Below are 68,908 nucleotides of genomic sequence, written 5' to 3'. Positions count from 1 at the left end.
GTATTGACAACGCGACAGTGGCGGAGGTTGTGCGACATGCGAAAGGCGTCGCGTAGCTGTATCGAGTGCGGTGCAGACGAACAGCTCCGGCAATATATACGGATCGACGTCCTCAAAGCCTCTGGTACTGTTGTCGACCCAGCGATCGACCAGGAAACGCTGCAGCATTGTTGGCATGAGCTGTCGCTTCTCGCCAAAAACATGCAAAATCGTATCGACGTCTGGACGCACATCCTTGACAATCTTCTCTTCAAGGAGATCCATTACCCGGTCGACGAACTCGAAATCCTCTAGCATGTACCCATGTATCGCCGCGTTTATCAGCGGCCAGCATGCGATCCACGTATGCTGTGGATTCATGCCGTTCGGATCGAAGTTGATATCGCGATAACGTGTCGGAATAATACCAGTGTGTCGCCACAACCGATGTAGTTCCGCAGCATCTGGGTCGATGTTTTGTTCTTTGAGTAATGACGCCAAGTCATCTCCGTCGTTTGCTGGCATACGAACCAAACGTCGCGTCAAGTAGCATGACTTTGCATCCTGTCGGCCGCATAGCACACTTACCATGGGTGGCCTGGGCCTCTCTGCAAGCCTCTCTGCGACAGGTGCTGGTGCTGCGGGCCCTGACTGTTGCGTGTTGGGTGACTCTTCCCTGGGGGCCGGTGACTGCTCGTGTCTTTGCACGTCCGTCTCAGCTCCATCAATGACATCAAAGTCTCTGGGCAACTCTCCACCTTCGAGAAGTGCGTGGTAAGGATCTTGCCTTATTTGCCTTTCGATTTCTGCTCTACGGCGGGGCTTCTGGTTTGGTACCTCGGTATGCTCACTTCCATCGAAAATTCGTTCTGCCTTCTTATTCTTCTGCCTTCTTGGGCTAGAAACCAGAACTCTGCTGGGAGAAGGCAAAGATCGTGCGTTTTCGGAAACCAGATATCCTTCCGGGCTGACTCCGGGGAAACTCGTGGGTATATGTGGAGGCATGCTAGCACGCTCGAGCCGTTTCTGTATCTCGCGCTTGTCCGATGATGACATTTTTCGACAATGAGGTTTTCCAATCTTAGTAGTGAAGCCATCCACCGCTTGATTGAGCCTGGTGGGATCGATCCTCTGGATTCCAGTCGTGCGCTGGGTTTTGTAATGAGGAGAATTGTGCAAGAGCACGAGTGATCATATCGACTAACATTATCGTGAAGGGCGCAAGCGTTTGTCATCGATAAATCTTGTCACGCTAGCTGTATCACACGAACACGCTCATGATCCACCGTGGTCATCAATCATGACTGGAGGCGGTCAATCATCGGAGCACGGAGACGGCTCAATCACAGTCATCCTTCCAACAAAGTCGGTGGTGAGCTTGCAGCTAGGTCATCAAGCTTCAGGCTTTCTCACTATGTCGCAGCCGCTTCCCATTCCGGTACTGTTGTCTTTTCCAACCGAGACTTCAGCAAGGAGTTGCGATGGTCTTGAGTGCCTCATTCTTCAAGTCAGTAACGTTTGTGTTAGCAGGCCGAACAACACTCTCAGAGCATTGCCCAACAGAGCACATCGATGTTGATTACGCCATAGCTGAACGCTCGCCGTACCTTCGAATCTACCTTCCACAACACGTGCGAGATGATCGACCATTACTACCTATTCAGCTTGGCGACGTCGATCCCGCTGGCTTCAAGCTCTACATCGAGTGGCTCACCAACGGTTTTGTTAGCTGCTCAGCTCAAAGATCGCTGCGTCTCAACTCTTGTATCGACCTTATCTACGCGCACATCGTCGGCTCAACGTTCTCGCAACCGCATTTCCAAGACTACATCATCGATACACTAGCCTCCGTCCTCGATCCAGCGCAAGCCTTTGATCAGGAGGTGCTCGAATTGCTGATTTTGGAGAAGCACGCGTCGAGCGTGTTGAGACGGTTCATCACTGACAAGATGTTTGGGCACGATAGACGGATGCTGGGGATGATGAGAAATTCTGTGGAGGATATTGTGACCGCATACAGTAATGTCAAGGGCTGTGAGTATCATATACACCAGGACGGCGTATGTTACAAAGCTGGAAAGACCAATGAGGTTGAAGACACTGCCGGGGATGCTAGGGTGGCCGAAAAGAAGTGGAGTATCGATGACGATCCAGAGCTGAATGCAATGGCTGCACAGTACTTGGGTAGGACGAACACGACATCGACTGTCACAACTGAGAAGTCATCAAAGATCTCGCCAAAATCGCCAAAGACCGTCGCTACCAAGCACCCTACCATCATGGGTGAGCGTCGAAATCGAAGACATAGCCGCGCATCACAGTCGAAGAGGCCATCCTTGCCTATCACGCATACATCGAATTCGCAGCATCAAGGCCGTATGGCCGTATCAAGCAGCTTCAGAAGTCCTCATCAATCGATTCGAGCGTTGTATAGCGATGCAGATATTGATAAACCGTTACCGCCTACGCCATCACCATCAACAAGCCAATTGCCGTCTTCATTTTCTTTCGATTTCGCAGTACCAATGCAAAGCAAGATGTATAATTTTGGTGAAGCAGCTACCAATACGCTCAGCACACAAGACTTAGTCCTCGAATGTCTCGGGCGTCTTCCTTCAGTACTATCTCGTACTCCGACCCATGACCTGGTCAATGAAGGTTTCGCCCGCTCGACATCTAACAGTTCCAGATCCATCGGTCCCCCATACGACCAGCTACCATCACGTACATCAACAGACTCTTTCCTTCCCGCGCCAATCCAGCCATTTCCTTCGCCAACCACCTCCGATGTCTCTGCAACTCACTCTTCTCCATCGGAAGATGACATCCCACTCTCACTCCGCCCCGGATCCACACTATCCACATACCATCCAACAAGAAACCTGACCTTCGCACCTCTACCAACACCAAAATCAACAATCCTCAACCCATCTCCGCAGAACGAGTACGTCCACACCACCACATCCCAAATCCTACCGCCGCCGGATATCGAGACCGAAACCACAAGTTCACACACCCCAATCCCGCCTGCCCAGCGACCTTATCACATATCCGCCACCTCACCCTCTCTTCCACACTTTTGCCCGCTGATAAAACGGAAACCTGCTCCTTTGCGCGGAATGGACTGGCTACAGCAACAGTACACGTTGTTTGCGTTACAAGGGACGCAAGGGTTTGGGCTGAGGAAAGGTGATCAGAAGAATGTGAGGAGGAGTCGGTTTCTGGAGATTTTGGGAAGTGTGGGGAAGATGGATGGGGATGGTGGCAGGGGGTAGGTTCAGAGGATGAGCCAGGAACTGAGGGGCGATATTCCTTGGTCGATGACAGGACCTGTTTGTTACAACAGCACCACAACCCATGGGAGCAACGTCGAGTGTGAAGGTTGTGTTTCATGGCTATAGTACAGATGCTCTCATGTTGAGCCAATATTATCCCTAACCATACTGGTATAGTCTCCCGTGTAATTGTGTCGAGCGTTTAATCCAATGCGCCGTGTGTATACCATGTATCCAATGCAGTTGAAACCGTGGTGCTCATGCCTATGCATGCAGTGTGTCCTTGAAGCCAGTATCCGCCTCTGCAGCCTTGCCATCCTCCTTGAACTCCCAAGCCAGGAACTTCCAGTTGAGTTCACTCGGTCGCCAGAATAGTCCGTTCTTCAGTCCGCTGCCCGCTGACGAGGAATCACCAGGGCCATCTGCTGTCATGCCGCCCGTGTGTGGCATGCGCTTGCCGAAGATGCAGCGGCGGAAGCGCGAGTGTAGGATGGCCATGGAGCACATGACGCAGGGCTCGTTGGTGAGGTAGATGTCGAGGTCGACGCACAGATAGCCGCTCGATGAGATGTTGTCTTTCTCGTAGTATAGCTTTTCGAGGCCGGTGAGGGGGTTGTCGCAGAAGAGGGAGCGGTCGAGGTATGCGGGGTCGGTTCCAGCAACGCGGAGTCTCTTCTTCGCTACCATGGCGATGGCACGGTGGACAGCGTGGGCCATGACATTGCCTGTTCCGGTGGGCGGTTCTGCAGTGCCGTTAAATGATCTCCAGCGGCAGTCGCCTGCGACGGCGATGATCTCTGGGGTGCTCTTGGTGCGGTCAACGACGACGACGCCAATCTTCTCGCCAAGGCACTGTTCTGATATCTGCTCGCCGGCCGCTCGTGCCAGGGCCAGCCAGCTGCCGGCCTCGGGTTGTATCTCCTCCTGGTTACGCTGTACGAGACTCGGATGGGGACCGTAAGGGTTGGTGTTCTTGTACGCGATGGGCCAGTACTTGTCGCTCCACTCGGCGGCCTGCTCAGCGGATATTGGTGCAAGTGACGGGACTGTCACATAGAGGATACGGGGCTGCGCAGTCTTGCCGTCGAAAGGCGGACAGGTGCGTATGAGAGCCGCGAGGTTGGCGTGCGACATATAGCGCGTCGGACACAAAAGGAAATAGCGAACTAAATCAAAATCTTTAGTAATAGTCACAACATGAGCAGCCTCACTGTCATCAGCGGCCGAGGACGACAACGAGGACGCAGCAGAAAGGGAAGCAGAGGGTGCAGGTGTAGCAGGGGAAGATAATAATGCAGTGGCAGGATCATCTTCGTCACCTCTGGGGAGCCTCGCGGGCGGGTAGAACTGTTTCTGCAGATGCGGCGGCAGATATTTGAACTGGACTACCCGGCGTAGATGGGAGATTTCCGATGTCTTGAAGTCTGGCAGGGCTGCTTGCACGGCACTGGAGGGGGGTTCCAAAGGTTAGCAGAGATCAAGCGAGTGCACCAGGAGTGAGTGGCTCACTCCTTGATAACATTGGCAAATTTGGCCGGCACCTCGACGACATAGACGCTGTGAGTCTCCAGGCTGGCGCGCACCTCGTCTTTTGTTCTGAGGGGGACGAGACGCCCTGCGAGGGGAGGTGGGCTGCTCATAGCATAGCCTGGTGCGTGGGTTAGTCTAAGAGCGCCGAAATGTGTCTACTATGCGTCGGATATGGGCTAAGAGGTTCGGTAGTGAGTCGAGTGCTGGGATGTTGGAGAGGTCGAGGGTTACGATGATGAGCGCGCAAAAGACGTGCACAACAAAACGCTCAGGGTCCAGCGGGGCGGCCCTGCTTATCTCCGACCTCCCCTTCCTCTTTCACCCTCACCAGCTCCTCGCCCAACACCCATCGAGCAGCGACAACATGTCGCAATGGAAGACTCAACCGTGATGCTGTGGGGAAAAGAGAAGGAGTCGATCTCGGGGTGATGCAGGCGACGGCCCAGCCATAGGCGCACCTCCCCGCATCATATTACAGCGAAGGACCGCCAATCATCACCCAACCTGGGGCCCCGCATGCACACATCCCGACCATTCGGTAAACTTCATCCAAACGCACCTCGAGAGTCGCTCGTCCCCCAGCATCTTGATCTGCCGATATGTAGGGCGTTGCACAACGACGTCGCTACCACTCAGCTCCCTGACAGGATGCCCAGGCCAATCATCTGCTGCGTGGTGCCCCACTGTAGTATAGACCGGCTCATGTTAGATATAGACCTTGTCCTCTTGTCTTCTCTCTCCATATCTTTTCATCTAGCGTGAACAGTCATGGACAGCAAGACGGGAACCACCCATATCGAGACCGCGCACGCTCGCGATGTTAACATCGTCCCCATCGACCAGGAAGCCAACGATGATATCCACCATGTCAATCTCTCCTGGCGGTCATGGATGGTCGTCTTTTGCTGTTGTTTCGCGTACGTTCAATAGAGCTACAATTCGTGAACTCGACTAACCTGCTACCTAGCGTCATGTCGCAAGTCTTCGTCGTAGTGGCTGCAGGATCCGTTCTGTCTTTCATCATCCGTGAGCTTGGGCAGCCTGCTCTTGCAAGCTGGATCATCCAGGTACGGCCACCAAAGCTCAAGATTGCCATGATAGCTAATAGGATCAGGGCCCGCTCCTCATGCAATCAGTCCTGTCTCCTCCCGTCGGACGCTTGTCCGATGTCCTGGATCGCAAGCTGTTCGCCACGATACCTCCTCTCATTGCCTGTGTTGGTGCTATCGTCTGCGCCAAAGCTACGAGCATGTCAATGTTGATTGGCGGCGGCATCCTCATCGGAACGACTCTTGCAACCATCTCCATCGTTCAGTCTATTCCTTCCGAGATTTTACCACTGAAGTACCGGCCTTTGGCGAATGGATTAGCAGGTGTGGCTGGAGTTCTGGGTGGCACGTAAGTTCTAGTTCGCAGAACAGCAGAGGATGCAGTGCAAGATACTGACACATTCGCAGTGTCGGAAGTTTAGCAGCCGGCGCTGTCACCGACCTCAGTGCTTCGGGCTGGCGCTACATCTTCTGGATCCAGGTCGGACTACACGGCATCACATCCATTGGTCTATTTGCATTCTATTGGCCCAAGAAACGCACCGATTATCCCCGGATGAGGCCCAAAGAGTGGATCTGGGCCTGCGATCCCGTAGGCTCCCTTCTGCTCGTTGCTGCTGCTACTTTGATGCTTTTGGCACTCAACTGGGCAGGCGGCGCCTACCCGTGGAGTAATCCACACGTCTGCGCCAACCTCACTGTAGGAATTGTTCTGTTCATCGCATTTTGTCTCTATGGTACAACTCTCCCATGAACTGAACTGTAGCTGGAAGCTAACACAAGTCAGAATGGAAGGGTCGGTCTGACGGCATCGTCGCGCATGTATTCTTCTCCACCGGGCCGAACTTCTGGCTGTCGACTTTTGCTTTCGCGATTGAAGGCTGGATCTACTACTCCGCCATTAATTCAGTTACACCACAGCTCATTCTCAACGTCGGATTCGAAGACAACGCATGGGATATCGCTATCCGACAGTTGTCCTACAAGATCGCGTCAATCTTCACCTCGCTGGGAGTAACGTGGTACGCAACCAGGTTCAAAGATCTAAGTAAGTAGAATCATTCTCTTTTTTCGTGCAACAACTGACATCAAATCCAGAAACACCGATCGCCGTAACATTCGCCATCATGTTCATCGCAACCGTTTGTTTCTCCTTCATCAAACCAAGCTGGGGAACCGAGCAAATCATCTTCACGGCCTTGACAGGCATTGGTTGCTCTGGCCCACTCACACTCCTCGTCGCTTGCATCCAATTCACAGCACCCCACGCCTTCCTGTCAACAGCCACGGGCCTCGCCTTCTCCGCACGAGCCATTGGTGGCGCCTTCGGTACCGCCGTCATCTACGCTATCGTAAATTCCCGTATTGCTTCGCATCTCGCCGGAGATGTTGGTTCTGCTGCCATTGCAGCTGGCCTGCCCGAGTCTTCGGTGCCCGCGCTTTTGAAAGGCATGAAGGGGAGCTCAGTGACTAGGTTCAGAGGCGCTGGTGTGCCTGGCATGAATGAAGACATTATCAAGGCTGCCTGGGATGCAAGCCATTGGTCGTATGCGCGTGCTTATAGACTGGGTTATTGGAGTGTAGTGCCCTTCGTGGCGCTTGCGACGATTGCAGTGCTGTCCATGAAGGGCATCAAGCATTTGATGACTGAGCATGTGGAGGCGACTGTCGAGCATGAGAGCGAGGACGAGGGAAAAGGTCTCGGTAAAGCATAGCTTTGATTTGCATATATATAGTGTTGTTACAATGGAGGACGTCTTCAACAACGTCGAAATGATTCCTACGTTCCACCATCCGAGTTGAAGTCCGCATGCTGTTGCAAGGGAGAGGAATCTTCTCCTTTTGTACGATGCAAGCATATCTCAGTGACAGTAGGGTGAGTCAGACCGGCCATTCAAACCTAATTCTGGATTGGCTCCACAGTCGAGGAGATATTCAGCGACATCGGGACTGTTCTTCCGTTTAGCGAACTCGTATGCTGTCATTCCTTCCGAGTTGACATAATCAATATTCGCCCCAGCATCGAGCAACATCTTGACTTTGGAGATGGAGTCTTCTTCATGTTGAGAACACGCCATCATGAGGGGAGAACGATTCGAATAACTGTGAGGATAGAGATTGGGATCAGCGCCGGCTTCAAGCAACGTCCGAATACAGTCGATATCAACAGGATATAATGCCGCATAACACAAGGCTGTCGTACCTAGCCGCGCATCGCGTTCATCGACATCGACGCCAGCTGCCACGAGAAGCTGAACTAAATCAGGTTTCGACGACGTGACTGCTCTGCTTAGTAGTGTGTTTGTATGGATATACCGCGAGTCAGGAGACCTCGTATCAGCTTTCGCCTCGAGTAAGACCCTGGCAGCCTCAGTCCGCCCCCTCATGGCAGCCCTGCTTAACGGCGTTTCTCGGGCGAGGTTTTGTGAATCGATTGCTGCTCCATTGTTTAGAAGAATTTTGACAAGATCGGCGTAACCCCTCCCCGAGGCAACATGCAGGGCGGTGTCCCCTCTGTCACAGTCGTCGATGCGCGTATCTATGGAAGAACCATGTGTGAGCAACAGCTCAACGATGGCTTTGTTCCCTGCCTCCGCGGCAACGTGCAGGGGCGCCCGGCCATATGCATCAGTTTGGCTCGTATCAGATCCTCGCTGGAGCAGTACGACAGTAGCTTCCTCAAGACCCAATAGAGCTGCAATGTGAAGTCCAGTGGTCCATGGCTCCTTGTTATTGCCAAAACGTAGATACGTGCGTTTTCGATCGTGATGCCAACAACCCGCATAAAGAGAAGCCTTCATAAGAGGAATTCTTTGTGTAAGGAAGTCGACCACTCGCTCCAAACTTGACGGAGCTCGGCGAGCATGGCGGGCCCAGTTCATCGCAGCGTAGACGTACCAGGCACTATCATCTGTAGGATCCAAGTGAGCGGGGTCCGCGTAGCAATTCAAACACAAGTATGATAGACAAACGTCTGTTATCATGGCTTCTGCTTCCGGGAACCAGTGGTCAAGTGTACGCTCGAGGTACTCTTGCGTCGTGTAGTGAACAAGTCGAATGATGTTACTATCCTCATCTACAGTAACTAAACCAAGACATGAAGCTATGGTGTCGTCGATATCCGGGTAATTATCAGGATCCAGTTCGAGCTCTCCGACCTCAACGCCCATCGCCATTTGAAGTTCCAGAGTCGAGAATGATCTTTGGGCGCAAGTAAGGAAAGCTAGAGCTTGCTTTGCTAACCCCGTCTGTTCAGGAAGTTGGCCTTTGATCCTTTCCATTGCAGTGTCGTATGCAGAATCATAAGCGTCGGAACCAGTGGCAAGCCGATCTAAGGCGAGACGAACTGCCTTTGGTGATCTTTTCCCAATTAGAGAATCAAGATGTAGCTTTGCCAAGAGAAACCTGGGGCTTAATCAGTAGGGTGTGGAACCAAAGCAAATGAACGTACATTCCGCGAACGGCTTCCACAACTTTCGAGATGATTTCTTCTTGCAGTTCTGCATTATTGCGCGCAAATCCTGGCAGACGAGATATGTTCTCGGAGAGGTACTTCCGCACATCGCTGCTGTCTGCTTGGATCTCTAGCATGGAAGCTGCCTTGAACTTCTCCGTAATTTCAGGTATGAAGCGTGAGGTGGCCAGTAGGTTGATACCACATGTCTTTTGGAGGTCTTGGACTTTCGATAGCAACGCTGTACGACAACCATGCGACGCAGAGCATTCGTCAAGAGCATCTATGACGATGAAAACCCTGGAGTAGCTTGCTGCCACTTGTTGTAGAGCCCTGGCCATATTCTCTGTCCTACTCGAGAAATTCTTTCGTCCTTCGTATAATTCCACCACATGTTTTGGCAACGACGCTTGTGGTTCTAGGAGCTGTCGCAACAGACCTGAAAGTAGGGCGTCTGACGTCTGCTCGTCCTGGCGTCTGTAGTTGCAAAACAGATGAGCTAAGCCGACAGTGGCGTCGCTGCAATACCGCTCCCACAAATCGGCGTTGATGATGGAGGCCGACACCGTCTTGCCTGCACCCGGGATACCCGGACAAAATAGGGTGCGATCGCTGGTGCTGAGCCAGTCTTGGTAGGCTTGTGACTGCAAAAGCCATCCGCCGGTGCCAGCTTGCCGTCGACTAATAGCATCTCGCTGTTGTGAGGCATGATCGACAGGTGTCAACCAATCTAGTATGTTTTGACGCTTTTCCGCGGCTTCTTTCGTGTCATGACGCTCATGCAGACTGTCGACTCTTCCCTTAACGCCGTTCTGGGTAATCTGAATTGTCTGCAATTCTCCGCTAAGATTTTGCAGTGTAGAAACAGTCGTTTCCATGTCCAGTTCCAAGACGGCCTTTAGTTCCCTGAGCTCATCTTCGTTGCGCTTTGAACGAGCGTTGATTTCGATAAGAAGTTGCGTGGTATTTCCATGTAGAGCCAGCGAAACCATTGCCATCTCGCCATCAATCGCCTCTACTAATCTGCCCACGTCTCTCTCTTTGAACGGCCATCGCAATTTCTCGCCGACGCCATCCCGAGAGGACAATGCCACGGCTGTCAGGCTCAATGCTTCGTGGAGGCGGGCCAGCGGAGTAGAGAGTATCTTCAGGGTTTTAGACCATTCTTCGACTTCTTCGGAGTCGGCTGCTTCGTCTTGCAACTGCAGTAACAGGCTACTGCAGCCTCTAATCTTGGACCGGAGGCGTGCTTTCTCGTCCTTGGCTCCGGAAACAGCAATGATGTATTTGATCACTTTTTCGCATAGCTGGACCACTGCTATGATACTGGCGGTCGTCTCCATGTGCGCGCTTACGGATTTGTGTGATGTTCTCAGTGAAATCGCACGGAACGCGGGGTTCATCTGAACCCCAATCAGCCAAAGGTGACGAGGCTGTGCCACTCTGCAGGTGCAGGCAGCGAACACAGTCACGGTCGCACATGACGGTCAGGTGGCGACGTCGACTCCTTTCTGCTGTCACTTGTTGATTTCAACATGTGGAATTCATCGAATATAGTACGACGCTGTACTCCTGTGGGTTACATTGGATGCAATGTGATGACGAATGTTGGTGAGAGGTCTGAGGGTGGAAGTCATGGGCGGCAGTGCACGTGCACCCGCGTTTGGCGCCAAGCTAGCGCGACACCCTCGACCCTCGAGACATGAACGGTGCTGCCAACATGCAAAACAACATGGCGACAACGACAATGTTACCTGAAGAAATTGTTGCGCAACTGACAGCTGAATATTCATGTCGCGATCAGCAAATACGACATCTAGCTGCCCTCTATAGCGTATGTAAGCCCTCAGGCTTCATACACAATCCCCTAACAGCAACCCAGGCGCATCTTCCCTCACCACCCTTTCTGAACATCCACGGTCTTACAGCGACGGGCAAATCTTCGGTTCTGCGCTCCTTCTTCCACCTCTCCCGCATACAACATACCGTCATCAACGTTCGCGAATGCATCACCACACGGCATCTCTTGGAGCGCATTGTCACAGCGAGTCTGGATGCGCTCGACGTGTTCAACGATGAGAAGATTGACAGGCGACCGTATGCGCGTACCGAGAACCTCAGCGCGCTATGCGTCAATATGGAGAAGGTGTTGGAGGGCCGGGACAAGTTTGTGCTGGTGCTAGACGCGGTGGACAAGTTGAGAGAAGGGGGTGGCACATTGATTGCTGCGCTAGCAAGACTGGGAGAGATGGTACGGCCCAACACGGATGAGATGGAACGCGTGACACTAACTTTATAAGCAGATACCAAACCTCTCCCTCATCCTCACAACAACGCTCCCGCTCACCCCCTCCGTACTCCACTCTTCATCGGCAACCTTCCTACACTTTCCATCCTACACACGCAGCGAACTCCTCACCATTCTCGGCGCCCACCCGCCGAAGATATTCTTGCAACCCCCCTCCCTAGAACAATTCCCAGACTACACACCCGATCTCGCCGCCGAAGATGACGCCTGGTTATGGGGCCGTTTCCTACAAGCAGTCTACGACTCACTTGCAAAGCACACCGGCCGAGACCTCATAAGCTTCAAGAGCTGCGCAATGCGACTCTGGCGCCCGTTTGTCGAACCGGTAGTATCGGGCCAGTTCGGTACACGCGACTTCTCGCGCTTGATGGTCAACAGACGGCATCTCTTCCAGCTCGAAGACTCGGTTCTGGATCGAATCATCGCGGATACGGCCGAACCCACAAAGGACGCGGCATCGGCTGGCGTCATACCAGCCACACCCAGCAAGAAGAAGCCAGCGAACATGACAGCCCACAGCCTTCCGTACTTTACGACACACATCCTCATCGCTGCTTACCTCGCGTCCTACAATCCCTCGCGCACAGACGTAACATACTTCATGAAGCATACCGACAAGCGGAAGAACAAGCGACGCGCACCGAGCGCTGCTTCTTTCAGCGTCACGGGAAAGCGGACGGGAGCCAAGCATCGGAAGATCAGTCGACATTTGCTGACGCCCAGTCCGTTTACCTTGGACAGGCTGCTGGCAATCTTCCGAGCATTGCTTGACGGAACGGTACCACAGGTGGCGGATCTGTACACACAGATTGCGACGCTGACTAGTATGAGATTACTGGTCAGAGCAGGAGCAGGAAGCAACGATGCACTAGAAGGAGGAGGTCGCTGGCGCGTGAACTTTGGATGGGAATATGCACGCGCACTGGGTAGGAGTGTCAACTTGGAAGTGGGCGAATATCTCGTTGGTGGTGTAGACTAGGATTTGGATTATCCAACACCCTTTACATCACCTTCCCAGGTGCGTATTGGAGGCCACCTAAGAACTACAGCTACACTGCATCATGCCCTTGTGCTTCGGCACATCGCCACAGAACCTCTCCTCCTCATCTGCATTCCACTCCCAAGTTTCTTGGAAGGGGTTCAAAGCGAGTTTCATAATCTGGGGTAGAATCTCACGCTCGCCCTGCTTCTCTACACGCTCGATGAGTTCGTCCAGGATCCACGAGCGGGGGATGAACTGTTTGGATGTCAGCATCGCATGTCTCTGTGAACAAGTAAAGTGGATACTCACATTGGGATTCACCGCATCCATGGCCGCTTTCCTCTCGTCATCCTTACCCTCACCCCAGTCCTCCTTGACCCTCGCAGCCCACTTCTCTAGCCACTTGCCCAAACGCTGACGCCCCTCGCTTTCCTGCCTCGGGGCCCCGTCCTTCTTGGAAAAGCGTCCCGCAACATCTTTCCTCTGATCCTCAGTCTCAATCTCGGACAACTTAACAGCACCTAACCTGCGGAACGCATGATGAAAGTCCAACTCAAACATCTCCAGCGAGTCCAGCAACTCCGACATCAACTCCTCAAAGTCGCTATCCTTTTGCGTCTTGAGTCCAAGACGCAGCGTCATGAGCCGTTTATACTCTGCCAGAAACACAGCCTTGTACTCTTCGCCTGCGCGGTCAATGGCAGACTCGGCACACTTGACAATCCCATCTGCTGCTTCTTCTGTGACTCCCTTCTCCACAAACTGCGCCTCGTCGACTTTACTGCCCGCACCCATGAGCTCGCCGAATGCTTCGCCCAGACGAACAAGGTTCCACCAGATGATTGTGGGTTGGTTGCGGTAGCTGTACCGCAGCATGTGATCGTCGTGGTTGGGCGTGTACGTCGGATCGAAAGTATCCAAAAAGGCAAAAGGGCCGAAATCGATGCTTAGCCCGAGGATGGAAGTATTGTCTGTGTTTAGTACGCCGTTCATGAAGCCGTATGCTTGCCATTTTGCGACAGTCTCTGCGTTGCGGCGGACGATTGCGCGATAGAGACGGACATAGCGGTTCTCCTCTCCTGCACCCTCGCCCTCGACAGTGTCTTTCGCCACCCCCTCAGATGTCTGGTTGTGCACGTCCTTTGCATCGCCAGCGGGAAGCTTAGACGGGAGCTTGTCCCAGCCGCCGTAGACGTGCTCGGCTGTATAGTCTGCGAGTATGCGGAGTGTCTTTCGGTCGCCACGGATGCGCTGCAAGTCGAATGTGCCGAAGCGGATCCAACTTTGCGCGAAGCGAGTAACGATGGCGCCTGGCTCGGTTCGTTCGCGCATCACTTTGCTTCCGTTGTTCAGGGTGAGCGCCAGCGCTCGCGTACTTGGAATCTTGATAGCATTGAGGTATTCCGAGACGACAAACTCGCGGATGGAAGAGCGGAGGACTGCTCGGCCGTCGGCGAAGCGCGAGTACGGTGTTCGTCCAGCGCCTTTCAATTGAATCTCGTAGCGTGTGCCTGTTGCGGGGTTTGTGGATTCAAACAGGGAGATGGCACGACCGTCGCCGAGTTGGCCTGCCCATTGCCCGAATTGGTAGCCTCCGTAGCATTGCGCCCAAGGGTATATGCCTGCCTCTGGATTCGATTCGTCCCATGTCAGGATCTTCTTGCCGGCAACGACTTCCTTGAACTCTTCAGTCTCGGCCTCCTCTGGCTTCAGGCCAATGTCTTGGAGCGCCCGCTGGCTGACAGCTAGTAGCTCGGACTCGCCTTGTGGATCGGGTCGAACGTATGTGTATAGCGCTCCCTTGACCATGCGCGGTCCAAGCATCTGCCGTGGCGCATCGTGTGAGTCTTTCGGTCTGGGAAACGCGTCATCGGCGGGGAGATTGGATGTGAAGACATTCGACTTGGGAAGAGAGCGCAGCGTCTGTAACTTGTCGGACGAGTTGTTCGCCGTCTGTGAGTTGTCGAGGTGGGCCATAACTTGGTTGAGGCGCATGAAGGTGTGGAATGGATTCCTGCAAATGTATTTCGTCGCTGATAATGCTTTGCGAGTGGGCTGCAGCGCAGGTGAGATTCGAAGCATCAGCTGCTAAAGGGTATACTGTGGTGTAGGAGAGAGGGAGGGGCGATGAGGGGAGGACGGCGGCAAATACGGGCGCATGGAGGCGCAGATCAGAGTGATGTGAACGCTATGGAGCGGTGGCGTCATGCCTCGGAGGAGTTGCTTATCGATAGTCAGCCGCGAAAACACGGTACCTGACTCGCCGTGTCCTCTTGTGCGCTACTGCGCTAATCAGGCGCGTCGACATTTCTGTCTTTTCACCTTGCACCTCCAACATGAACGGCCAAGCAATACCAGGATATTTCTGGGACGCAGAAAAGAAGAAATATTTCAGGATCCAGAACCAGACTGCGTCACAGGGCTCCAATCTCAAATACTCATCGGAGAATATCAAGAAAACCGAGCGCAAAGAACGCATCCAAAATGTTGCGATTGCACGCTCAAACAAGATACGCAAGGAGCGCGTCGTTAGGCGCAATCCCAATACTTTTGCACAGACCAACCTGGACAGGGAAATAGGTCTTGGACGAACATCGCGCTATCTTCATGGTTCTTGGCCGGATGCATGCGCAGCGGGTATCGAGAGTGATGCACAAGAGGTGCTGGATGGCCGCCATTCTCAAAGCATACGATTCTTTGAGAGAGATCCGAACAAGGATACAATCTATGCAGTTCGGAAGTCAAACAGCGTGTGCATGCAGCAAGCCGACTTCTATCATGCACGGGGGAGTCTCCGTACGCCGTCGCCAAAAGCGACCTACTCGCCCGATGCTTGGGCAGAGGTAACGCGGACAACATCTACAGTCTCTTCATTGTCCTTCCTTCCGCAGACTGGGGCGCTTGCAGTGACCACATATGGCTCGGATCGGCCTCCGGAACTGTGGCTCAGCGATCCAGGGCGCGATGATCCGGTAAGTCGCTCACTCGTCTACGTGTAACACTAAAGCCTACACTGAAGGGCTCCTCTGGACTTCTAGTCATAGAAATCTGACCTCTTCAATAATGTGCCGTCCAGGGTAGGTTTTGGTTTTGCATCGAGCTTGTGAAAAACCAGAATTTAGTCCCTTGCTAACTTTAGAATCACAGTACGTCGGTCAGAAGTTTACACCAAAAGACTGCTCAACGATATGGGGTGCTGCAGCCAGACCATCAACCTTCACGCCTTCACCAGGTCTTGCAAATAATGTCGCAGCGACCTGGTCGGAACATCTCGCAGTTGCAGCTTCGAGTTCCATGCTACTCTTTGCCCGCTCTCAAGCAGGAGCATGGGACTCGCAAACTGCCGTAAAATCACTTGATTCAGATGTGCTAGCCTTGGAATGGATATCATACACTACCGTCGCGCTTGGCTGTCGTAACGGAACCATCCGACTATACGACACAAGATCAGGTGGCTCGAGCCACGTTCTCACCCATCCGTCACCCGTTTCAAAGCTCAGGCGCGCCGACGATGAGACCAGGTTGGTCTGCTCTGGACTCCAGGACACTCTTTTCCTCTACGACATCCGCGCACCCCGCTTATCGCGAAACTCATCACGAAAGACGTTCAACTACGAGAACCATCACTACAACGAGGAATATTTCAGGTCGCTATACCCTACCCACCGCGATGGACACAAGCGTCGTAAGCTCAACCACAAGGCTTTCAAGAATTGGTCCCAGCCTGTCTTGACCTTTGCACATGCGAACCGGGATGAGCTGGATCTGGATATCGACGTACATCCCCGACTGGGGCTTCTAGCAGCAGCCCAAGATCAATCCACGGGGACAGCGATTAGGATTAGCAATATTTGGACGGGCAAGACAGTCAGGGAAATCAAGGCTGACAACGACCCCAAGTATGGCAAGGCGACGACACATGATCCGATACGGTCGCTCAAGTTCATTGATCGATGTGATTCGGATGGTGCGGTTGATCTTTGGTCTTGTTGGAATGGTGGGATTGCAAAGTTCGGGTGGGGAGATGGATGAGGTGAGCCAAATGGAGTTTCTTTGTACATCTAGGATAGAGGTGTGCAGCTAGAAGGCAATGCAATCGGTATGCAGTGGCGCAGTGGGGGGTTGTCTTGTGAGTACAGGTGTGTGATGGTGCGACGAAAACAACTTTCACCTTCACCGTAGTGATCTTCTGATACGTTACGACAAAGCGATCCAACCGCACATTCACAAACGCACGGGCTTCACGTTCGTTTGACTTTCAGCCTCGCACCTTCCTTTTGAGCAACGTCGTCGACTACCGGAGCTATGACGCTGTATGAAAGTTTAATACAACAGACCGAGGGACAACAAGCCACGATTCACACATCTGTGAGTGAACTAGTGAAATCACGCGACAACTGACGACCAGGGCCGTCGCGGACAGAAGTTGTCGCATTGACAATACTAGATTTCTACTCTCAACACCCAGCGACAAGAAAGCTCTCTCGACTCTCTAGCACAACAATGCCACACCTCGATATCGAAAAAGGCAGCATCATGACTGACAGCAAACACCCGATGTCCCCCTCTCGCGCCAACTCACTCGTTCTCAAAGGAAGTACAGATTTCACTCACCGCGGCACCACTATCCCCCTCACGATCGCGTACATCTCTCTCTACCTGACAAACTACTACCTCTCCCCTTCCGGCCCAGGATACCACCACCACTCCAATGACTCAGGACGTATCCCGCCACTTGTCATTATTCTCACGCTCCTCGCTCCTGATATCGTACAAAAAGCTTTCGCTGCAACGATTGCATCTTCCGTGGACGAATCTCCGTGTTTTGGATTTGGATGGCTTGCTTTCACCGCGGGGTTTTTGGTGCGAGTGGTGCGTGGTAGTGAGATTTTGTTACTAAGAGAGCAAGAGGAGGAAGATGTCAAGGTTGTAGGTATGCATGTGAAGAAAGGAAGTGTAAGGAAGAACAGTAAATTTGGGCTTGGGGGATTGCTCCAGGATCTGGAGTCGAAGTATCTGCGCGAGACGGGCGATGACGATACTGTCATCGAGATCCTGGAGTCTACTGGTCATTCGTCAACAGACCGGTCGCTATGGACAATGTGGAAAAACCGCAGTACGGCCACTGCTGTCTTCCAGTTTTGTCTCGCAGGGCTGTTCTGGTACTGTTACCGCGATCTCTCTGTCCTCCTGCTCCTCAGCACGTCGATTCTACTGATCGAAGCAACCGCAAATCTCCCTATGTGGTCCGCACAGAAACACCTTTCAGACGCAGAGGGTGGCCCAGGTGGTGGCTACGCGTTGATGCGCGACACGGATACAGCACCACGACATATCTTCATCATCCAAACCGCAGACAGTGACACATTCGACGCGCAAGACACAGTCGCACCACGTGTGCCATACGACAATAAAAAGCATGGCGTTACCATGCCAGCATTCATCCTTATATCTGGTGGCCTCCTCAGCCAAGCACTTCTCTGCACGCAGCTCTCGGACGCTGCAGCCATGGGCATGCTAGTAATCATGTTCTGTGGTACTGTTAGTAACGTGGCTATTGCTGCTTTGCCAAGAGAGCCGGCTGTGGGAGGTAGGGAACTCAAGTCTGTGGATGTGATTGTAGGGAAGCGTGGTGTTGTCGGGGCGTTGAATGAGGTGGAAAGCAGGTTGGAGGGGTATGGGGAGGTGCTAGTTAGGCAGTGTTTTCCTAAGAAGCTTGGGGAGTGGGAAGGTCGGAAAGAGAAAGTGGTAAGGATGAAGGACGTAGGAGAAATGAACTGAGGAGATTGGTGCGCCAGAGAAGAGAGAAAGACTTTGAAACGCCAGCTCGCTATCATGTACATGTCAGTATTAGATTGACGTATATCGTTAAAAACACATCTCGCGGTACTATCGTGCCCCCTTTATTCACGACGCGCTGACTGTCTTCTTGCCGCCCCCTCCCAGCATCGGTATTCTGACTCTGCCAAACACGGCTCCCCCGCCCCTCTGCATCTGCGCCACCGCATCGCCCAGCAGAACCCGTATCGCGCCTTCCAACCTCCTATCCTTCTTCCTCCTCATCCATAACAGCACAATGCCTAATATAAACACATCGACGGCTATATGCTTTACGCACGCCCACACCCATCTCCATATCCCGCGGAACAAGCGGTAATGCGCCGAATGTGCGAATAATCTCCTCGCCTCGAGCTGTTCACGCAGCGCAGCAACTTCGGCCGTCATTTTCATTAATGACTGCTCAACGCGCTTTTTCCACTTCTGGTCTGCGACGGATTCTTTCGATGCTACAGCGGCATTCCCGGGGGCAGGTGTTCCGCCGAGACCCGGTATGTTCATCTGTATTGGTTTGCCCAGCACGCCCATGCCTCTATTCCTCGGCGCGGGCGTGGGCGTCTGTATGGGTATCGGTTCCGCCCGTATCAACTGCTGGAGATCTGTTTGGACGCGCGCGTCTTCTAGTTCGGGCTGGTGGTCGTCGTCGTCCGGGTAGGAGGTAGGATTGTATTGGCTATCCGGGGCATCGACAAAGACTTCGCCGCGGTCGATTTCGGCTTCTTCCTCCTCGAGATCTTCTTCGGACTGCGACATGGGCGATTTGACGCGCAGGGGCATGTCACGCTGTTCTTTGGGTAGCATCTGGCCGGGTGTGTCTTGTTCCATGTCGCCGCTTGCGTTCATGGCTGCTCGTCCGCTTTGGCCAAGCTCGTGCTGTGAGGTATACCCGGGCGCTATGTGGTCGGCGGTGCGTACGGGCGAGGAGGACGACGAGGAGGGTACGTTTGACTTGACTTGGTCCCAGACGAACTCGAGCTCGGCGACTAGTTCGCGGGAGTCGGGCGAGGGCGAGGCGTATTTGTGCATGGTGTCGATGAGGGTGGTGATGTAGCGGCGCTTGGCTTCTGTACGGGAGAGGCTGTTTTGCTGTTTCCAAGCGTCCCTGTGGTTGTTATTCACGTGTCTGGGCTGTGTCTATGTGACGACGGGTGGCTGCCGTACCATTTCTCTCGCGCTCGTTGCGACTGCTCGTCGCTTCCTCGCGGGCGCTCCATTATGCCGTCGACATCGCCCTCTGTGCTGCGTCAGCACCGTCGTGTCAACTTCATCTCCCCCTATTCCAACGTACCCATGGCCTGCTTGTAGAGGCCATACAAGCGTAACCTGGTCGCAGACGGCGGCTTCTGCGACCCCGTCCGTATCTTGTTGACTGTGTTGAGCGCATGGCTGAAGACGCGATCTATCGAGCTGGAATCAGCAAAAATCCTCCATGTCCCCTATGCATAGCTTTTCACGTACCAACCGAGTCTGCCATTATGAGCGTGGATGTCGCGCCCCCATAAGAGGGGAGCGGCGCATTGATTGGGGTAGCGCGAGAGAGAGCCTCGACAACAGGCAGCAAGTGCTCAGCCAGGCAAAAGCAGAAGCAGAGGTAGTAGACAGCGAGGCAGTATGCAGCGAGGCAATTCAAGACAGGCCGCGTGCATGATGCGATGACAATGCGGAGCCGTGTGGAGATGGCATTCGTTGTCGCGCGACCTGGGCGCTTGGGCCTCGGCTCTTCTGCGACGGGCGCGCTTGCCATGTGGCACTGCGATGACCTGTCTCACGTGTCGACTCGACACATTTGTGCCTCCCTCTTTACCGTACTTTGCCTCTTGTGCTGATTCTTGAACCACAGTTGGCACTCTCTTCGCGAGGAATATTATGCTGTCAGGCGTATTTAATAATCACGTCCCCAAGCAAGGATCCGCTCGACCGATCGGGCAATTTCTTCCGCACGCATCCGACATGTCGTCTACCAGCTAGCAGCAACCGCTTGAACATCGCTCGTAAATGACCACACACCCTGCGAGTCGACAGCATGAACGATTGCCTTTCTCTGTACATCCTGCCTGCGCGTCGTCGTCGCCACACTCGTCGAAGTCCCCTGGCACGGCCGTTAGCACTTGTCTGTTACCGTTCATCAACAAAACTTTACCTGCACACGTGCACCCCTCACATTCGTATACGGGTTCCCAACTTCATCTGTACCAGTCGGGTACTGCACAATCACCGAATACGCAACCGCTCTAGACACCGGCGACCAGCTAACCAGAAAGTCCCCAGCATCATTGCTCCTCCGCAGAGACACACCTGTCACCTTGGCCGGACGCGAGACCCCGCCAACAGCGCGGATCTGGCCCGTTGTGTAGCAGCCATTCGCTGTCCCTGACGTTGTGAAGAATCGCCATGACACTGGCGCCTGTCCGTTCTTGCACACGTTGCTGAACTCATGCACAGCCGTGAATGCCGAGTTCCCTGGGAACCGCGTGAGGAAGTTGTTCCCTAGGTAGGGGTAGTAGGTGTCGCTGACGCCGAAGCTGTTGAAGTCGCGGAAGGGCTTGAGTTCTGCGCGGCTGCCGTCGGCGTAGGTGGCTTCGAAGGCCCATTGTACGCCGACGTATTGGTCTTTGTCCAAGCTGAGCTGGGCGGTGCAGCTAGCGAGGTTGAAGGCCTTGTAGTTGCCAGGAGGTGCGCGGCCGGTGTAGGGGTAGCTCCAGGTTGTGGTGCATTGTTGGCGGGGTTCAAGGGCAAGTGGTGATGCGGTGGTAGTAGACGCTAGAACAGCGGAGAGGGTTGCGACAGTGAACTTCATGATGGTGGTAGTAGTAGGGTGAAGCAGGATGCTGGGAACATTCACACCAGACCTGAGCTGCTTAAATACTCATCGAAAAACTGATCTACAGACACCGCCGTTGACATCACCGCCAGCCCTAGTACACCATCCGAGTCATAAGCGCACATTTAGGTTACCTTGGTAGACTTGGATAAAGCCTTGCCCAAGCAAACTGGGCGCAACCACACTGGCAAGGTACCAGTACTTACAAACAGCCAAGACAGCGCATACAACCTTCATCATGACCAAGGCAGACGGAGTCCTCACCCATGGGGTTATCTGGCTTGGCGGGCGATCATCTGCGGGCCGCAAAGAGCCTATTTTTTCTTGGCACTGCAGGTCAATCTTCGTATTCGGTATTGCTTCTTGGAAGCCAATGGTGGCTAATTTAAGGCGATCGGCGTGGGAAAGGGTCCTCGGTGACGTGTATTGTGCAGTTCTTGTTGTATTGTCACGAGTGAAATATCGATGTGGTGAGTCGATGTTTAGAAGGTGTGGAGCATGGGTTCCCAAACACAACACAGTTTTGACGAGACTGCTCATCCCACGACGCATCATGGAAACGAAAGCAGCACATCACATTTCATGGATGCGAACATCGTTGAATCATTTCATTCTATCAGCGAGAATTGGTTTGATGCCTCACATAGGTCGACCCGCCGTAGCGAGGACCATCAAGAAACACCAACCTCCATCTCATTCCATGTAAGTCATCCATGAACGTCAATCCCATGTTTGACGTCCCAAGGACAAAATCACCCCCATCGTTTACCGTAGACCAAAGACCACTACCAAGAACCTTTTCTTTTCGAGATAGCAACTGTACCAGCTACCCCATCTTCACCTCCCAGCAGCTTCCAGTCACGCAGTCCCGGCAGTCTCACCAACCGTCTAGCAGCCGGTGTAGCCGCAATTGTTCTTGCAGTATCCGTCTCACATGCGACAAGTGTCCGCGCGGCAAGACATCTCACAAGCCGTAGGGTTGAACCAGCATCCCCAGGACTATTTGGCGTATTCTCGATTAGTAACACGTCACAGAGCGGAGGGACGAGGTTGAGAGGAAGAGGGGGAACAGGCAAGAATGGACTTACAGAACGGCACTTGGTGTAGAAGGCGTCGCAGGTGCGGCAGGTGGGAGTCGAGACTGGGGGAGGGGTGACTTGGGGGTCCGCAACGGGGCTGGCAATGGGGTCGGCGACGGGGCTTGGGTTGGCGACGGGGTTGGCCATGGTGAGGGCAGCGAGGCCGAGAGTGAGGATGGTGGTTGTGAACTTCATGATAGTGGAGTTGTTTAGTTATGTGTGATGTCGTGGTTGGTTGGTGGGGTCGAAGAGATAGATTTGAGTGGGTGAGAAGAGAAGAGAGAGAGTGTGTGAAAGTGGACAAAGCGGCAGAAGATATAGGTTGGCAGAGGTGAGAATGCGATTAGGCATCGAGCAGGTAAGGGAATGGCTATACAGCAGCGAGGAGATGGTGATCTGTGCGTCGGTATGCAAACACTGAAGGAGGGAGGAATCCGGAGTTCGCAGTCACTGATAGTTGCCTTGTAGGCGCGGGATCGAGCGTAGGCAGGTGAACGCTTGCTAGCGGTCGAAGAGCGGCAAACTCGTGTGTTCCCAACAGATCCGATTAATAGCAGGTCTGCAAGTCCGTACAAGCTGATCACGGAGCCAATACTCGGGAATCTCGACAATTCACTAGCAGAAAGGACGAAGGTGGATTGACGAGCTGCGGTGAGCTACCTGAAGCCAGAAGGTATGCTGCGAATGCGAAGGAGACTTGATAGTTACATACACAGTAAGTGAACGAGGAACAACGCGAGTGAAAAAGATGTATGGCTGCTTTCGAGTCTTCTGCCTGTTGTAGCAATCTTGCGTACTCCAGTCTGACCCCTAATCGTCGCTGCAGCAGTGGCTAGGCCCGCAAGTCTTGACAGTAAAAGCTGTATGTATTATGAGAGACCCACCAACACTGACGATTGATGGATGTGAAATACTCAGTCAACGTTCAGTGGTCTGTTTTCGCGAAATTTTAGACGCGATACTGGTACTCACGCTTTGTGTTCAAAGTATGGAACTCGAGTATCAGATAATCTGCCCAGTGTACATTGAAAGTTGGCCAGCGAGTAGGTGTTTCAGCTGGAGGATGCACTAGAAGAATCTCACAGTCCGCAGAAAGCAAGAGGATATTTCTATATCAATGACAGGCATCTAAGTTTCGATTGTCTCAATCAGTCACATTTAAGGTCAAGAGCCCAGTGATTAAAAGTTGTGATTGACATGATATTCAGTCTACCAATACGGACGATCCTGTATCATGTTCCAAAGTCAAGTCATTGTTCCTGTTCCCATACCCGCAGTTGTTGAACACATTCAACAGTCGTCATTATCCATTCCTCCCTCCGTGTTGACAATCCGTGCGCACCTTTCCTCGTTGTCGTCTAGAAGAGAATGTCGACCGATGAGTACTCTACTGGGCTGAACTAGTCTGTTGGGCAACAGCGGCAGCCTGGGAACTACCATTGACCTCAAGTTAGCAAATGTGTCATGTTTTCCTGGGAAGACTTACGTTGGTCGGGTCTTGCAGGCGTTGAAGATGCAGGTTGGCCAGCACGCCCTAGCATGACCTTCAGGTACGAAGTCGCACATCATAAGTTCGCACTCCTTTATGCACTGTAAAGCTTTGTCGTGCCTATTGCATTCCTTTTATGCGATCAGCCGTCAGTATAGAACTCTCACTGTTAATGTGATGAAATAACGTTCACTTACATCCCTGCAAGGTTTGAACAGCTTCGAACACTCATTACAAAGCTTCGTATTGGAGTCCGTATCACCAGCAAAGGCGACAGTGGCGGCGGCTACCAGAACGAGGAGATTGAGCTTCATGTTTGTGGACTTGTTGTCGTTGGTGGTGTTGAATTGTTTGTGATGATGTGCAGACTGTGTTTGGGTATCGAGTTGGTGGTGGAGGTAGATGAGAGAAATGGAAGGCAGGAGCGAAGGAATATATACCTGATGGATGAGAGACAGCAATGACGCGCTAGACAAACGAGCGCGGCAGTAGCACTGTCGGTGCAGCTTCTTTCACGAGAAGGTGGGAAGGTGAGTAAGCGGTAAGTGACCGGCGATTGCATCGAAGTCTAGGTGTTATCGGTACTGCGTTGCGGTGGTCTGTGCTTAAACCCATGTCTTCGGTGAATGTCTTTGATCGAGGCTCGCATCAGGAATTCACAGCACAAACGAGATGAGCCACTTAGGTATAGGGTACCAGTGGAATTTCCGGGATATCTTCACATCGATATTCTCATTCGCACACATACACCAAAAGCACTTCCCACACCTATGATACATTAAGCTAATTGATTGTCCCGGATTCATAAACATAAACTCCAGTATGAGACATCTATGTTCGCCTACCAACATAGCGGCTCTAGTTGTATTGATTGGTATTGCCTTGGATGGGTGGACCTCAGACGGATAGCTACGGACCATGCGCATATCTCCCATTTGCCCTCCAATTCGGGTAAGAGGTCAGATTTTCGAACCTCCTTGTGGCTGCCAGAAGGTGAAGAATTGACATTACTTATGATTCCCTTTCGTGCGCGCGGTACTGCTGTAGGCTAGAGGCCGTTCCGGAAGCCACGGCATCAGTCATACCAACGTTCAGTTCCATTTGCGCGGATATCCTTCCTTTGGGTCAGAGAAGCAAGAACCCAGCTCGAAGTCGCAGTTGTTCCAGCACCACCAGCCTAGGTGGTCCTCCTCAATTCTGCAAAGCAGGTCTGCACAATACATCTGCCACTCCAAACTTGGGAAGGGTGAAGGGTTATTTTTCTTGATACGAGTAAGCGAGCTGAAAGATGGATAGACGCGATGAGTATGAGAGGGGTGCTTACGAGTATGCAGTCGTTGATCTCGTGCCAGCATTCGCTGCAACTATGCCAGAAGGGCGCATCCTTAACAGGCTCGTTGTTGGCAATGACTGTGGAGCCGAGGGCCGCCATGAGAACAGCGATGAACCTCATGTTGGTTGTGGTGTGCCTTTTGCTGTAGAGAAAATGCCCTTGGTGATCTAGGAAGCAATCTCAGTAGCTGTAGATGAGAGTAAGATTTGAAGTCGGTGTAGATGGAAGGGATAGGTGATGGGGAATGTGCGGTCTTATACCCCCAACAAAAGCTACTAGTGACTTTGATGCCGCTGGCCTTCAGGGTAGTTCTTTCTTCGGAAGTTAGGACAACTGTAACGTAGCAACGCAACCATCTGAATTGATTCCAACAATGGACGAGCATCCAATAAGAAGATAATGGTACTAATTGATTGGGCTTATGATGGTCAGACATAGCTCTAAGGATTAGTAATGTTGACGTGTACCTGAAATGCAATAGTTCTCAGTGGGGTTAGAATGGTACCCATGCTCCGCTGCCCGAGTACACATGTACGTGTTCTTGACGGCCAATTAATTTGTATCCTAATCCTGAAAAATCGATTTCATAGCGTACAATGGTGGGAACACTGGAGAATTCTTACACACTAGGAGGCTGTTTCAGGGTTCTTTGCTATCGGTTGTACGGTATTATTTACGTGTTAGACATGTCACGACCCTTTTTGGCTTCTTGACAAGGACATGTGTGTAACGTTGCTTGGCTCGAAAATGTTGTGACATATTCCGACAACCCAAACTTGGAAAGAATACATTGACCATATAGCACGAGACCAGATCTCTTGACCAAGATGCCCCAAAGGTGCACGTTTGCGGGACCGCCCGTATGGTCTTGGTCTTAGTCCGCTTGAACTTCCTTTCTCGTGGATTAAAAGAAGTATCTACAACAAAATCTTGTGAAGTCTCGCTTACAGGCATTATTGCTGCTGTTGATATCAAGAAACGAAGTTAAGTCGCTAAGTCGACCGACATTCGTGAAGATTCCAGCCATGTTGAGTCTCATGGACGCAAATGCCCTTTCCACGTTCCAAGTGTTTAGTACCACGGTTCATGCTGGAGCGCTAGTCTTGAACAGCAAAGCCGTCGCTTGTGCATTCAATCTATCGTAAATGGTGACTGACCTTTCGCTGTCTCCGCAGGTGAGATCTTATCTGTAGCCGCGACAGGAAGACTCCACAGTCACGAAAACGCTGAGCAGGAGAAGCCTAAATGATATGGTAATATCGCTGTCATGGTCACTGCGAGAATTCCTCATAGGAATTGCTGCGCTTGTGGCCAGATCACATAGGAGCGGTGTCAAAAAGAGATGAGGGGTGAAAGGTTTAGTGCAATCAAAACTCCCAGGCTCTCATGTCATTGCGAACGACTGTCATCAAGTGTGCGCATTTCTCTTCCTGGTTGAGAGAGCTCTTTCATTTGTCTAATAATTCCTACCGCTACTTAAGGGGATAATCGAGATCGAATGCAAGATCCAGAATATCTCGTCCATGTCGATGGAGCGATTCATGCTTCCCAGTCATGAATTCTCTGCAAAATATTCGTGAGTAGCCACTCCTACAACAGGTGTCGTATCTCTATCCCATAGTCTCAACCGATCTGCTTTGCGCTTATACATCATATAGCTTGTCAGACGTTGATGTTAGCCGGGATATTCCCAAGGTTTCTCCCGAGGTCTGCTGGAATAATCACGTACCTGATTATGCCAGACGTTCTGCCCCCATTTTCCGGTTGTAAGGGTGCAACGGTACCTCGTGCATTCATACAGGTTATTTTCAGCATAATCCTTGCAGATTGCGCGGCATTCTAGGTTGGGATATCGCATGTCGTTCCCATGCTCGGTTCCATGCTCTTTTCCGGTGCTGCATCCCTGTAGAGTATGGTCAGTAGCGTTCCATCGGATGCAAGAAGTCTTGAAAAAAGTCTCAGTACGTACTGTGTAGCACTGCGAGTAGTAATGGTTACAGGGCTCGCATTCGAGGTCAGCTTTCCTCCATCCTGGGTCAAGCTGTTTAGAACTACGGACCCCAGAATGGGCTATGGTGATGGTGGCGAAAAGGATGAAGCTGGTGAGGCCGAGTATGTATTTCATCTTGGCAGTATGCGGTATTCGTTAGAAATGGCTGTTGGTGCTTCCCTCTATGCTGCGATGAATTACTGCCACTGAGTCTCGGTGGCATGGAATTTATAAGTATCAGAACAAAGAAGACACCTTATGGCACAGATAGATAATTGGATATTATGGTAGCGGTGGGTAGAAGGTATCCATAGCACCAGATAGGCTAACTCCTGCCCCAGTAAGTGAATGGCTTTACAAACCATGGATACCATACGTACCAGCCGACTTTGCTGCACAGACGTAAAATTACTTGGTTTGGTAATGACCGAAACCAACATGAAGGCACGAGCTCATCGACACTAGGCTATAGAGTTGTTGCCAGTTCAAGGCGGAGGAGAAATCAGTGTGGATCTAAACTCCATGGCCAAACCGGATTTGCACGACCAGATGATCGCAGAAAGCCTTGAAGAACATTAAAATGCAGATATAGAGCCTACTCTGGTACGGCGAACTATGTTGGCACAAGGTGAAAGTTGTTTTTTCTCATACAACTACGTTTCCCGATGGCTCGTCATATCATGGTTCGCACCATCCTTTCTACACCACCCAGGCACATGGAATTTCGCGCTTCGTTGTCTTCGTGACACCGCTATTCAAGCTTTGGATGCAGTGGGTCACGGTGGATCAGCTATCCAATGTGACCCAGTTCAACCCACACTCCCTCCTCGGTACCAGCGTTTCATTCTGAAGATGGCGCCAATAACGAAGGACCGTTGGTGAGCTGCCCAACGTGTCTTTTTGGCCTACAAGCGCCACGTAATCATGAAGCTAGTATATCCGTATCGCTGGTAACAACAACGTGAGCTTCTTTCGTGCGATGTCAATGTCGTGGTGCGGTTCGCCTTCTCTTTGCTGGCCTTCTGGTTTTCTGGACTCGCAATCTGGAGTCGTCCTTTCTTCTCCACTTTTTCTGTTCTGACCCGAGCTTTGCAGGAGGTCGAAGCGCATAGTGTCTGTGATTGTTGTTTGCAGCGTCCACTGGTACAACACAGCATAAGACCTTTATATCATCCCATTTTTTGGTGGAGCTGTCTTAGTCTGTCATTACCAAGAACCCTCTGTTCATTATGCTAGAGTACATTTCCTACAAGCAAAGCTCGATCATACTTGCCATGCTACACTGGAACTGGAGAATTCATATATCCTGATTTGGCAAATGCGACACCCGAGACATTATTTTTTTCTTTCGTTTGGTGTCTGAACGGCATGTAATCAGCAACCACAAACGAGACTTTCATTAGTCCACCATAAGCTATGGTCTTTGTTGCTCACACTCATGAGACGAAGATCAAAGTGGGTTTTCCGTGACCATGATTGCGCTGTTCAACGCGAAAGGGCTGCTGTTAGTAACGACTGCAGATCTCTAGGCTGGTGATGAGGTTTTCGATGCATCACCAGCCTTCTTTGCCAAGTCTTGTAATGCAGCTCGATACATCAGATCCTAGTTAAACTCCGTCGTCTGTTCGAGTAGAGCCTTGATGATAAAAGGTGTTGGCTGGAGTCAAGATTAGCTTTCGCGTCCATCGAAGTCGAAGGACACCGGACCGCTGTAGCGTTGTTTCTGCGTCGGTCGTGGGGCTGAAGTTGGAGGTGAGAACATGAGGGCTGATTGCGTGGGAGATTTTGTACTATCCCCGCTCCGTTCTTGCCTAGACTTCGGTGCTAAAACTCTACCGCTCTCCCGTCTCTCTGGTCTATCAGTGCTCTCCATAAAGTCCAAGATCTGGTTGTCGGTTGTGCAGCCGAACCTCGCCGCTTCTTCTCTCGTCTCGTCAGTGATTATCAGGCGGGAACCAGCAACGCTGTTGTTGGGTACGAGTGTGCTGATCTTCATCTCTTTGCTGCTGGAATGGTCGTCTTCACTGACTGACTCAGAATTGTCGACAAGTTCTTCACCTCCCTTTTTTAACACCGGTATTTTGGCATCCATTTCTTCCGTCAACAGGTTCGTTCCGGTTTTATCAAGATCAATGCTGTCAGGTGGATCCGACAAGTTCGACTCACTGTCAGAGTAGTCGACACGGAGAGCGGCGTTGGATGCCGATTTGGAAGTAGCGTATCTTCCAATGGAGTACTCATGCGTATGGCCTTCGGCTTCGTTTGCGGCAGCTATGTTCTCTCCAGGTGAACGCCCACCAATCTGTTGAGATGGCAAATCATTCTCGTATGCATCACGTGAGCGTACATTCGGAGCAGGACTATGTGTACGCGATGAATCGATGGGGGGTTCTTGCGTAGTCAATGATCTTGGAACATCGAAAAAGGAAAGACGGCCAGCTGCACCAGCGTGAACACTGTTACTGTCATCTTCATCATCAGTGATAGAATCTTGCCCTCTTTCCAAACCACGTGGAGTCGTGAAATCCACATTGCGTTGTCTGTCGGCATGTTGAACGGCTCGAATCGCCTCCCACAATTCCTCTGAATTGAATTCCGTTGGTACAGACGCTTTGCGACCAGCACCACCAGTTTCGGTCTCGCTTGGAACAGAGGCATCAGTCATTTCACCGTCTTCGAAGTTGTGCTTTGTGGTAGTATTGGCAGTGGCAGTAACCGCCCCACCACCGTCTGCTGAAGACGCAGTAGAAGTAGTAACACTAACCGCGGATGCCTGACGTTGTGCATCTGGGCCACGATGATCGCCACTATAATCGCTTTCATCTTCGTCCTTTGTGTTCTCCAAACCAGCTCTTTTGTTTGCAGTTTGACCGCCATTGTTGGCACGTCTAACGGGGTCGGCCTCACCATCAGAATCCTCTCCGCTTGAAGACCCTGGTTCCATACCACCCATCCACTTCGAAGGATTATCTAGAGTTGTCGGTCCATTGTGATCGATGGCTCCGCCACCGCGGGATGAATCGTAAGAAGCGGGGCGATCCCCACTGCTGCCTGCATCACCCCCCTCATCGCCCTCACCGGTTCTTTCGTTCCGATCAGAAACGCCTTCATCGTTTGTACCTCCCATTGTTACATCGTCACCAGACGTTCCCAACGATGCTTCCTGCTCAAGCATATCAGCATCATCTTCCAGGACACCATCCATAGGTGTGTCGACTCCACTACCATCCTCGTCGTCATAGTCGTTTCCATCTGTCGAAGGCAATTCACCTGAATCCACCTCCATGGGAGTCGTTCCATCCTGTTGTTCTGCTTTTCTTCCCGTCTGCTCATCTTCATCGCGATCACCGGTGAGCGGAGGTGTTTTGCCGAAGGCCGCCTGTACCGGAGTTGCTAAATCATTTCGTCTGGCTCCACTGCTCATCTCCTCGCGCAGCTGTTTTGCGATAACTAAAGTTTCCCCATCTAGTCTTTCCGGTTCATCTACCAGCTCCCTATCGAAGGTCCCATCATCGAGACCAGTCTCGTCACTGCATGAGCTGATTTCTTCTTCTTCTTCTTCTTCTTCTTCTTCTTCTTCTTCTTCTTCTTCTTCTTCTTCTTCTTCTTCTTCTTCTTCTTCTTCTTCTTCTTCTTCTTCTTCTTCTTCTTCTTCTTCTTCTTCTTCTTCTTCTTCTTCTTCTTCTTCTTCTTCTTTGCTGTCTCCTTCATTGTGTAGTTGGTCTTGTTCTTGACCGTCTGCTTGAACATTCTCGACAAAATCACTTCCATCATCTCTGGCAGAAGTTTCCAATTCTTCAGCAAGCTCATCTTCGTCCAGTAACACGTTGTGGCCGAGAGAGGGTTCAGCATTCCGGACATCGGGTGCTGAGACGGAGGGCTTCGACAGATTTGATGGTATCTGCTCGCTACCCGGATTGATAGCTGGCACACCAAGTTCAGCCAGGCGCGTCATGGGTGCCGACACAAAGGTTTGAGCAGGCGTGTGGTCAAAGCATACAAGTGTGTTTGTGGTAGCGATTGGAGCATTTGCCTCATGACTAAATTCTCGCTGCGGTTCGGGGTTCGACGAGCTAGTTGTAAAGATAGAAAACGCATCTGAAGCGTCGACTTCTGCTGAGGCTCCAGTTGTGCTGGCGGTGGGCCCATGCGCAACAGCGGGCGTTGTTGTTGGCGCAGACACAGACAAAGAACCGGAAGTCGTCGCTGGATTTAGAGACCCAGCCGTGGCTGGGGAAGAGGGGGCCAAAGGCACAGCCGTAGCCAGAGAGTCAGGCGCGGCAGAAGCAACTAGGGAACTAGGTATAGATGTAATAGCGGATGAAGGTGCGGGAGTAAAAGTTGACGAATCGGCAGTCACCGTCGCCGTCGATTCTTGGGCGAGAGGAGCTGGATCAGACTCAGCAGGAGGCTCCAGCGTAGATTCTGGTATTACCTTTGCACCCACCTCTCCACGAAGAGCAGCTTGATATTCCCGCTCAGTGTACATATACATTGGTCGAAATGGTCGAGTAGTGTCCCACCTTCTTGTAGCGGTCGGTATTTCACCCTCGTTGCTCAGCGGTTGAGTGGTGTTGGTTCGAGGTGTCAGGTCTCTAACTCTCTGCAGATACTCGTCATCAACGGGATATGAAGACCGGTCAAGCCTCATGCGTTCAACGTACGATTGGAAATTCGCGTTCTCTTGATCGGCGGCAGCCCTTGCTTCCCTTATGGCCCTCTCCTTTGCTGCTCGCGCCGCATTCTTGCCACAGAAAAAATCTATTGTCGGCTGCCACCACCGCTCAGAAGGCAGAGGGAGAGCAACAGATCCAGGAGCATGACCAGTCAGATTGACGGAGGGGCTGGGAAGTGCTCGAACAGTAGGTTCCACATCAACAAGGATTTCGTCTGGAAATAGCTGATTGGCAGAAGGTCCTTCGTCGCCGGGCGCTTCATCGCTAGGTGCTACATGGGCAGGTATCTGGGTCTCGGGCCGGTTGTATAGCAGTATGCAAACGACGGATGCGAGAATAATGGGGTAGTCCTGAGTGCAATGCAGAACCCCGAAGGTGCCTAAGATGTAGACAACTACGAAACTGGCTGCAAAGCTAAGGCATGAGCGAACCTTATGTTCGGGGTATGCTCTGGCAGCTACGACCCACCCCGCGGTACAAAAGACGGTGGCTAAGATAATAGCTATCGCACGTAGAATCCACCACCAAGCTGGACCTTGACACCAGTTGCTATGGCATATCAGACCAATGTAAACTGCGACAGGACTGACGTATAGGTAGTACAAGTTTTCCAGATTCGTTGAGAGTGTTGCAAGGACCGCGGAGATCATCGTCGAAGCGTTTGAAAGTGAGTCAAAGACTACGCGCATCAGTGGCTCCACGGACCATGTCTGAAAGAATGGAGCGCTCATAGCAGTCAGTAGCTTCGTTTCTTTGACTATGTGAGTAGTCAGTATCGAAGTCTGTACTGTCAAGAGTTGTATAGTGTTCCAAGTTTGCCCAAAAAGTAGCCGATAGTAAAATATCAACCCACGCATCAAAACTAGGGCCATGATCAACATGGTACTGGCCTTGAGAGTGGGGCCGACCCATTCTGAGTGGGCTTCAGATACTTGCCCAGCGCTGTCGATGATAGTGAAAAGTGACCTCCAGAAGCGGTATCCTCTGAGTATAGGGTGCCATTGGACGTCGGGACGGCAGTTTGTGAGATTACCATTGTCAAGGACCATATATATATATTTATATGTGTCCACAACCATATTCCTCGTGACGAGATTGAACTTTTCTTCAACCCAAGCTCGTATAACGCGAAGACCACGGGGAACTATGGACGTGTGCATAATAAGCACAGCGATCGAGAAAACCCCATATTTCACTAGGATGGCGCAATGAATAAAGGGCGAAGGTACGGGGCCATCTGTGCTTGTGAGGCGCTCGATGATTTGGTGTGGATGAGTGACGAGGTAGAAAGTAGCGGTAACGGCGACATGAACTGCTACATATGGCCACATGGCCTCCTTGATTAATCTGCAAGTTCTGTAGACCGTGCGAGAGGTAAAGTTCTTTACCTTCCCGTGATACGACTGAAGCAGGTATGTAATACCTGTCGTGGCGAAGACCAATAGGAAGTCCTGAATGTAATCGCTGAACCAAATTACAGCCAAGGCAGCAATGAAGCCACCACAGCCCACGTACAGACGAAGAACGCTTGCCTGCCAATGATTCAAATCTGCACGTTGGAGCAGTCCCGTAATCTTCTGGCTGACGATGACGAACAGGACAACGAACCCCAATCCAATGAACACAGCATATGGCGCCCGGTCGGCGATGACGTAGTTTTCGTGTTGCTTCCCCATGATCTCAGACAGGGTTTCTTGCCATCGACGAACGTGTTCAATGAAAGAGATCATGGAGGAAGAAATGGAATCCAGAGAGTGTCTGTACAGGGCAAGGAACGAGTACCGCAAGGTCGGCCAACGGAAATCGAGGTAAGGAAGACATCCAACGACAACCGTACACAATGTAGCCACCAGAGTGGCACAGAGATCTTGGTCCAAAGGATCATCGTCTGCAAGATCTATGCTTATGGCGATGAGAATTGAAGGCACTATTATCAGCACAATGCCTAACCAGCTGATGAAATCATTGTAGAAAGATGATGCAGTAGGCTTTCGATCCCCACGTTGTGCCATACTGCTTTCTTTAGACGGTTCTCGGTTTTCGACACTGGTTATGCGTCCGAGGGCCGCTGGCAATGGGCTAGGCGATTGCTCCACTAACGTTGTAAAAGCTGGATGCTGTTCTCCAAGCCGGGAAGAACCTTCCAAAGTCTTAGAGGAGTAGTGCTCAAATGGTAATTGACTGAGCGCCGTCCTTGGCGAAGGTTCTCGCCTTTTGTTATTGTCTGTAGGAGTCTCAGTCTTCTTGTACAACCTGGGTGTGGCTGGCAGATTGTCGGCGATCACATGAAATAACGTCCGAGAGAGCCTTTGAATAGTTGTGACAACAACTGTAGATGTAGCATTGCTAGATACGACACTAGCATTTTGATCCATGGATTTGTTGGACACTAGTGGATCACCCAAAGTGGTGTTTCCATAGCTGGTCACACTGTGTGGGAGGGTGCTCGGTGATACTGCAGAGACCACGTTTGTACAGTTAGAAGCTTCTGTGTTTGATGCAGACGAGTCAGCATCAACAGCATTTTTAACGGATTCGTCTTCCGACTCCGAGGATCTGTTCGGCGCTGCTGATGTGTGGGTACTGGCCGATCTAATAGAGCGTCGCAACAGGCTTGGTGCCGACTCGGCTGACAATTGTACTGACAGGACGGAAACCTTCGTGGAAGACGTTGGTTCGGTATGCTCGGAGTGTGTGTTTGATGTTTCCACTGGAACAGCTTTCGAAACCTCGTTGAATACTTCTGGCGACGTCTCAACCGCAGCGCTGGATGCGGGTCGGGCTTGGAATGTGCTTTTCTCTCTCGAACTGACAGAATGTACAGCGGGAGAGTCGGATGTAGCATGAGCGGGATTGGATGACACCGAAAAATCCAATACTTCAGCTTCGACATGATCTTCAGCTGTCACGATTGCTTTGGAAGGCAAGGGCGTAGAAGCGGATCGCGTTATGACAATGACGGAAGGGCGGCGATGTCGAGAAGATATCGATATAACAGTGCCGGGCGGATTCGTAGCGAGGGGTATAGATGCGACGACAGGTTTGGTGGACTGTCTAGACTTTTGACACCATAACTTGGCTTGCTCGAATGTTGGGATGTAATGCGGCACAGCAACTGCAACTGCACCCACAGCGTAGAGACCGACGGCTAATTCGGGTTGTTGATCCCATAGGTTTGCAAAAGCATGAAATGCGAAGCCTGGAAGGGCAGCGGCCATATTTGGTGATTTTGCCGGGCTTTGAAAGTATGAGTATCGTTTTCAGGGGATGGTTAGGATGCACACATGTGATAGCGTACTGCGAGAGGATGTCTTACCAAGGTGAGCACCACTTGACAGGTACAAAAGCTGAGAGGACAGCAGAAGTGTACCCTGGGGCACAAAGCATGCTGTCGGGGCCGTGGCAGACAAGCAAAAACACAAGTGAAAGGAGGAAACCCCGGCGTCAAAGTGAGGTTCACACTGTAGGTGTCGACCAAAGCAAACTACGTCGTTGTTGTGATAAAAGGTGGGACAAAGAAACAAAGAGCCCGCGAACAAGTGATGGACGCAGGACTATGGCATGAACGTTGGTTCCGCGTGAGGAGACGTGCGAGTTGCGCAGATGCCGGCACATTCAGCGGTGATGATGATGTTGCATGCCACTGGGGAGTCGGAGCCGCAGAAACAAGTGGCCCTAAGCTAGGCCAGCCCTTGGTACTGAGGTGCATCGTCTTATGGCGTGACTTTGTCTGCGACGGCGATCAACTCCCATGCTCTTCCCCCAACCAGCTCAGCGCTCTGCTCTTGGACATGCCAATCGGCGAAGCAATCCTTATAGTCATCCCAGTCAGCCTTGGGACCGGCCCATATGATCCTCTTTACACTGCCTTGCCCATGTTCTGCCAGGTATTCGCGCACCAGCCCCACGCGTCGGGGGTAAACAAAGAGCCAATGCGTCGCCTCTGCAGCCAGCGGGTCGAGAACCCGTGAGCCGTAAACGACACGATGGTGTGACGGAGGCAGATGGTGGTTGGAGCTTGGCTCTACTTCGACACCGACAACGTGGTGCGCGTGAGGTTTGGCGATGAGGTAGCTCTCGAGTAGGCCGAAGCCGCTTCCGACGGAGAGAGCAAGCGACCGGGGCTGAGGAAGGAGCGACGCGATGTAGGCAACGAGGGGCTCGCTCAGAGCTAGACAGCATCCCGGGTACGCTGCAGGTGTTGCAGTGAGCACTGGCAATTCGGCGGCGGCGGCGGCGGCGACTTCTACTAGGGGTGATGCCTCATTGTCCAACGCATCCACGTCCAGCTGAGGACGTGGTGGTGGCGGCGGCGGCGGCATGCGAGCCTCGAGGCCCATGGCAAAGGAAGAGACGATTCGTCGCAGATGCCAGTATCAATGCGCACCGCCCGACTGCGTACATCTCCATCTCCACCAGGACAAATATCATCGTGAAGAAGGTGACATAATGCTTGGCGCTTCCTTCTCCCCTAGGCACGCATGCGGTTAGCGCCGTGGAGCTATGATCCATCACATGCAATGCACGACACGCGCCCCGCCAGTAGCTACAACAACCGAACCCACTGCATCTTGCGTCATCTGCGTCTACGGAGAGCTTTTGGAAGATACGTGGCTCCACGAGAGCTGCCATGGCCCGCCTTAATCCCTTCTCGTTCACCCCAGGGCCAGTCATCTTCTTTACTACCGTCATCTACGTGGGCCTCTTTACTGCCCTGCTCGTTACCCACCTGACGGTACCGAACTACCCGTCTCATCCACCAGCCGGCATCAACCTCACCGAAGCTTGGGGTGACCTCCAGCACATCACCCGCCGCTTCCATCCCTACAACAGCCGGGCCAACGACCATGTGCGCGATTATCTACTGACACGCATCAAGAGCATCGTCGGATCCAAGGACTTGGGAGAGGGTCAAGTCGATTTGTTCGACGATTTGACCTCCAATGCGACCTTTTCATCCGGCAGTACCTCTGTCTACTTTGAAGGCACCAATCTCATTGTCGCAATTCGCGGATCCGACGATGACGAGCCTTTCAACTCTACCGATCGTAGTCCGGAAAATGGCGGTGTGCTCGTGAATGCCCACTACGACTCTGTGAGCAGCGGCTATGGTGCAACTGACGATGGCGTCGGTGTTGTGACCATCTTGCAACTTCTCTCCTATTTTACAGAGTCCAGGAACTGGCCCAAGAGGACTGTCGTACTGCTGCTCAACAACGGCGAAGAGGACTATCTGAATGGTGCCAAAGCTTTTATGCGAAACCCGATTTCTCAAGTCCCCCACACATTCGTGAATCTTGAGGGTGTTGGAGCCGGTGGCCGAGCTGCCCTATTCAGAAGCACCGACACCGAGGTCACTAGGTTCTACAAGAAGTCAAAGTATCCTTTCGGAACAGTCGTGAGCGGAGACGGTTTCAAAAAGGGCTTGGTTCGGAGCGAGACCGACTACAAAGTCTTCCATGGCGAACTCGGGATGCGCGGTCTGGACTTTGCCTTTTTGGAGCCCAGGGCACGATATCACACGATTGAAGACTCTTCACGCGAAACTTCGATGAACTCAGTGTGGCACATGCTTTCAGCAGCTCTGGCAACTACATCTGGACTGGCGTCCGTCACTAGTCACGAGTTCAGTGGCTCGGAAACTCTTGACAACGGTAGAGTCAATGCTGGAACTGGCAGTGACGGCGTATGGTTTGATCTCTTCGGAAAGGTTTTCGTCGTGTTCAAACTACATACTCTATTCGCTCTGTGTGTTACTCTGCTAGTTGTCGCACCTCTCACACTGATTGGTCTGACTTTCGGTCTCTCCAAGGCCGACAAGAACTACCTGTTGGCACGTAAAGCCTACGTCCATTCATCAGACGACGACAATCCGGTGCACCTGTACGGCTGGCGCGGCTTCTTCCGCTTTCCCATTATCTTTGTCTCCGCCTCCGCTGTCGTTGTTGCATTGGCCTATCTCGTAGTCCGATTCAATGCCTTCATCGTCTATAGCAGCCCATTCGCTGTTTGGAGGTAGGTCTCCTATGCTCTCACTTGATCCTGCACTGACAATTCCGACAGTATGATGCTCTCGGCTTGGGTCTTTGTGGCATGGTTCCTTGCCCGAGGAGCCGATGCTATGCGACCATCTGCACTCCAGCGTATGTACGCTTTGATCTGGCTCTTCACCGGCTCCTTTGTTTTTCTCACCATCATCACGGTGTTTGTGAATGACTATCAGATTGCTGCCGGTTACCCCGCGCTTTTCTACTTTGCGGCAGTGTTCGCGGCCATCCTCCTTTCCTACCTTGAGCTCTTCCTTGCCCCAAGCAAATCAGTATATGCCCGCCACTTCGAGCAAGAGAACCAATCGCGACGCAACTCAGAGACTGCAAGCAGGCCCCTCACGGGCAGCACCACTGCAGCACGCTCTGATGATCGCCCCGTGGGAGACGATGACGCAACCGAAACCACCTCACTCTTACGAGGCGATCGACGCGGATTCACGAGATATGGCGGCAACAGACGAGACTCAATCAGCGAGGGAGGCGAAGATCATGCACAAGGACCCCGGCGAATAGATCTCGGCAACGTGTATCCTGGAGAACAAGAGTGGAGCGGCAAATTACCGAGCTGGATCTGGATCGTTCAACTTCTGCTCTTGGCGCCCATCGTGATTATCTTGGTTGGTCAGGTCGGTTTGCTTCTCACCTCGGCCCTTTACCAGACGCCATCGGACGGCAATTCACCCTTGTTCATCTACCTCGCATTCGCAGCGCTTACTGTGCTGCTGCTTGCGCCAACGGGTCCTTTTATCCACCGCTTCACATACCAGATCCCCACATTTCTGTTCCTGGTATGCGTGGCAACCGTCATCTACAACCTTGTGGCGTTCCCGTTCAGCAGGGATCATCGCCTGAAGGTGTATTTTGTTCAGCGAGTCAATTGTGAGACTGGCGACAACATTGTGTCCTTGACCGGCTTGGACGGCTATGTGCAACGCATTGTTGACGAACTACCCAGTGCGCAAGGCAAGCAGCTTATTTGCACAACACCCGAGGTCGCGACGCGTAAGGAGCTAAAGCAGTGCGAATGGTCGGGGCTTGACGCTAAAGTCGTGCCGAAGCCAGCGCATGCATCGTCATCCCGCAACAACACATACATCAGCAACTGGCTCGATTATTCGATCCATAAAGGCAACAGCTCTGACAAAGCTACGATACGCGTTGTTGGCCGTAATACGCGCGCATGTCGCGTTGTTTTCGACTCGCCCATCACAGCGTTGAGCGTCGCTGGTGCTGTTTCAGATCCTCGCTTTAAACCCGTCGGTGCGGATGGCGCCCGGGAAGTGCGACTATGGCATCGCGAATTTGGTCAGCCCTGGAACGTTAGCGTGACGTGGAATGCCAAAGAACAATCGAAACTTTCTGGAAGGGTCGTGTGCCTCTGGTCGGACGCCAATACAGGCGACATCCCTGCTTTTGACGAAGTGCAGCATTATCTGCCCGTATGGGCAATACCGTCCAAGATTAGCGACGGCTTGGTCGAAGGCTTCAAGCAGTTCGAAATTTAGCCCGCTGAGCTGTAGTTGCGGGGATCCCTGTTGGATCCCGTTACTTTTGCTGCGATATCCATCACGGATGTAGTCGAGTACGGCGTCACAGGGCACCTGCAACCCCTCATGTTATCTGCGCGTTCATGCGGGCTTCCCCTTTATCTCATCAAAGCCCCCATCTTGTTCGTCTTTTCTCTGTTCTCGTCTTTTTGGAGTTTGGCGGTATGATCTTGCCCGCGCTTGCATTCGGTACATCCAACGTATAGCATCTGACATCAACCTTAATGAACTCTATTATCACAGCGACCCAGGCATCTCACCCCGCTTCATTCTTCAACTCGCCTGATTCAAACTCTCAATTCCACGTCTCACCTCCGAGCCGTTCCATAGCTTGGCTCGTGCCAGAATGCTGAGAGCGTTTGACGAAGCCCAACATACTGATCAACGTTACCCGTTATCTGCGGGTACAGGACCTATCCCTGCTTTACCACAAAGCTTTCTTTTAGCCACAGGAGAGACTATATCAACATCTTCAGAGCCATCTGCCCTGTCTTCGACATTGTCATCCGCCCTTGGCTCAACAGCTGCGCCGACCGTGTGTTCCGTAGGCAACCCGTCTGAGCTCGCGTGGCCGATTTCCACACCAAGTATGTTTCCAGACAGTTTGTCTTTATTGCGCGTCTTCAACACCACAACGGCTTGCTAACGTCGATCAAGGCGACAGACCCGTTACAAGTGGCATCTACCAACTTCTCCGCAGCACACGCAACACTGGAGCTTTCAGGGTCACATCGGGAGTAGATTCCGCGATCGGCGTGCGCCGCAGGGTATTCGATTTTGCTTTTGAGTCGCCCCTTTCCACGATCGTTGTCACAGCCTTGCCAGGCACTTTTCTCCTCGTTGCACGCCAGCTCCCAGATACCTGGGCGAGCAGACATCAAACGTCTATTGCAAACGCGTTGCACTTCGTCGCACTCGCCAGCTGCACGAATCATCAATTCGAAGCCGGAGACTTGTTGGTACTGGTTTTTGTCATGGTTGCGTTTGACGTGTTTCAGCGGGTTTTAGCGGCGGGCGCTACTAACCCTGACGGCGAATCAACTCCTCAACCCCGCTCGCCCTCGCCTTCCGAAACTCTCCGCAGCCAAACGCGCTCTGATCAGGCCAATGCGAGTATCGTGCCCGATCTCAATGCAGCGGCTGTCGAGGATGAGCACTTCGAGCCAATTGAGCCATTTGTGTCATCACAATCAGGGACATCCGATACAAAAACAACCACTGTGGACGCTAAAGATGGCGAGATTCTGCGACTACAACGATCGCTTACTGAATCCAAAACAGCACACGAGGCTCGAGAAGTCCAACTCCGTGTCACCAAGGAGGAGCTTCATAACGCACGCGATGCGCTCAACCAGACCTTCGCGGAATACTCCAGCCTCCGCGAACAGCTGAAGATTATCAAACAAAACTTGGGCCGGGACCATCAAGCAATCGTATATCGGAAAGACATTGAGCTCTTTGCACTTCGAAAGGGTAACGAGCAGAAGGACAAGAGCATTCAAGATCGCGACAGCCAATTAGAAGAGATGGCCCGACAACACAAAACCATAATGGAAGTCAAGGACGCCCAGTTGAAGCTAATGAGGGAGCGATTGATCTCCATGGAGCGACAGTTGAGTCCACGACTTGCTGAAGAGGCCGAGGATGGGGAGAATGCGCTCGAAGTGAGGTTACTTCGAGTCAGGAAAGGCAGAACATCGCCGGAGGTTGAGGAAGACAAGGACGTGATCATCGCAAAGCTGCAACAACAACTAGCTGCCCATACCAAGACCACCGAGGAAGTCGTCAACCAGCAAGCCGAACTACAAAGGGCGTGGGAGATGGCCAAGAAAATTCAAAAGGCCTTGAAGGAGGAGCGGGACAGACATACACAGACACGGGAGCAGCTGGAAGAAGCTGCGGTGAAGCTTGCTGAAGCGGAGCCACAACCCAGGAGTCGGGCCAACTCTGTGGTGGGACGATTACCGACGATCGATGAGGACGAACACGACAAAGATGAGCTCGAAGCCATGTTCAACACTACGCAACAAGACAACCTGCGCCTATACGCCGAGGTGGCTGCTCTCGAAAAGCGACTGAGCGATGCAAATGCACGTATGTTTACTGCAATGCAAGAAATTGAAACCTTCAGGGTGCTACTCAACCAGGATAAAGAGGTCAATGAAGACATGGAAACTGCGCGTCCCAGCGTAGTACACCGTGTACACTTCCAGCGCATGGAGGGTCAGATGTCTGAATTACGGGAAGCGCTCGCTAACAAGGACGAAGAGATGGAGTTACTCAGAAATACTATTGCGGAGAAGGATCACTACGTAAAGGACATACAGGGCGAGCTTGACGCAGCTGCTAGCTTCCATACGCAAGATCAAGACGAGATTGAACGTTTGAAGCAATCGATCGATGAGTTACAAGCGACCAAGTACCAGCTCATGCTCGATCACGAACGGCTTGGATCACAACGCACCCGACAGCGCGTCATTTCCATGGAACGTACTGACCGTTCATCCGCACGCTCAAGTGGTGCGACACTCATCCAAGAATTGAGTCCACCGCTGACGAAGCACGCAGAGGAGGCGCCACCCATGGAAGCTCTACCAACTATGCCAGTAGTACCAGAGTGCGAAGGAAGCATCCAAGAAAACCCCCAACGTCACGTCCGTAGCAAGAGCTCGCCAAAAGAATCAACGAACCGTTGGAGCTTGTTGTCGCATGATGTCCCACCTGCTGAGCTGAGAGAGCTGAAGAGCAACCGCAGGAGGAGTCTAGGTCTCAAGGTCATGATGCAGAAGATGGTCAGGAAGAACCAGGAGGCTGATTCTACATCTACCTATGCTGCGAAGACAAGGCCGGAGGAGTCTGTTAAGAGGGAAGAGTCTAAGTTGAGGCGCGTGCTCGCACCCAAGGACAAGAACCTGTCCATTCGTCCTTCTACCGCTGCATCAGCCATTGCGTCTAAGCCTGTTGGTGCCCAACCTTTTGCAGTACCGAAAACCTCTCCTCTTCCACAGACTGTGCGTCCTCCGAACCCGAGACGTGATTCTCCATCTACTCCACAGTACTACGCTACCCAGAGCGCGACCACCCAGGAAGCAAAGGCGGCTGATAAGGAGAACGAGGAAAAGAAGGAGAGGCCGCGGAGCGTAATAGGTGGCGAGCCGGCGAGACCGAAGAGTCGATTGAGCTGGGGTTCTACGTAAGTCCACTTCTTTAGTGATGCGCGATTTTGTGAAGAGAATATACTAACAAAGATCAGAAACAAACTCAAGCGACGATCGTTGTATTGATCATGGGTAACATGGTGTGGTATTTGTATTCAGGCGTTCAAAACGGGACCCCGCGATATCCAGTGTATGAGTTGACGCGTTTCGGATCGATGAGTCTAGACATACTTTCATTGCGTTTATTGGTCTTATGCTATAGGATGGGCGTAATGTTAGACATGGGTATGCAGATATGTGTAATGTGTTATTGGCTTTGCGATGTCATCTTAGGGATAAAGAAATAAACATTGCATCTTACAGCGAAATATATAGGGTATAGCAAATTCTCGAAGAGTGAAGCAAAGTCCATGCGGCTACGCCTAGTCTTGGGGCCTAGATATTGATTTTGATAGACAGCAGTACCAGCTGTCCGAAGACTATACTCGGAGATTTTGCGCCTGGGCTCCCGCTATATAAGGTAAAGAAAGGAGTACGAGGTAATCTTCACGAAAGCTAGTGATCACTTCATGATCTCATTCACGTCGCCTTTGTTGATCAGACAAGGAATCCACCCTGCTTCATCCATCTCTCACACATGGTCGGCCAATCGCTCACCGGCATGCCCAGTGTGTCCAATGCAAACCCGTGCGGCGCATTCGAGAAGACATGAAGCTCGACAGCCCCACCACCTTTCGTAATAGCTTCAGCAAGCCGGTATGCGTTGATTACAGGCACGATCGGATCGTTACCAGCATATACAACAAACGTCGGTGGTGCGGGATGTCTCAAGAGCTCATCTGGCTGCATCTCATCGTACAGCGTCTGCTTCTCCGGTGGTTCAAGGGCTGGCTTGTTCGGAATGATTTGACGACCCTTGGCATTCGTAGAAATCGGTGCATAACCAATAATGGCAAATTCGAGATTGGGTAGATTCCCGTTCGCACCAGGACTGCTCCAACTCGTAGGGTATTCCGAAAGTAACGATGCAGCGAGATGGCCCCCAGAAGAAAGACCGCATACTGCCAGACCTCCTTGTGCAAATCCGTTGTCTTGAATCAGACTCAACGCCCGTCTCGCATCATCTACCGGCGCCTGACTCTTCGTTTCCTTGTTGGGGAAGCGATGAATCAGCACGAAAGCATGGAATCCTAATCCTGACAACCACCTCGCTACCTGGACACCTTCTCTTCCAACCATGAGCTCCACATATCCTCCTCCTCCCAAAATCAGGATAGCTCTACCGTTGGATGAAGTATGGTTAGGCTTGAAGCCGAAGAGCCAGGGGCGGGCAACGCTCTTCGCGACCGCCTTGTCGATGCCATTGGTGGTATCGAGTTCGAAGGCGCCTTCGATCGGTTCGTTGTCCCAAAGTGGCCATGCGTAATCTGCGTTGAGAGGGTTGGAGGGAGACATTGGATATAGGGATCGGTGTGATGACTTGAGCAGCATTTGTGGTTTCCTAATCAATACATGTGTTCTTAACCTCGGGGCACAATGCAGTCCTCGCGGCATCAATATACCGAGATGACCGAGACGAGGAAAAGCGGAGTAACTGTCACTCAGCGCCTGAACAACCATCGCTTCACGTTGGGTGAGTTTAACCTCTGTCTCAACAATCATCAACTGAAAAGTCATTTGTGGACCCACATACATGATCTTATTAATGAGTTTCTTCTGAATGCAATACTTGCTTGGTCCTGCTTGTTCACCGGATTTAACTCTTCGAAGCTCTACAAGCCTAACGAGTGCAGCCTTCGAGTCCACTTCGACATGCTGCCCGCACATGCCGCGTTATAAGCATAGAGCTATCAGCACCATATGCGAAACATCCAGCGTCGTCGATTCCGACTTTCAAAAGGCTGCAGATTGCACAGTGTGTATTCAACTAGCAAGATTCCTGAAGCAGTACGTGTGACAAAAAGAAGTCAGAAAGACAAGTCAGCGGATCAGTCAGTAGCATACGACCACAACGTGATTAAGTTGCGATGAGGCGAGCCAGAGTTGGCGAGGTTGGTGGATGCGTCGCATCTGAAGATCGCGACAGCCGATGACGAGAACGCGATGACGTCGTCTGAAACCGCAGCGACCCATAGCAGACGTCTGACATGTGAACAGCCGGCAGGCCCAGTGCGGCTACGCTGACTATCTCTTGGGGCGCCCTTCTGTTGACAGCAAAACTTCGTCTTCCATCTGTCCGGGCCACTAGTCGCTGCATCACAAGAGTCAAAGATTTCCCAAGTGTGTCTCAGCCAGCACCAAGCCGGTCAATAAGAAGTCCGTTCGAAGCAAAACCACATTCTAGCCGATGTCTGATGCACGATGGCGAGCCTCAAGCTTGCGGCCCTGAAAATCTCAGCCGCGCTAGCGGTTAATAGTGGGCCCACACGCGTTATCATCACTCCACTTGGCGCGTGAGGCGAACGTGGCGCATCATCTTGATGTCGTTCGACGCAAATTCTCGAAACGTGCCCGGGACAAGTCGGGATGGTGCTTGTTGCGCACGATTTTGGCTCGCCAATGTTTCTTGGGTGACTGTTTTCACGGTCATGTTGGGAAGGGATGACGAAACCGGAGTTATATAAGAGGAATGTGTGGCTCGGGGAGATTTGGTTCATCATCTACCTCTGCGTCCATCTCATCCATATTAAACACCAACAGAACAACACAAGTCTTCCTCCCACATTTCCGATTCCCATCTATCAGCAAAATAAACATGCCATCTTTCAAGGGTATGCTTCCTGCCACTGAATCAATCCTTTGATCCATATTAACCACGTCCCCAGACTCCGTCTCTTCTACCCCGGCCGGTGCCTCCGGCGCCCCTACCCCAGCCTCCTCCACGGCGCCCACATCAACCCGCGAGACTCTCCATGCCGCATCAGCCGCACTTGGTTTGACTTCGCAAGGCCTGGACCTCTGCCCTCACTGCTTCCGTGAGATGTCGCACTGCAACGAGCGCTTTGAGTTCGCCTAAGCGAACTACAACATTGGTACTGCTGCCAAAGATGGGTAATCTTTTTGGCATCAGCCTCTATCAGACCCTTCTCCTACTTCGACGGCGGCAGCTAGCGTGCTAGGTCAGGGGCTACGACTTTACTATTTTTCGGCATGGCATTGGGCATATATACGGACGGCATAGGCGGCGTTTCATTTGGAAAGGAAAGACACCACTAGCATCAGTATACCCCACTTTTAGCGATGTATACCATCAGGATAGATGCCTAAAATGCATCTCAATCGAATCTTTACTATTGCAACTTCGGAACTCGAGCGACGTTATGATGCAATAAGAACAAAGCTTTTGCAAGACAATTCCTTCGCTTCACAAGTGAGATGATACTGGGTGCGAGTTCCTAGACCCGATAGCCTAATAAATCATCTCACAAGATTTGGCAATAACTGTGACGGTCTACAGATCCAGCGTTTTGATAGTTCTTCGTTACATGAAGTGGAGAATGGGTTTCTTACGTCCTCCCCTAGCTCATTACAGGGTCGAGAAAGCGTAGGCGGTGGGGCTAAACCGTCCGAATTCCGCAAATACCAATGAAAACAAGCAATGAGCTCGCTGAGCAGTATCCTGAATAGAGCTTCGGAGGACGAAGTTACCACGGATGACGATGACGGCCTAACAGCTTCTTGTTAGAGCAGGATGGACGGTGGCAAAGTACCAGTCAGTAAGGTAGTCGTGAAGACAGAAGAACCTGTCATCTATTCTCTTGAGTGATGGAGAGGTTGAGACGTAAAAGTGGCGAATGATGGTTGGCAGATTTGTTGGGCAGGAGGCATCCAGGGTGGAGCGGAATGGTTCCGTGTGCTGATGTCATCCAACAGTCCTTATAGCTATCCGATATCAATAAACACTGACATTGGGCTTTGAGCTCTGGAAATGCACTTTCCATCGTTGTGATAGGTATGTTACAAACTGCACTTGATTATGTCGGTGTGGAGAGGGATTTTCTGGAGATGTGCGTGGCGGCGATACCGCCGATGCCCGGATGCAGCTTCCGTAGTGCGTTAGTCAACTCGCCTTACGCATCACGATAAGACTTTTCCCATCACCAAGCTTTTCCTTCGTCCTTTGTAGCAGTGCTCAAGATGGCTGTCACGCAAGATACGAGGCCTACCGCTGCCGTTGGAGAGTCAACACCCCTTCTACCACGCGACGAACCAAAAGAAAGAGAAGGAAAGCAGAGCGTCCCGGTGCTATTCCGCGCTTTACTATGCGCGTTTCTCGTTTCTTTGACATTCGGTATCACCCAAGTTCCGTTGCTGTACGCTTTTCGAATTTTGACTTGCGACGCGTATTACGAGCATCATGAGCCAGATCCGAACGCCACCGATAAATGCGCCAGACGGGAGATCGAAGCGGGAGCGGCTCGAGCTTTTGCCCTTCTTGCGTCATCAACAACAATATTTGGCCTCGTCAATTTACTTGTAGCTGGATGGACTATCAAGCGTCTAGGCGTCAAATTAGCTCTGATTGTACAGGTCTTCTGGCCCGCTGTTCGTCTGCTTGTTCAGAACATCGGTATCATGCACGGCGGCAAAGTGGGTATCATGATCGTGCAATGCTCGCAGATCATCACGGTAGTCGGTGGCCCGAATGGCTACGTTCTGTGTCTCAACTCTCTAGTGGCGGATGTGGTTGAGCACGAAGGGCGGACAGGTGCGTTGGGCCGACTCCAGGGCTGCATGTACTTTGGGAGTGCCATTGGTTTCCTGATTGGCGGTGTGGTTGGAGATTACTTTGGCATACTTGCGCCCTTCCGTATGACTTTGGCATTATTCCTACTATGCTGCGTGTACGTTGCATTCTCGCTCCCGGCCATGGCACCGCCTGAAGAAGACGAAGATGCGAAACCTCGCAAAAGCACTGGCATCGCGCGATTCTTCGGTCCTCTGCGCATATTTGCACCACAAAAATGGGCATTACCCGATGGGCGCCAGCGTATGCAGTTTGGAGCTCTGACTCTTGGCATCGGCGTTTTCCTAGGTATTCTCGCGACTGGTTATATTCCCGTCCTACTTCAGATGTACGCGACCGCTGAATTCAACTTTGGGACCAAAGAGAACGGAGCGTTGATATTCCTGTATTCGTCCTTGAGAGGCGGCTTCCTGTCGCTGGTATTCCCTCGCATCGTCGCCGCTGGGCGTAAGTGGCTTGGTGACGGCGAGAAGAGTAAGATGGAAGAAGAAGAAAGAGAGCCGCCAGTGCAGGTCCATATCATACCACCGACACCTGCAATAACGGAGACTGTCGACCCTCTGGATAATGAAGAGCCGCCAAACCCGGAGCCAACGAGTGAGCAGGAGACGTTTGCATTTGATCTGCTCTATGCACGCTTCAGCCTTTTGCTCGATGGTATTCTTACTGGACTCGCTGTCTTCGTATCACAAGGTTGGCAAATGTACCTCGTTGCTGTGCTGCTACCCTTTGCTGCAGGTACGGGTGCTGCGTCCAAAGGATCGATCCTCCAGATGCTACCGAATAACGAGCGCGTCGATGCGCTGAGCGGCATTACGCTTGTGGAGAACATTGCGCGTCTATCGACCACAGCAGTCTTTGGACTGGCTTTCGCCGCGCTGGCTGAGATTGGCCAAAGCCATCTGACTTTCGTGTGTAATGCAGCGGTCGCATTGCTTGGCTTCGTCGTGTTGCTATTCTCTCGGTTTCCGCCACAAGGGAGCCGCCGCATCGAGCGCTGATAGAAATCCCCAGGAACGTACGCGCAGATACTACTGGTAACGATAACAAGCATATAGAATTTCGCAATGTATGGCGTTAGGATCATTTACAACGCTCATAGCCGAAATGACTCCAAGCCATGGACACGGCTGGCACGCGTTCCGTTTGTTGTTGTTCCGCTTGGGCCTGCCAGGCAGGTAGGCACAACTGCGCACTACTGTAGCACTAAAATTTCAATGTTATTATTGTTACCCTGTCCTTCCGTGCCTCAAAATCAAGCTTGTCAAGCTTAGAGTTAGATCGCATCCTTCATCATCCAACCGGTCGAAAACGCCTTGGCAGCTGCCTGTTCTGGCTTTGGCCTTTCCTACAGATATCCGATAAAATGAAGGGCTCGCGACTGCAGGCGTCCTGCGTAGTGCTGAACCATCTCAAGCAACACTCTAGACGACCGCATCGCGTCGCATACAGTACGTGATGATGCACAGGCTCATGATAGCGTCGCTATTAGCGAGCGCGACTAATGCGCAATACAACCTCACCTATCTACATTTGATGTGGGAGATGGAGCCAACCCTTACGTTGATGGGTTCCGACGACACAGCCACCACTTACGAGAAGAAGTGCCCCGAAACAACGACTACGACTCCTACACCTTCATCGACCGATGACTGGCTCGGTATGCTCCTAGTTTTCTTGTGTTACTGGACATGCCGCTTACCCTCACCTGGATAGCTACGGCTGCTGAGTCCGCATTGTCTGCCTCATTCAACAGCATGATGTCTGCCGCCCTTTCGTTCTACGAAACCGCTTTGCCTGTCGAGACGCCGATTTCAGAACCAGTAGGCTGCACGCCCTTCACTATGTTGCAAGGTCCCGAGACATGGGAGTTCCACCTGACTGCTCCTGGCGTACAGACTAGAAACGGGGCTTGTACGTGGACTGGCGTGTTCAGCGAGGTTCCGATCACCTGCGACGCAGACGCTTTTGGAGAGGGCTTTTCCCTTCCTAGTGGCTCTCCAACCATCTTTTCGCAATCAGAACTGAGAGCATGGACGTCGCTAAGATATGCTGTTGCTACGATCGTTGAAGCTACGCCAGCACCGACACCCACGCCCACACCGGCAAACACGGATGACGCGAGTGGGACCGAGGGGACTGGGACAGGATCCACAGGGAGTAAGGGAAGGGCGCCAGGTGCGTCGCTGCCGACTGGTGCGATGTTGATCGGTGGAGCTGCAGCTATTGGTGGAGCGGCTTGGGGATTCTGAGCATCGACGTACAGGAAATGTGCTGGAAGTACTAGCATTATCACGCGGAGTAGGTTGGTTTGGGAGAGGCTATCCTATCCAAGTGTGGTCAGCGTTGGTACGAAGACTATTTAGCACTGTCGGAGGCGTAACTTTCTTTATCAGGTATCAAGATTCGTACATGGACGAGAAGGCAAACCATCTGAGACGCCATTCGAGAAATGTACGAGAACGTCAATCATCCAAAGGATTGGCAAGCAAGATGAGATCATGCCAACCTACGTTAGCTGATTGATTCAGCCCGTCGGCCCACCGCATTGCCTACTCACGTGGTATCAACTGTAGACCTAGGAAATGAAGTCTTTTCTAAAAATGATTGACTGCACATCGAAGAGTCCCTGAGTCAAGACCGGGCATCACGTGTAGCCATGGTACTCAAACTGCGGCTGTTTATCTTCCAGGCCGAGCAAGATGTTCGGCGTGAAGATGGGTGCCTGAGACATGATTGCAGATACCGTCTTCGGCGTGGGCACACTCACCGCATTATTAAGTGACTATGAGTTCACGAATGTCTTGTGCTGAAGCAAGTTCTAGTCAACACCCGCAAAGGCCACTTCATTGCCGAGGCCACACTCTCTGATGAATATCTGTGGTACATTCCTGGGCGCAATATGAAGAACATTAGCATGCTGCTTTACTAGCTACTCGCCGTTCAGGTAATGAAATGTCGCAGTATCTCTACTAATGAAAGAACAAGGCTGTGTTCAAAGTGTTCTATAACGCCTTTGTCTTCTTGCAGTTCGTTGAGCTTTCCTTCAAGCGCCATTTGTCTCGGAAAACCTTGTCGCAGTAGTTGTAGCTGTACATAGATGCTGCAAGGCTTTCTGAATTAATTATAACCTCAGAAAGGCCATTCATGCCACTATAATCGAACTTGATGCCCGGTAAGACCACATGTTCATTGTGCTGAATTCTTCCCTTTGCTCCGTGGACAGTTGCCGCGTCGGCGACTTGCGTGTGACTTCGGCGTTTCATTTTGTGGGGTAGACACCGAACCCTGCCTTAAAAGATGGCACCATAACGGAGTCTACAGAAACAATCCCATTATGAAAGCGACACAGATCGAGAGGAGCATCGAGCCAACTTCGATGCATGAACAGCGACTTTCGTCTGAATATAATCTTGGAAGAGATGAACAGCCCACGATTAGTTACGAGAACACGGACAGCCCGACACCTCTGGAATCCGTCACACTATGTCTCGAAGATCCATACTGGGAGACAGCAACAACACTTACTGGACCAACGAACTCATACGAGAAACGGCCTGCAGTTGAGTAAATCGGGTAGCTCGACACCATCATGCACCTACTCAAGCCAAGCAAGCACTGGCGCCGCCAGCCCAATCATTCCGATGATACAAGCAAAAAAAATCACAGAAAATCGAGCACAGTACACTACACAGGCTCCAGCTTCGAAGGAGCCCGTGGTTCACAGCTCATTCGAGGAACATACAGGGACATGGCAGTATGTAGTGGCGGATCCGTATACCAAAAGAGCCGTCATCATTGACCCGGTGCTTGATTACGATGCGAGCACCCGAACGATAGATACGCAGACAGCCGATGCTTTACTAGCAATGATATCAGAGGGCAGGTACCACATCGAGAAGATATTGGAAACTCATGCACATGCCGATCATCTTACGGCAGCTTCCTACATCCAACAATGTCTCTCCTCGCAGCAGGGATTCCGGCCGCCGATCTGCATTGGTAAGCGGATCCGAGAAGTCCAGATCCGATTTGCTCTTAGATATGGGATCACGGCTGTTGAGTATGAGAGCGCATTCGATCATCTTTTTGAAGACGATGAGGTGTTTGAAATTGGACAATTGAAAGCGGAGGTCATGCACCTTCCTGGACATACTCCAGATCATGTTGGATATCGGATAGGCGGTAAGTGATCTTGGAATAATCATTGCGATAGGCGACTGATTCAGCGTTAGACAACGTGTTCTGCGGCGACTCCATATTCCATGCTGATATCGGCACGGCAAGATGTGACTTTCCAGGTGGTAGTGCGAAGAGTTTGTATGCTTCAGCGCGGAGGCTGCTAGAGCTACCGGAGGATGTCAAGATCTGGACTGGTCATGATTATCCAGCTTGTCCCCAGCGATGTGAAGCTGTTCCTTGGATGACTGTGAGGGACCACAAGGACAAGAACAAACATCTTGCCGATGGTGTAAAGGAAAAAGATTTCTTGACTTTGCGGAAAGAAAGGGATGCGAGCCTAGCGGCACCGAAACTATTGCACCCTTCCTTGCAAACCAATATCCGTGCTGGACGGCTTCCCCAGCCAACACTAGGTGATCAGCGATTGATGCATCTCCCCATCAAAATGAAGAGTGGGACACTGTAGGCTGAACGGAAACCTTCGTAAGAACCTCGGCAACGATCAAGTCGACCGGTAGATGGGCCATCTTCTCAGCAAACATGTATACACGTCCGCCCTCACATGGATTTTGTACCAACAAAGTAGCCAAATTGTCATTTTAGTACCGTGGCTTCGACCGGATGGCTTTCTAGAGGCGTGGACACTCTTTCATATACCTAATGTAGAGTTGTCAAGACCTACAAGTCCATAAAGATCTTGTAAATCAAAATCGGGGAACGTGACGTTTTCCATCGATGCGGCGGGTGGGTTTACTGTGCTGCTGGGAGATGCAACATTAGAGGTACGGAACACTGCCGAAGCTACTCTTTTCAATGTACATAGCACAATTCCAGCAGCCGACCATTGTCGACTCATGGACTTGAGTACGCCCAAAAGCAGTTTGACTCTATCGGAATGTTGGTCCAGGCAACCCCTAGTGCTTTTGTCGTGCATCGCGCCGATGGAAAGCTGCACTACGGCAGCCAGGGCCAACGGATATACGAACAATGGAGTGTGTTTCTGGGTTGTAGAGCGCAGAGCGGCTAGCATGGATATGGTTTTGGAAGCTTCAACGGCTTTGACGGAGTGTACATGCTGACGGTTGCAGGGACAGAGAAGCTTCGTACAGTTGGCACCCAGCACGTCGTGCGTCAGTAGATCTTGAGAAATCAAATCTCCTCTGGGATAGTGCAGCAAGATGGTGCTCCATTGGATGATAGTGTGCGCTTGAAGCATGAGCTCGTCCAGATCACCGAACGTATTCGATATCTCCGCTTCGCTTTTGGAGCGTGGTAGGTGGTAGAGAAAAGCAGCAAGTGCGTTGTCAACAGCTTGTACGAGATCCCTATCCACACCGTGCTTTCCTGTAATTTTCAAAACCCGCCCAAGCAGGCGCACTGCTTCGATGCGATAGCAGAAGGACGAGAAGACCTTTTCTTCTTCTGCGAACACGCTACCGTGGAAGTCTGCCATTGTTGCTGGCATAAAGCACATGCCGGCTTCGTAGGTAAAGTCGTCGCATGGCAATAGCACGTCGGCGTTGACCGTGTTGGACTTGAATGTTGATTTTCGCTGCAACGCAGCGATGCAGCCGTCGATCACATACAATTCATACCAGGTTCTTCGCATGCTTTCTTCCAGCACTGTGAGATCACCAGCATGGGTTGTAGCAAAGTCCCTTTGATGCATTCCCAGTCGCAAAGCGCGTTCGATCGTTGTGTCAAGCAGTTTCTGCCCTTGCTCAGAGGAATTCTCCGCGAACAAGTTAATGGCATAAAGAAGTCCTGCTTGTACCATCTCGACCGTGTCTTCATTGTTCTGGTGGAATTCTCGCGTCACGCTCTCACGCAAATCTTCCAGCGACGTCGCGTGAAAGAAACGACCACCAATGAATTGGACTATGGCTTTCAAGTATCGAGGATATCCTTGTTGCCAATACATATGCCTTGGGAGCAGAATTGGATGGCTTGGATGGAAGTTTAGGTAGTAGAGATTAACCAGCTGCTCATCATCAGCCCATGAGACATGCTGACGTGGTGGACTATCCGATGGTCCGCGTTGTAGCACAGCCGGATCGGGTGACGCGGTCGCATTGTCGAGTGGGAACCATTGCGCTTCAGAAGGACTGCAAGTTGGCGCTTGATTGACGACAGATTGCGCGACGGGATTTGGAGAAGCAGGCAGTGTCTGCTGCAACGTCGACTGGTCCCCAGTATCCGAACACGTTATGCCGCGTCGGCGACCCCGTCCAGAGCGCTTGTAAGTACACGCAAGACCACGGGTTTGGCACCGCGTGCAGATTGGTGTGCCTCCGTCGCACTTGAGATGTGTACGACGACACTCCAGGCATGCGAGTGGGGACGGGCGAGCATGATTCCTTGATTCGGAAGAAGGCATTCAATCTGTTGCAAGTCCGTTGTAGAGTGAGAATGTTTCCACGTTGCGGTGAAAGCGCGACGCGAGCGAAAGAAGAAGCCGAAGACCCCGAAGACGCCGACGGTGGCCAAGAAGGGGGTTTCGCACTAGCCTGCTTCAGTCGGGGCCAGGAGCCGACACTCCAGCACTTTCGAATCATCTCATCCTCTCTCTCCAGAACTCTAACGACGCGATTGTCAGTATCGCATGTCGCCTTCACCGATGGCCGTGCCCACCTTCGGAACATCACGCCTTATCTAGTCATTCTGTTCACAATCTTCCAGAACAAGCGTCTAGACCCGCGAACATGTACGACGTGCAGAAGTGGCCTGAACTTCGCATGGTACCTGCGAGAATGACCAGTCAAGTTCTCAATGGAAAATTGCTTGCATTCTCGGACATGGTGTCACCTCTCTGTCGGTACGACCTGCCTGGTCTGCATACCTTCGGCAGTTCGATCTGCGTTGTGTGACGACAGGTATCGCTGCTTACTCTACGCCCGAATCTCCACCAATTGCATGCACGGAATCAGCGCTGGTTGGTTGCAATGCGGTATCAATGCGCAAAACGATATTTTCTCTATAGCCCGTCCTCTAGGGTTTATTGAGCTTCCATGTCGGACGCAGGGCGTGGATCGGCTAGATAACAAGCGCATGAGTCTTTGAACATAAGTTAAATGCCTACCCTGAGAATGAAGACGTTCCATCTCCCACTCCTGGGGTCCTATTACAGAGTAACCACGACTGCGTCTCCGTATCATGGCTTCTCACAAAGCTGCAGAATCTTGTGCCAGGGAAGATGGAGATGAATATCATGACCGAAGCCATGACGATAACTTGGCTGAGAAGAATGCGACAACAGCGGATGCACATGACATGTATCGTATGGGAAAGACGCAAGAGACACGGCGAAACTTCCGTTCGCTCACCATCTTGGGCTTCTGCATAGTTCTACTATCGACTTGGGAAACCATCCTGGCTACGTCGGTCTTTGCACTGGCTAATGGTGGGACCGCCGGCCTGATCTGGGGATATCTCATCGTAATGGTCGGATTTGGTTTCGTAGTCGCCTCTCTTGCTGAAATGGCATCTATGTGAGTATGGCTGGCGCTTTCCAGGCACACTCGCTCATGTTTTGCAGGGCGCCCACATCCGGCGGCCAATACCACTGGGTATCTGAGTTCGCGCCGCCCAGCTGCCAGAGATTTCTCAGCTATCTGGTAGGCTGGCTAGGTGTCCTAGGCTGGCAGGCAGCGGCAGCGACCGTCTCGTATCTGGCGGGCAAGCAGATTCAAGGACTCATCATCTTGAATAACCTGTCATACACCCCTGAAGCTTGGCATGGCACACTCCTTATCTGGGCTATCCTGGCTGTATGCCTGATCTTCAACACGTTCCTCTCTGGATATCTACCACTGGTGGAGGGCGGCGTTGTGATACTACACATTGTTGGGTTTTTCGCCGTTGTCATACCACTCTGGGTCATGAGCGACAGGACTCGCTCGTCGAGCGACGTATTCACCGTCTTCCAGGACAATATGATGTGGGGGAATCTCCCGTTCGCAGTCATGCTTGGCCTGACAAGCGCTACTAGTACATTCGTTGGCGTTGAAGCTGGTGCTCACATGGCGGAAGAGGTACGTGACGCTGCTCATGTCATCCCTCGCGCCATGATGTGGACTTGGCTTGGCAACGGGCTCCTTGGATGGATCATGGCCATTACCTTTTGCTTTTGTGTGACCGACACGGTCTCCGTCCTTACAACGCCGCTTGGAACACCCTTTATCCAAGTATTCGTGGACACGACCAAGTCGGCAGGAGGCGCAACTGCGCTTACGGTTCTGATGTTGGTTATTGCCATCTTCGCGTGCGCTGCAGTTGTGGCTGCAAGTTCGCGTCAGGTTTTTGCTTTTGCTCGTGATGACGGCATTCCTTTTGGCCGTGTTTTTAGCAAGGTCTGTAGACCCAGCGTTCGTCATTTTTTTTGTGAGAACCATGTTCTGACCTTTTGCAGGTTTCGCCCAAGCGGGAAGTACCAGTCAACTCTGCCTATATAACGCTGGTCTTCGTTGTCATCCTCTCATTCATCAACCTCGGCTCCACAGTCGCATTCATGCAGGTCATCTCCCTTGGCGTTGCTTCAATGCTGACCTCGTATTTGATCTCAATCTCGTGCGTCGCATTGAAACGGATACGCGGTGAGCCGCTTTTGCCATCCAAGTTTGACCTGGGAAGGCTGGGATTGCCGATAAACATCATTGCCGTACTCTTTCTCTTCTTTGCTTGGATATTTTGCTTTTTCCCTGTTGGACCCCGGCCGACGTTAGCAGACATGAACTGGGCCGTCTTGGGTTATGGTGCCGTCGTCTTGTTCGCAGTCTCTTACTATGTTCTTCGTGGTCGACACGCATATGTCGGACCAGTCAAGCACATTCGAAACTTGTGATTCAGGACTGTTGTGATGGCGCTGTAGCCCGCTCGGTCGAGACATGCTGCGTTCATATGATGAAGTCCTTTCGCCATCGTTACTATTCATGGCCGCTCTCTGACGAATCTGCGATATGATTTCACAGTGTACCTCATGTATCTACAATACGTTCTTAGCATGAAGACAAACATCGAATTACCGTCCATATAAAAGGTCGCCAATCACGCAAAGGCCGTGAACCATTGTCACGCAGCATACGGGATCGGTCATAGGGAACAGCAAAGAAAGAGACAAACTAATTCAATAGCCATGGCAATCTGGTGTTGTTGTCCATCACCTTTCCTTGTTCGGCTGCAACCATCGCCATTGCCAGTAGCTTACTCAACAATGTTCCCACAACTTCTCGTTCTCACTCTGTTTTATGCGTCGACCATCTCTGCAGCGCCGGTGAGCGTTTTCCGGTCTACCTCAGAAGCAACAAAAGTCACAGTAATGGTAATACCAGCTGGCACCGCGCAAAGTCCGTCATCGACTCTGGGTGATAGTGTTCAGGCCCGCCAATGGGAATGGACGTCACCTGCATCGGCATGGAGCGAGCCAGCGTGGACACAACCTGCATGGTCTGATGCTGCTGTTTTGCCTGTGCCAACAGAGCCAGTCTGGTCGCCTTCTTTGTCTCCTAGCTATACCGCAGTGTCCACGCCTACACCCACATCAACGTCCGACTATATAGATACGCATCGCCAGAATCCTGGCGCTGTCAAGGCAGGATGGATAACTGCTGTCAGCGTCATGGGCGGGATCGTCGGATTGGGTCTGATCCTGTTCCTTGTTACCTCATCTCGGCAGTATCTGTATCAGCACCCTCTCATCCTGCGTCGAAAGAAAGCATCAGACGTGGAAGTCGATGCTGGTCTTGATTGTACAGCGAAGACCCCACCTCTTCCTACGCCGCCTAGGCCGTTTGTAAAGCCTATCACGACATCCAGCGGTGGTGCGCGCCCTGCGCCACGTCAAAGCCAAGACCTCACTGATGTGCCACGTCTGCCGAATCCATCCGATGGTTTCGTGCATGGCCCACGTCGCTCATCTTCAATGTACCAAAACAACATCCCTCCCCAGGAAACGCATTGGCAGTAGGACGAGCGAGGAATGTATGTGACGTAGGCGGAGGTGATTGGATCTGGTGGGTTTTGTGTGAATGAGAGGCGGGGGTGTTTGTCCTTGTTATTGTACGCCATTGGTTTTTCATAGTTGTTTCAAATGTACCATAATATTCAATGCGTAGTCAAGCAAGAGAGGAGAATGCATCAATTGGGATTCGTCAATCGTATCCAGGGTATAAACCTCGCACGCCAGAGCACCAAACGCCTGTTATGCCCATTTCGTGGCTGATACCAGCTTAGGTCGAACGTGATATTTGGAATTTCTTGTTCCAATGCATGCAATGCAGCAACAATAGCTTCAGAGCTCGGGTTTGGCCTTGTCATCATCCTGGATGTCTTCCTTCTCAATGACGACAAAATCATCGTCGGTATCTGACGTCTTCTGCTTCTTTGCAGATGGCTGCTCGGCATCGTCGGCATCTTGAAGCTCGGCGGTCGGGGCGTCGGGAAGTTGGGAAGCGAGTTCGGACGGCTCGGTAGACTGCTGCTCTTGCGCCTTGGAGTCGGAGGCGACGGGTGGGAAAAAAGCGCTGAGTTGCAATCAGTCGATGAGGGTGGATGAGGCAGCACGTGGGACTTACGGGATGTTGTTAAAGTAGGCATCCTCGTCCTTTTGAAGGAAATTGCAGAAGATGACACGGTCAAGCTTGTCCGCCTTGCCCTCTTGCTCAAGAAACATGCGCACTGTCTCGAGCGCAACTCGGCTAGCTTCATCGCTTGGGTAGCCATATACACCAGTGCTCAAGGCTGAAAAGGCAATGCTCTTGCACCCGTTGTCAACTGCCAGGCCCAAGCTGGTGCGGTAGCAGCCCGAGAGCAGTTCTGCTGAGCGTGCCGCGCCTTCCTTCCAGTATATCGGACCAACAGCGTGGATGACTTTCTTGCTAGGCAACTCGTAGCCATCTGTAATCTTGGCGCTGCCCGTCTCACACCCATGGAGCGTTTCGCACTCCTCCAGCAGACCCGGCCCGGCTGCGCGGTGAATGGCGCCGTCGACGCCTCCGCCGCCTAGCAACGAAGTATTTGCGGCGTTGACAATGGCATCGACGGCGAGTGTCGTGATGTCTTGCCGTATGACACTGATTTTGTCGTTGAGAGCAGCCGACGCTTTATATTGAGACGGGACATGGTCGTCGTGGGGCACAATCTTCTTCAGCTTATACAGCAAGCTGAGCGTCGGCATCTCGTCGAGAGACAGAGTCTCGGCCATGTTGGGTGAAGGGCTGCGAGACCGGGATGACAGGGGTCTTGCGAGGTAGTATGCGCTCGTCATGGGTCGTCGTAGTGCTCCGAGTGCGCGTCCAAGGAACATGAAGCGAGGGCTGGTGGTGGTGGTGGTGGTGGTGGTGGTGGTGAGTGATGCAGGCACGTGTGGGCTGGAGCTTGGGCCTCGCTCCTTCCCCTACCCCGCTTACCCACTGGCCACTCCGCTTTGTATACAATGCCCAAGTCGGATTCACTCTGTATGCTCGCAGCAACGGTTTCTGCCAACACCGACACAAGAATGCCATGAATGAACAATACACCACCACACGACCCCATCAAGATGATTGTAATTACACTGCGTGTCTTGTACACTTTCCAAACACACTCAGACGCACCCTCAGATGAAGAGGCTGAACAGCGGTTGCATTGCTATCGGAGCTGCAAGAAGTGGGTCGAGGAGGTAAGCATGTGTCGAGGAGCTGGCTCGGCTGCATGGGCGCAATGACGTCGCGCTTGAACACCAAGCGCGTACCCTTCTGGGCGTGGCGACAACCTATGCCATTGTGCCCCCCAGCCGTCTTGCGATGCGGTTCGCCATCATCCACGCCATTCATCAATGCTTCTTAGTGCTCGCCGGTCGAGGCAGAATAGTTCTGAGGCTTTGCGCCACAGCCAGCGCGGACAAGCTTCGCAGAGTCTACTAAGACGACGCTGCACAACCAAGCCTTATATGACCAAGCCTTGCGCCGCACAAGGCATCTTCTCCTTGGACACAAACACGTATCAGATCGACGAATGTGCAGCACCTAGCGAGGCCGTTATCGACAGCAGCAACTCGTCATGCTTAAAACAGCAGGTGTTGGCTTGCCAAGCCAACGGACCAGACCAACCTAGCCGGAAGAGGCAGTCGGATATGCACTCTCCCTGGATGTCCATCCTGCACGACGTAGCCGGCACCATGGGTACAGTAAGTAACCCAGCATGGATGATGCGCTTTCGAGTATATGATGGCACGCTGCCTCTCTGTTGACATCTCATCCTTGCGCACGCTGTCTGCTCCTCATTCAGCAGACATCATAGAATTTCGCGAGGAATGATGGTGGCTCCAACTCGACTTCAAGCCTCAATGGCCACCGTCGTTGGAATGATGCTCGACTTTGCATCCTCTGCTGTGGTCCCGCGCCAGAACCAGGTCTTGGATCCATTCACGCCCATCGATCCTCAGAATTGGGTCAACCCAGACAACATGACATGGGATGGTATGTCTGAGTGTTGTGAACAGCGCCAAACTCATACTAAGTTTCGAGCAGATTACAAGGCACCACCATCGACCGATTGGGCCGACCCGGTGCGCAAGGGCAGAGATCGGAACTTCAACATTGCAATGGTGGCCATAGACTACCCAGACTCCCCATTCGTTGTCACTCTACCGGCTCAATCGGATATCTTCGGTAATCCACAACCCATTGCATCTGGTTTGAGCCGCGACGATGTACCAAAGTTCTACCACGATCTGCTCAATGTACCCAGCGATATCAATCAAGGCCATACGCTTCACGAATACTGGATGGGTGATTCTTTTGGCAAGTACGGTGTCGATCTGACTGTTTTTGGGCCATACCGCATGCCTTCAAGAAGCTACCAGTACGGGGTGGACGATGAAGAGGGTGGTTTCAACGAAGGCGCCTGCCCTGAAGGTCCACCATGCTCAGTCGATCTCAGAACTGATGCACTCGGAGCATGGCGTGCAGATGTTGGAAACGATACAGCCGACTCATATGAGTTGGCTTTCATCCTCTCCGCTGGTCAAGACGAATCTTCAACGTGGCAGGAATTCGGTGAGATGAAGTTCCTTTCCAAGGAAGATGTCCCAGAGGAGTTCGGACCACCAGGCAATTCTACGCTTCCAAATTGGGCCAGTACTCGCTATGGTGAGTGGTCATCGTGGGCTGCAGCCTCTACGATCTGGCCGAATGCTGGTGGCGGTTCCTCGACTCAAGGTGAATCCAGTGGCATGTCCACTTTCGCTCACGAGCTGTCGCATTTGCTCGGTATTGGCGACAACTACAATAACCCCTTTAGCAATCCGCCCCGACGCACATACACTGGTCCCTGGAGCATGCTTTCTCGGGGAACCTTCAACGGACCCGGGGGTCCTCATACACGCTGGCAGATTCCTCCTGTACAAGGGTCTTCCATGGGATCTCTACACACCATGCGTGACAAACATCAGATTGGCCTTATTGATTCAACGCCAATCCTTCAGGTCTCGCGCTCCGGTCTCGCCGCCTCTGGCCCTGTTGTCGCGCAGATCACTGCTCGCTCCGTTGACCCGGTTGGCAGCTTGATGGGATTCAATATATCGCTTGGCGCTGCTGGCGACCTTGCATCCCCATGCAACATATCCCTTGACGCTCTGTGCGACGGTGGTGGCTACAACAACTACAATTTGGAAGTCGTACAGCGCCTTGGTGCTGATTCCTTCTGCCCCGATTCTGGCGTTATGATTAGCAAGACCAAGAACAGCGATCGTGTGCAGCCCTTCCAATGGACAATTGATGCAAACCCACAGGATGCGCGTCAAATTGACTTTTATCTACCCAACGGAACAGCGAGATACTGGACGATTGGTGACTACAGGCAGTTGGTGGATGCGCTGTTCCATGCTGGCACGGACTCCGGCTCAGAGTACGAGTACATTGATGAGGCAAATGGCCTGCACATGTACATTCTCGACAAGATAATGGATGACGCTGGCGTGCTACACTACGTCGTGGGCGCTGCCTCGACCGCGACGAATGTGACAACATCTGCTCACCACGGTATAGAGCTGGGCTCTGGTAAGGTCGCAAGTGCCGAGTACTCGGACAGCCCCACTGATGGCACCTACTGCACGTTTGAGTTGAAGAACACCGGCAAAGCTGCAGATCTCGCCACCAACCCTCATCCGCAAGACTTATCAGAATATCTTGGTTCCGATATCTACCGTCTGAGCGCAGACGTCCAGGGCGAAGGTTGGCAGATCGCTGTGCCCAACGCGCTCGCGTATGCAAAGGCTGGGAAGCAGAAGACTGTTCGTGTTGCTGTGAGATGCGAAGGCGCCTGCTCGAAAGAAGCTACCGTGACCCTTACCGCGAGGAGTGAGAGCAATAAGACAATTTCAGAGTCTAAGACATGTAAAGTCCGTATATAGAGTATAATTTATATTTTAACTAAAGAGTACATATAATATTTATATTCTAGCCTCTCTAAGTTTTTAAAGTATATAGTATAGAATTAGTGTATATAAGTTTACTAAGCGATTGTCAGGCCGAGCTGACGATATATACTATCCTGCACCATGATCAGTAGTTCACTGTTCATACGTACCTTTTGGGTTGCATAGCGTAGTGGTGTAGGGCTGCGTTCTAACAGCGATATAAGAATATCGTTTACACTATTCTAATTTATTTTTATATCTTATTCTATATAGAGGCTTATTATATAATAAAAAAATATAAAGAAGTAATTTTTATATTTATTATAAACGTATAAGTAAAAGTAGTATATATTTAACTAATAAAAGATACTTTAATAAGATAAAGAAGAGGTATAATTCCTAAATACCTATTTTTACTATATATAGCTATATATAAGAGGTACCTTACTTCTTATAGTAATATAAAGTATAAGTAAGTTACTATTAACCTATACTATTACTATAGAATAAGTCTAAAGAGAGTATAATCTCTAAAGTATACAATAGTATTATATACATTAAGGTAGGTAGAAGGGTAAGAAGGGAAGCCTCTTTATATATATATATTCTTAGCCTTAGCCTTTATAGACTTTTTTTTTACTATTATTATAGTACGGTTAAAGACTTTTTTTAAGATAAAGCGCTAACTAGGTAACTATAGGCTTATATAAGTCTATATTTAGTACTACTAGTACGTACGTAGTGTATTATAAATAGTAGATACTAAAGATATAATTTTTTTATTTTCTGTAAGTAGGGGGGTATTAATAAAATAAAACTTTAAAAAAGTAAAAAGTAGCTATCCCTCTACTTATTAGTTATAAAAGTTAATAAAAAAGATAAAGTAATAATATAATTTAAACGCTGGACTAATTAGCGTTTTATAGTAGTAAAGCTCTAATATCTCTATATAAAAACTAAAGTTAAAAAGAATTTACTAAAGGTAACTAAAAAAAGATACCTATTAAACTTTAGGAGGGTATAATAGGGATTACTAGTATTAGCTAATAATATAATTATAATAAATTATAAAGGGAGGGAGGGGAAGATATAGTATCTTTACTATAATTAAGCTTACCTAGAAATTTATATATTTCTATAAAGCTTAACTACTTCTAACTTTTATACTAATACTAACTTATAAGCTTTAAGACTTCCTTTAAGACTTATACTATATATAAACCTATATATATAATATATTTCCTTTATATTATCCTTTAGGAGGTCTTCTATTATAGCCTAAAAACCCTAACTAGATAAGTACTATTTAATCTATCTAATATATAATATACTAGCCTTATATCCCCCTAGGCCTTAGGGATAGGGCCTACAGTATTATCTTATATTACGTTACTAAGAAATTTTAAAACTAAGCCTAAACTATCCTAGCGTATTTAGAAGTCTCTTTTTACCTATAACACCTCTCTATCTATCCCCTACATCACGCCCTATACCGCCTTAATATCCCTACTATTACAATTACTACTAACACTACCTAGAGATTAAGCTCTATCGTATTATAGTAATTACAGTAATTATAGTAATTATAGTAATTACAGTTATAGTTCTAGTTATAATTATAATTCCCTTTAAGCGGCTATAAAGCCTATATATTAGTAGTAGTACCTTTATATATTACTACTATAGCTATTAAAGCTATTATAGCTATAATACTATATATATTACTATTACGCACCTAATAGATCCTATTACGTTATATCCTAAGCTATCTATATTATTAAATTAATTATCTACTACCTATACCTATCTTAGCTCCTTAATAATATCTATAATATATAGTAGCTAGTCCTTAAAGTCCCTATTACGGACCTCCTCTAAGTACCTATACTACTTATTAGTTATTATAGTGCTAGTAACCTTTATATTATATATACGCTAGACTTATATATCCTAAAGAAGAGTAAATAACTTATTAGCTTTATTTATACCTTTACTAGCTAGTATAATAGTAGTACCTATAAGGAGGACCTTAGTAATAAACACTAGGTCTCTAAGTATATAGTTAAATTCTTTTTTAGTAAACCTATATAATAGGCTAAGGGATTAAATATAAGTCTAGAACTTATACTTAAGGTTACTTTTAAGGGGGTTAATCTTAATAATAACTTTATACTTATTATACTACTTAATAGTAGCTGCTATAGTTAACAGGAGGGTTACTAAGCCCTCTAAAACTAGGCGCTTTATACCTATAATAATATTATATATTTAAATAATAAACGTGCTAGTAAAAGACGTAAGCATAATACTGTTAAAAGACACTATAATAAATCGCAGTAAAGGTATATTTCCTAAATACCTATTTTTACTATATATAGCTATATATAGTTTAATAATAGATAGGTTAAAACTAAAGCCTTAAACTTTAAGTAGTTCTAGAGAGTTATAGTAATATTAGGGAGAAAAGGAGTTAAAGTAGAAGAGGAGTTTTTTAGTTAATAACTATAGTTTATGGCTTACCTCTAGGTTTATAACTATAGTACTTAAGGTTATAGAAATATTTTAGTAACTACTAGCTCTTTAAATTTCTATTTCTTAACTTCTACTTTAATACTCTATCCTAAAGCTTACTACTAAAGAGAAATACCTTCTTTAATACTATACGCCTTATAATATATAATCGCGTTATAGGTGTTAAATAGCTATTCCTAGAGTTATAGACAGCACTTAACGTTAATACTAATATAGACGTAAAGTACTAGTACACTAAGGATTAAATTAGCTTAAACTATAATAATCTTAAGCCTTATAGTGTCTTAAGCCCCTTCCTAGACGCCTACCTCTCCTCTCTTAACTTATTAGATAATACTACTAAGGACTAATATAAAATTCTCTTCTATATAGATAGCCTATTTACTATAACTCTTATTTACCTAGGTAGTGTTACTTTACTAGCTAGTACTAGGATAAATATAGAAGTAAGGTTATCTATTACTATAGAGCAGAACGTTTATATTAAGAAGCTAAGTAATATAATAGTGGCTAGGGGCACGCTTATAATAGAGTAAGAAGCGTATATTAAGATAGTTATAAGCGGGGACTATAATAGATAGCTATAGTAGGTCCTTAGCTAGCTTATCCCTATCTTATAATTGTATTAAGTAGGTATAGCTAATAATTAATTTAATAACAACGACAATAACGCGGGAGGCTTAGGATACAGCGCAATAGGACTTAGGTGCGCAGCAGCTGCGGAGGAGTTTAGGTAATAGTACTACTAATATATAGGCTTCGTAGCTGCTTAAAGGGAATTATAATTATAACTGTAACTATAACCATAATTGTAATAGCGGCGGTGCTTACGCTCTTAAAATATAATTACCATAATACAACAGAGCTTCTTAATCTCTAGGTAGTGTTAGTAGTAATTATAATAGTAGGGACGTTAAGGCGGTGCAGCTAGGCGTAATGTAGGGGATAGACGGAGAGGTGTTATAGGTAAAAAGAGACTTCTAGACACGCTAGGACAGTTTAGGCTTAGTTTTAAAATTTCTTAGCAACGTAATATAAGATAACACTATAGGCCCCGTCCCTAAGGCCTAGAGGGGAATAATATTATATATAATAACCTTTATATTAGAGATACTAGAGTTACTAGAGTTACTAGAGTTACTAGAGTTACTAGAGTTACTAGATATACTAGATATATTAAAGTATAGGAGTTAAGAGAAGAAAATTTAAGTAGTTACTTAAATATTTCTTTATTCTTAAGTACTATAGTTATAAGCCTAGATATAAGCTATAGACTATAGTTTAAAAACTCCTCTTCCCCCTAAACTCTTCTTCTCCCTAACGTTACTGTAACTTTCTAGAACCTCCTAAAGTTTAGGGCTTTAGCTTTAACCTATCTATTATTAAATATATATAGTAGTATATAGTAAAACTAGGTGTTTAGGAAATACACCTTTACTATAATTTATTATAGTATCTTTTAATAGTGTTATGCTTACGTCTTTTACTAGCACGTGTATTATTTAAATACTAGCCTTATATATACCTAAGAGCTACCTAAAGTAGTCTATAATAAGTTAGATAAGTAATTACTAGAGGTCTACTATATATTCTAAGATAGTAGAGTATCTAAGAGGGATTAGATTAACTCCTATATTAGTAAGATTATTATAGAAGAGACTATTAAGGAGAAAAGGATATAGAAATAGTAGAAGAAAGTTAGGGAACTTAAGTATATAGCTTAGCTTAATAAGTACTATAGCTATAAGCTCCTTATATTTAGCTATATCTTTCTCCTTAACTAAGAGGGCTTTAGCTAAGAAACCTAGGCCTAGCTACGTAGGTAAGTAGTTAATATTAAGAGGGTAATAGAGGATTAATATCCTAGGCTTAAGAAGAGGGAATTTAAATAGATATTATAAGGATAAGAGAATATAGTATAGATAGCGCTACTACTAATATTCCTTTAGTTAAAGTTAAAAGTATAGTAGTAGCCCTAGGTAGTTATTCTTAAGGAAGGAACTAGGTAGTAGTTATAAAGGGCGGCTATAATAAGAAATCTAAATTAGTATTAGCGCTAATAAAGTACTAATAGTAAGGAGTATAGTAGCCTAATCCTAGTACTTATAAATAGTAGTAGAGGATAGCGTATAAGTTAGAAGGTTATGTTTTATCTCTAGTAGGCGTATAATACTATTATATATCTTTAGTGTCTAGTATTTATAATATACTACGTGTATACTAGTAGTGCTAAATATAAGTATAAGCCTATAGTTACCTAGTTAGTACTTTATCTTAAAAAAAGTCTCTAAACGTACTATAATAATAAAAAAAGTCTATAAAGGCTAAGACTAAGACACTAAAGATATATAATAGTATTATATAACTACTAGAGATAAGATATAACCTTCTAACTTATATACTATCCCCTACTATCTTCTACTATCCCCTACTATCTTCTACTATCCTCTACTATCCTTTACTATATCTACCCTTTATAACCTTTATAGCTGCCCTTTATAGCTACCCTTTATAACTACTACTACTACCTCTATTACTACTACCTCTACCCCTTCTTAAGAATAACTAACTAGCTACCTATAGTATAGCTACTACTATTTAATAATTAGCTTTAGTTAGAGGAATATTAATACTAGCGCTATTTATACCTTATTCTTTTATCCCTATAGTATCTCTTTAAACTCCCTCTCCTTAAGCCTAGGATATTACTCCTCTAACGCTCTTTTAATATTCTTTATCTACTAGCGTAGCTAGTTCTTAGTTTCCTAGCTAAAAGTACCTTATTTAAGAATAATAAGGTAGCTAAATATAAGGAGCCTATAGCTATAGTAGCTATCTATATAAGCTATATATACTAACTCCTTTACCTTCCTCTTTATCTACGTCTTCCTCTACTTAATAGCTACTTCTATAATAATATTACTAAGACTAGAGATATTAACTTAAGAGGCCTTTCTATTCTAGAATAAGAAGTAGAACTTAGGTAATTACTTATCTAACTTATTAAGGACTACTCTAAGTTACTCCTAAGTATATATAAGGTAGGTATATTATATATTTATAGATATATTAATTAGTACCCATCTAGCTAAGGTTTTTAGGCTAGGCTAGAAGATATCCTAGATAAGGATAAAGAGGAAATATATATAATATATACTATAAGTATTTATATATACTATAGGTATTTATATATAGTATAATTTAATTATATATAGTAGGATACTTAAAGTAAGTTAGTATTAGTATAAAGGTTAGAAGTAGCTAGGTTTTTATATAACCCCCTCCTAGTTATAGTAAGTATACTATATCCTCTTTCCCATTTATAATGTATTATAATTACGTTGCTAGTTAATAATAGCTAGTAATCCCTATTAGACCTCTACTAAGTTTCCTAATAGGTATCTTTTTCAGTTACTTTTAGTAAATTTTTAAAACTTTAGTTTTTATATATAGATATTAGAGCTTTACTACTATAGAACGCTAATTAGTCTAGCGTTTAAATCGCGTTATTACTTTATCTTTTTTATTAACTTTTATAACTAATAAGTGGAGGGATAGCTACTTTTTACTTTTTTAAAGTTTTATTTTAATAATACCCCCTAGCTAAGTAGCTATACCTAATAAGCTTAATAAGGTAACACGTATTAGTATCTATAATAAATATTAACTTAAACCCCTTCCTCCTTAGGATTATTATTAAAGTCTCCTCTACCCTCTCCTCTATTATAATATAGCTAACCCTAGTCTCTCTTATAAGGTCCTTATTAGGTTTAGTATAGTAAAAGTACTAAAAGACTTTGGGTTTACGCTCCTCTAACTCCTAGAAGACTTTTAGGGGTAGCTTACTAATATATATAATACTTAGATCTTTTATATTATTAAATAGTATAAGTAGGACCTCCCCTACTAGGGTACAATTATTCTTATAGTATAATATATTAAGGATTACTATGGTATTTATATATAAGGGGGTCGTATATAGTGTAAAATAATTATATGTAGTATTAAAGCTTATAAGTTAGTATTAGTATAAAGGTTAGAAGTAGTTAGGCTTTATAGAAACGTATAAAATTCTAGGTAAGCTTAATTATAGTAAAGATACTATATCCTCCCCTCCCTCCCTTTATAATATATTATAATTATATTACTAGCTATTACTAGCGATCCCTATTATAGCCTCCTAAGGTTTAATAGGTGTCTTTTTTTAGTTACCTTTAGTAAATTTATTTAACTTTAGTTTTTGTGTATAGACGTTAGAGCTTTACCCTTATAAAATACTAATTAGTCCTATATTTAAACTGTATTATTACTTTATCTTTTCTATTACCTTTTACGACTAATAAGTAAAGGGATAGCTACTTCTTATTTTTTTAGAGTTATATTTTAATAAAACCCCTATAATTATAGAATATAAAAAATTAATAAATTATAGTAAAGGTATATTTCCTAAATACCTAGTTTTACTATATATAGCTATATATATTTAAGAATAGATA

The 68,908-nt window shown here is 49.6% G+C and overlaps 16 protein-coding genes across 16 annotated transcripts; 11 read left to right on the top strand and 5 right to left on the bottom strand.

Annotated features, from left to right (window-relative positions):
• Window positions 1-3,518: 3,518 nt before the first annotated feature.
• Window positions 3,519-4,894, bottom strand: ACET3X_006263 (uncharacterized protein; the record flags this gene model as incomplete). Its single annotated transcript, XM_069452455.1, has 2 exons — window positions 3,519-4,701; window positions 4,764-4,894. 2 exons carry the CDS (start codon window positions 4,892-4,894, stop codon window positions 3,519-3,521), a joined length of 1,314 nt encoding a protein of 437 aa, XP_069306623.1.
• A 658-nt stretch (window positions 4,895-5,552) lies between these two features.
• On the top strand, window positions 5,553-7,548 carry ACET3X_006262 (uncharacterized protein; the record flags this gene model as incomplete). Its single annotated transcript, XM_069452454.1, has 6 exons — window positions 5,553-5,701; window positions 5,752-5,851; window positions 5,899-6,182; window positions 6,242-6,570; window positions 6,621-6,881; window positions 6,932-7,548. The coding sequence occupies 6 exons, from the start codon at window positions 5,553-5,555 to the stop codon at window positions 7,546-7,548; spliced, it is 1,740 nt and encodes a 579-aa protein (XP_069306622.1).
• A 3,471-nt stretch (window positions 7,549-11,019) lies between these two features.
• Window positions 11,020-12,574, top strand: ACET3X_006261 (uncharacterized protein; the record flags this gene model as incomplete). Its single annotated transcript, XM_069452453.1, has 3 exons — window positions 11,020-11,121; window positions 11,170-11,538; window positions 11,591-12,574. The coding sequence occupies 3 exons, from the start codon at window positions 11,020-11,022 to the stop codon at window positions 12,572-12,574; spliced, it is 1,455 nt and encodes a 484-aa protein (XP_069306621.1).
• A 57-nt stretch (window positions 12,575-12,631) lies between these two features.
• Window positions 12,632-14,572, bottom strand: ACET3X_006260 (uncharacterized protein; the record flags this gene model as incomplete). Its single annotated transcript, XM_069452452.1, has 2 exons — window positions 12,632-12,832; window positions 12,887-14,572. 2 exons carry the CDS (start codon window positions 14,570-14,572, stop codon window positions 12,632-12,634), a joined length of 1,887 nt encoding a protein of 628 aa, XP_069306620.1.
• Window positions 14,573-14,913: 341 nt separating this feature from the next.
• ACET3X_006259 (uncharacterized protein) lies at window positions 14,914-16,693 on the top strand (the record flags this gene model as incomplete). Its single annotated transcript, XM_069452451.1, has 2 exons — window positions 14,914-15,549; window positions 15,725-16,693. The coding sequence occupies 2 exons, from the start codon at window positions 14,914-14,916 to the stop codon at window positions 16,607-16,609; spliced, it is 1,521 nt and encodes a 506-aa protein (XP_069306619.1). The 3' UTR covers window positions 16,610-16,693.
• Window positions 16,694-28,796: 12,103 nt separating this feature from the next.
• On the bottom strand, window positions 28,797-30,901 carry ACET3X_006258 (uncharacterized protein; the record flags this gene model as incomplete). The annotated part of the gene is made up of 2 exons (XM_069452450.1): window positions 28,797-30,563; window positions 30,659-30,901. 2 exons carry the CDS (start codon window positions 30,899-30,901, stop codon window positions 28,797-28,799), a joined length of 2,010 nt encoding a protein of 669 aa, XP_069306618.1.
• A 5,532-nt stretch (window positions 30,902-36,433) lies between these two features.
• Window positions 36,434-39,358, top strand: ACET3X_006257 (uncharacterized protein; the record flags this gene model as incomplete). The annotated part of the gene is made up of 2 exons (XM_069452449.1): window positions 36,434-37,818; window positions 37,867-39,358. The coding sequence occupies 2 exons, from the start codon at window positions 36,434-36,436 to the stop codon at window positions 39,356-39,358; spliced, it is 2,877 nt and encodes a 958-aa protein (XP_069306617.1).
• Window positions 39,359-40,374: 1,016 nt separating this feature from the next.
• Window positions 40,375-42,684, top strand: ACET3X_006256 (uncharacterized protein; the record flags this gene model as incomplete). The annotated part of the gene is made up of 2 exons (XM_069452448.1): window positions 40,375-42,593; window positions 42,654-42,684. 2 exons carry the CDS (start codon window positions 40,375-40,377, stop codon window positions 42,682-42,684), a joined length of 2,250 nt encoding a protein of 749 aa, XP_069306616.1.
• Window positions 42,685-42,994: 310 nt separating this feature from the next.
• On the bottom strand, window positions 42,995-44,500 carry ACET3X_006255 (uncharacterized protein). Its single transcript, XM_069452446.1, has one exon. The coding sequence runs from the start codon at window positions 44,383-44,385 to the stop codon at window positions 43,156-43,158; it is 1,230 nt and encodes a 409-aa protein (XP_069306615.1). The 5' UTR covers window positions 44,386-44,500; the 3' UTR covers window positions 42,995-43,155.
• An 813-nt stretch (window positions 44,501-45,313) lies between these two features.
• ACET3X_006254 (uncharacterized protein) lies at window positions 45,314-45,574 on the top strand (the record flags this gene model as incomplete). Its single annotated transcript, XM_069452445.1, has 2 exons — window positions 45,314-45,329; window positions 45,384-45,574. 2 exons carry the CDS (start codon window positions 45,314-45,316, stop codon window positions 45,572-45,574), a joined length of 207 nt encoding a protein of 68 aa, XP_069306614.1.
• Window positions 45,575-47,133: 1,559 nt separating this feature from the next.
• ACET3X_006253 (uncharacterized protein) lies at window positions 47,134-48,306 on the top strand (the record flags this gene model as incomplete). Its single annotated transcript, XM_069452444.1, has 1 exon — window positions 47,134-48,306. One exon carries the CDS (start codon window positions 47,134-47,136, stop codon window positions 48,304-48,306), a length of 1,173 nt encoding a protein of 390 aa, XP_069306613.1.
• A 535-nt stretch (window positions 48,307-48,841) lies between these two features.
• On the top strand, window positions 48,842-49,557 carry ACET3X_006252 (uncharacterized protein; the record flags this gene model as incomplete). The annotated part of the gene is made up of 2 exons (XM_069452443.1): window positions 48,842-48,965; window positions 49,022-49,557. The coding sequence occupies 2 exons, from the start codon at window positions 48,842-48,844 to the stop codon at window positions 49,555-49,557; spliced, it is 660 nt and encodes a 219-aa protein (XP_069306612.1).
• A 1,884-nt stretch (window positions 49,558-51,441) lies between these two features.
• ACET3X_006251 (uncharacterized protein) lies at window positions 51,442-51,953 on the top strand (the record flags this gene model as incomplete). Its single annotated transcript, XM_069452442.1, has 2 exons — window positions 51,442-51,490; window positions 51,541-51,953. The coding sequence occupies 2 exons, from the start codon at window positions 51,442-51,444 to the stop codon at window positions 51,951-51,953; spliced, it is 462 nt and encodes a 153-aa protein (XP_069306611.1).
• A 2,972-nt stretch (window positions 51,954-54,925) lies between these two features.
• On the top strand, window positions 54,926-56,327 carry ACET3X_006250 (uncharacterized protein; the record flags this gene model as incomplete). The annotated part of the gene is made up of 4 exons (XM_069452441.1): window positions 54,926-54,975; window positions 55,023-55,101; window positions 55,132-55,836; window positions 55,896-56,327. The coding sequence occupies 4 exons, from the start codon at window positions 54,926-54,928 to the stop codon at window positions 56,325-56,327; spliced, it is 1,266 nt and encodes a 421-aa protein (XP_069306610.1).
• A 1,446-nt stretch (window positions 56,328-57,773) lies between these two features.
• On the bottom strand, window positions 57,774-58,685 carry ACET3X_006249 (uncharacterized protein; the record flags this gene model as incomplete). Its single annotated transcript, XM_069452440.1, has 2 exons — window positions 57,774-58,005; window positions 58,057-58,685. The coding sequence occupies 2 exons, from the start codon at window positions 58,683-58,685 to the stop codon at window positions 57,774-57,776; spliced, it is 861 nt and encodes a 286-aa protein (XP_069306609.1).
• Window positions 58,686-59,732: 1,047 nt separating this feature from the next.
• ACET3X_006248 (uncharacterized protein) lies at window positions 59,733-61,900 on the top strand. The gene is made up of 2 exons (XM_069452439.1): window positions 59,733-59,940; window positions 59,992-61,900. Exons 1-2 carry the CDS (start codon window positions 59,775-59,777, stop codon window positions 61,872-61,874), a joined length of 2,049 nt encoding a protein of 682 aa, XP_069306608.1. The 5' UTR covers window positions 59,733-59,774; the 3' UTR covers window positions 61,875-61,900.
• Window positions 61,901-68,908: the final 7,008 nt, after the last annotated feature.

Source organism: Alternaria dauci, chromosome 5, assembly GCF_042100115.1.
Source record: "Alternaria dauci strain A2016 chromosome 5, whole genome shotgun sequence".
Lineage (NCBI taxonomy): Eukaryota > Fungi > Ascomycota > Dothideomycetes > Pleosporales > Pleosporaceae > Alternaria > Alternaria dauci.
Note: the sequence above shows the minus strand (reverse complement) of the source record. Positions and strands in the feature narration are given on the sequence as shown.

What these genes read in the sequence shown, in the direction of transcription:
- ACET3X_006255 (XM_069452446.1), bottom strand. Translation starts at nt 44,385, where the DNA reads ATGTGCGGGCAGCATGTCGAAGTGGACTCGAAGGCTGCACTCGTTAGG.
- ACET3X_006248 (XM_069452439.1), top strand. Translation starts at nt 59,775, where the DNA reads ATGATGGTGGCTCCAACTCGACTTCAAGCCTCAATGGCCACCGTCGTT. An exon ending in AGACAACATGACATGGGATG is followed by an intron (nt 59,941 to 59,991) that starts GTATGTCTGAGT and finishes AGTTTCGAGCAG; the next exon opens with ATTACAAGGCACCACCATCG.